We start from the raw sequence: 72,089 nt of genomic DNA, 5'->3' as shown, positions 1-72,089 counted from the left end.
TTTCCCGAAATTTACTTCTCACAAATCTGGAGGATGATAAGTCTGAGATCATGATGCCAGAAGTGTTGGTGACTGGGGACGTCTCACTTCCCAGTTCATAGACTGTGCCTGCAAATTCTGTCCTTACACGGTAGAAGTGGCTAGACATTGCTGTGGGATCCCTTCTATAAGACCATTAATCCCCTTCATGAAGGTTCCACCCTTAATGACCTAGTTCAGTTCCATCAGGTCAGTCACTCAGTCGTGTCCGACTCTTTGCGACCCCATGAATTGCAGCACGCCAGGCCTCCCTGTCCATCAACAACTTCCGGAGTTTACCCAAACTCATCTGATGCTGAAGCTGAAACTCCAATACTTTGGCCACCTCATGCAAAAAGTTGACTCACTGGAAAAGACCCTGATGCTGGGAGGGATTGGGGGCAGGAGGAGAAGGGAACGACAGAGGATGACATGGCTGGATGGCATCACCACCTCGATGGATGTGAGTTTGAGTAAACTCTGGGAGTTTGTGATGGACAGGGAGGCCTGGTGTGCTGCGATTCATGGAATCACAAAGAGTCAGACACGACTGAGTGACTGAACTGAACTAAATTGAACTGATGTCTATCAAGTCAGTGATGCCATCCAGCCATCTCATCCTCTGTCGTCCCCTTCTCCTCCTGCCCCCAATCCCTCCCAGCATCAGGGTCTTTTCCAATGAGTCAACTCTGCATGAGGTGGCCAAAGTGTTGGAGTTTCAGCTTCAGCATCAGTCCTTCCAATGAACACCCAGGACTGATCTCCTTTAGGATGGACTGGTTGGATCTCCTTGCAGTCCAAGGGACTCTCCAGAGTCTCCTCTAACACCATAGTTCAAAAGCATCAATTCTTCAGTGCTCAGCCTTCTTCACAGTACAACTCTCACATCCATACATGACCACTGGAAAAACCATAGTCTTGACTAGACGGACCTTTGTTGGCAAAGTAATGTCTCTGCTTTTTAATATGTTGTCTAGGTTGGTCATAACTTTCCTTCCAAGGAGTAAGCATCTTTTAATTTCATGACTACAATCACTATCTGCAGTGATTTTGGAGCCCAAAAAAATAAAGTCTGACCTAAGGTCCTTCCAAAACCCCTACCTCCTAAGGTCATCACATTGAAAGGTTTTAGACCATTGCACTAGTTTAATTCTCGTATCTGAGAACAGTTTTCAAAAATTGTTTATGTTCTTTTAAGTCTCTGAAAATATTATTTTGTTGCCCACAGTGTGTTCCACGCTGGTGAATATTCCATGAGGGCTTGAGAAAAATGTCTGTTCACTAGGTGTGGAGTATTATATGAATATCACTTACATTAAGTTGATCAATAATGTTATTCAGGTTAACATTATCTTTTCATATTTTCTTCCCTTTTTATCTAAGAGATAATGAAGTCTTTGACAATGATAGTTGATCTCTCTTTCTCCTTTCAGTTCTATCAGTTTTTGACTCTCATTATTTAATGCTACCCTTTATTCCAGACAATTTTCCTTGTTTTGAGGTCTTTGTGTAAAACTCAAATATAGCTACTCCAGCTTACTTTTGGTGAGTGTTAGCATAATGTATATTTTATGGCTTCCCCAGTGGGTCAGAGGTAAAGAATCCACCTGCAATGCAAAAGATGTGGCAGGAGCCCCAGTTTCAATCTGTGGGTTGGGAAGATCCCCTGGAGAAAGAAATGACAACCCATTCCATGGGAAACCCCATAGATGGAAGAGCCCAGCAGGTTACAGTCCATGGGGTCCAAAAGAGTTGGACATGATTTCGCAGCTGAACAACAGATGTATATTTTACTTTCCCTTTAGCTTATCTGATTCTTTATATTTAAAAAGGGTTTCTTGTTTACAGCATATAGTTGAGTCTACTTTGCAATAATTCAACAAAAATGTTTCAGAACAAGGAAAATTGCCAGAAATAAAAATTGTATAGTAAGAAATGGATAGGCTTCACTGGTGACTCAGAAGGTGAAGAATCTACCTGCAGTGTGGAAGACCTGGGTTCAATCCCTGGGTTGAGAAGATCCCTTGGAAAAGGGAATGACTACACTCTCTGGTATTCTTGCCAGGAGAATTCCAAAGGCAAAAGAGCCTTGACCTGTATACAAGTCAAGAAGCAACAATTACTACTGGACATGTAAGAACAGACTGGCTTCAATTCAAGAAAGCAGTACATCAAGGCTGTATACTGTCACCCTGCTTACTTAACTTATATGAAGAGTATATCATGTGAAATCCCAGGCTGGATGAAGCACAATCTCAAATCAAGATTTCAGGGAGAAATATCAATAACCTCAGATATACAGATGACACCACCCTTATGGCAGAAAACAAAGAGGAACTAAACAGCCTCTTAATGAAAGTGAAAAAGGAGAGTGAAAAAGTTGGCTTAAAACTCAACTTTCAGAAAACTAAGATCATGGCATCCGGTCACATCACGTCATGACAAATAAATGGGGAAACAATAGAAACAGTGGCTGACTTTATTTTGGGGGGCTCCAAAATCAATGCAGATGGTGACTGCAGCCATGAAATTAAAAGACACTTTCTCTTTGGAAGAAAAGTTATGACCAATCTAGACAGCATATTAAAAAGCAGAAACATTACTTTGCCAACAAAGGTCTGTCCAGTCAAAGTTATGGTTTTTCCAGTGGTCATCTATGGATGTGAGAGTTGGAGTATAAAAAAACTGAGTGCCAAAGAATTGATGCTTTTGAACTGTACTGTTGGAAAAGACTCTTGAGAGTCCCTTGGACTGCAAGGAGATCCAACCAGTCAATCCTAAAAGAAATCAGTCTTGAATGTTTATTGGAAGGACTGATGCTGAAGCTGAAACTCCAATAAGTTGGCTACCTTATGTGAAGAACTGGCTCATTTGAACATAATCTGATGCTGGGAAAGATTGAAGGTGGGAGGAGAAGGGGATGACAGAGGATGAGATGATTGGATGGCATCACCGACTCAATGGCCATGAGTTTGAGTAAGGTCCTGGAGTTGGCAATGGACAGGGAGGCCAGGCATGCTGCAGTCCATGGGGTCACAGAGTCAGACACGACTGAATGACTGAACTCAATTGAAGAAATGAATAGAACTGAAAGGAGAAATAGAGAAATCTGTTATCCTTATTGGAGCCGTTTAACCCCTCTTTTTTGGAGAAGGAAATAGCAACCCACTCCAGTATTCTTGCCTGGAAATCCCATGGACAGAGGAGCCTGGCGGGCTACAGTCCATGGGGTCGCAAAGAGTCGGACACGACTGGGCTACTAAAGCAAACAGACCACCCCTCTTTTAGGCTTCCTTGCTTCTCCTCTTGACATGTCTTCCTTCCTAAAAGAGAGTCAGTATCTGACTGTTTATTCAGCTGTAATCTACTGCTATCCTGAAAGTCATTTCATTGGCTTTTTAGTCATTAGGTAAGGGAAACATTTTGTAATCTAATATTTAAGCCTCAAGCAATTAGTGTCTGGGTATTGTCCACCACCAGTGCTATTTCACTGCCAGAACTTCTGTTTTTCCCTGTTAGAAAATGTAGGGAGTTGCTGGTGTGAAAAGCATGCCCTTCTACCGCTGGATTGAGTTTCTAGTAAAATCTTTTAATATATTAATTTTTTTTTACTTGGATACTTACTTACAATTTTGTGATGGTTTTTGCCGTACATCGACGTGAGTCAGCCGCAGGGAAAATATTTTAGCATGGAGAGCAGGACTTTGGAATGGAGAACATTCTAGGTATATTTCACAATGGTTATTCTTCCCTTCCCTCTGCCAGAGTCGGGAGATCTTTCTTGGAACTGCACCATGGAACCTACTGGGTTTCCTAGAGTTTAATCTGTTTCACAAATGTGGCCTCTCCCCCCAGACTTGAGCACCCACAATTTATCACTCTCCACTTCGTCCTCCACACTCAGCATCCACAGTTCATGAAAGTTACCATCAAGGGCTACTGCCAGTTCATGGCTCCTGTGGCTCCTTGCCCTGGAAGCTGATCTCAGCTGCGACTCTCTATTAAGCTGTCTCTCTGGATTTGGGAGTGAGTGTTTGTCTTGAAATCTCAGTTCCCTTACAAATCCAAGAAAAATAATTTATTTTCAGTCTGTTCAGCTTTTTCTCCATGCAAGATTGAGAATGACAGCCTCTAAGCTCTCTATATTTGTGCCAAAACTGGAAATTAGCCTTACTTTGTTGATAAATTGTTCTAATTTTGGACACTGAGAAATCTTTCAGAAGGACCTCAGTTTTCTTCAAGTGTTGTTGTTGCTATTGTTATTATTATTTAGCGTTTACTTACTTTCTGCTCCTACATAGAAACAGTCATTTCTCCAAGGATTACTGGTTCTTTTTATTGGAAAATGCCATGTAAAAACTAACAATGGTCACTGGGTTTACTTGTTTCTATTGTAGTTCTAGAAATTCTATACTATGCCTCCATACAATTTTCACTACCCCAGATTTATTTTTCCTGCAAACATTATCTGCTTTTTGAGTACAGGAAATGTACAGAAAACAAGAACATACTATTTAAATTATTATATTCGCTCACTGCCCATGAAAGGCTAAATCAGAGTATCTAGGCATAGAAAAGAAATATCTGTTGTTCACATACTCTATAAGATATTTCTATGGCCTCAAAAGCTAAATTAAAAAAAAAATGTCCTAGAAAAAATCAATCTCCACACTAATTTTGAGAATGAGAATATTATGTTTTGATTTTTATTACAGGGATGATATGTGTGAAGTAGGAACATGACCTTGTGAAATGTTAGGGAATCTAAGACAATAATCACCATTTTTAGCATAGGTGAACATGATTTTTAGGAGAACATGAGCTTTAGGAGAACAATAAGCTTAACAAGCTTGAACACATATAGGAGATTCTGCCCGCACTTCTGTATGTGATCCCAATCACCCTTTCAGGATGGAAGCATTTTTTTCCCTAGCTGCTACAGGTGTTGGTAGCTGAGTCTGTGTACTCTCTGGTAAATGCCCTTGTTGAAAAGAGCTACCTAGACCAAGGTTGCTGCTGCTGCTGCTAAGTCGCCTCAGTCGTGTCCGACTCTGTGCGACCCCACAGAAGGCAGCCCACCAGGTTCCCCCGTCCCTGGGATTCTCCAGGCAAGAATACTGGAGTGGGCTGCCATTTCCTTCTCCAATGCATGAAAGTGAAAATGAAGTCGCTCAGTCGTGTCTGACTCTATGCTACACCATGGACCGCAGCCCACCAGGTTCCTCCGTCCATGGGATTCTCCAGGCAGGAGTGCTGGAGTGGGTTGTCAGTTCCTTTTCCAGGAGGTCTTCCCCACCCAGGGACTGAACCCAGGTCTCCTGCATTGTAGGCAGACGCTGTACCGTCTGAACCACCGGGGAATCCATTTTCAGGGGTAATCCGTAAATAACAGTTGGTCATTATGGAAAGCCACTGCCCTTGCCTCAGCTGGGACAGCTGTGAGGGGCTATGTCAGTTCTAGAGCCACTCTTAGGATAACCTTATCTGCTGTTGCAAATATTCTGTAGTTCAAAGTCTTCCTCTGCTTAGTCCCACTTTTTTCACACCTGACTGGTGGCATTTTTTAGAGTATATCCCTATAAATCTCCTGCACCCAAATCTCAGAACCTTAGTCTTTGTTCACAGAACCCACCTCTGACAATGTCATGTTTTCATAATATACTATATGATGAAATAATGGAAGCATAACAGAATATCTTTAAAGTTTTATTGTGCATTTAATTTTGTCTGGCATATATACTTACATTTTGCTATTAATACTCCCAATAACATCTTAAAGTTATCTATTTAAATTGATATCCATCCTAATTATGCCATCATTCAAATTGTACCTGTTATGAACTTTGATTCTAGTCAGGCCTTTGATTAAGGTGCTTTTAAATAAATAAATAAATAATACTTTAAATATTTAAAAGATGCTTTCAAGTAAATAGATAATGCATCTGAGATTAACTTTCCCAACTTAAAAAAAAACCTGAAATTTTCAAAAAAGACTACAAAAAAATATAAATCCTAGAGATTGACATGAAGTATTTTTATTCCATTTGTCACAGGTTAGAGAAAAGAGGAAGATAATTCTTCTGTTAATTGTTTTTTTCTTTTACACATTCTCATAATGGCTAATACATATAAAAACCCTAACCCTAACCCTAATTTTAACCCTAATCCCATCCTGAGAGTGTGCATATAAGACCAATTTGTTCGGAAGTCCAACAAATTTAGCCTTAGTATCCAACTAACAGAATGACCTATATACTGTTGCTTTTACACATGCTTCCCGACATCCTGGGCTAGAAACAAAGGTAGTGAGCTAATGTACTCTATAGAGTGCAAAAGGGGAGGAAAGCTAAAGTGATTAAATCACTGAAATATTGCCACTTTTAATATTTTTATATATCTCTTTTGTATTTGGTTTAGTTTTGATTGAACTGTGATTGTATTACAGACATGAGTCAACATATTTCTATACTTAATAACCCAACACTTTTACATACCATAAACCTATGATAAGCACTGATTACGGAAGTAATTATTCTGAAATGTTTTCATGAATATATAATATTCTATTGAGGGTATGCTTCATAGTTTATTTTCCTGATGTCTTTTTATATTGCTTGAATATTCCATATTATGGAAGTTCTATATTTGTTTTTGTTCATGATACTTTCATAGCACTTAATAAAATTTTGTTATTGTGTCTTTGAAATGGAACTATCAGTGAAATGTTATACTGCCATTTTTTATCTTGAAATATATTACAAAAGTTTTAGCAAATATATTGTTAAATCATTTAGAGTGCTTCCTAAAATAGATGGTACCTATTTTATCATGTCTTTGCCAACATTATATATTCAATATAGGCTAATTTTAATAATGAAAATTGAAGTTGATGGACAGTCAGTGAATGAATTTAAATGTTAATAGTTGCATAATCCATACATATTCTGAAATAGTTACAGTTTTAAGTTATCTGTAATAGATTAGGTAGAGCAAAATAGATAGCTTGAAAAGTGTGAGGAGGTAGGTAAACAATGATGGTTTTTCTTGGTAGGTGGTAAAAAAAATGGAAATATATAGGCACATTTTTGAGAAGGAATTTGTAATATCATGTGAGAAAGTTAGGATGGAATTGTGAGGAAAAAACAGACTTAAAATTTTCTTTTAGAAAATGAATCAGAATCTGAAGATAGTTTTAAATCCTCACAATTTCATTTTGGGTATATGTGCATATACTCCAAGTCTGAAAGAATGTGGTATGTATGCTTGAAAGTACATGTGGGTGTCTGTGTGAGGGATTTGCATATGTATATGTGTGAATGTGTATGTGAGGTGAATTTATCTTTGCGTGAGTGTATGTGTGTGAATAGAAAGTTGTTGAGGTGGGGTATACAGGTGTGCATATATATGTATATGTGTGTGTGAGTGTGTGTATACATGCGTGTGAGTAAATGTGTGTGATGAATGTGTGTGTGCCACTTTGGGTGGGAGAATGCATATGTTGGGGAGTGGTGTGCATACATTTATAGAGTATATTTTGGTAGTGTCTATGAGTATGTATTTACAGAGATATTCACATGCTTGTATGCAAGGTGTATGTTTATATGGGGAAGTACATATAATGAGTACAGGAATGAGTAGAGATGTGCACATCTGTGTTTGTAGGTGAATTCACATATCTATCTGAGAGTGTGCTTCTGTGTGTGTCTTCTGTAGGAATATTTGCTCCCATTCTGGGAGTGTGACACATTGAAATGAAAGTGAAAGTCGCTCAGTCGTGTCCAACTCTTTGCGATCCCATGGCCTAGACAGTCCATGGAATTCTCCAGGCCAGAATATTGGAGTGGGTAGCCTTCCCCTTCTCCAGGGGATCTTCCTAACCCAGGGATCAAACCCAGGTCTCCCACATTGTAGGCAGATTCTTTACCAGTGAGCCATAAGGGAAGCCCAATTAGAGACTGAGATAAGATAATCAAATATCAGGAGGAAAATTAGGATTTGGTACTCCTGTCATAGATGCAAAGAGAGGTAAATATTTAATGAAATGGATGGGGTTGGTGGCTCAGATGGTAAAGGATCTGCCTGCAATCAAGGAGACCCAAGTTCAAACCCTGGGTCAGGAAAATTCCCTGGAAGAGAGAATGACAATTCACTCCAGTATTCTTGCCCGGAGAATTCAGTGGACAGAGGAGCCTCGTGGGCTATAGTGCATGAGGTTGCAAAGAGTCAGACACGACTAACAATTTTACTTTCAGTGGGCAGTTAGAGATTTTGATATTGAGAGAAACAGGAGCATTTCTTCTTTTGAAATCGGGTTGAAAGGAAGATGTGCTTACTGAACAGGTAGATCTTAACACATATTGAAGTGAAGGGAAAGCCCTCCATTCTGATAGATTCTGTTTGATCAACAAATTAATATTTGATATTATAACTTGCATGAGAATAGCTTTTGCCAAACAAAGATGAAATAAAAGACAAATATGATTGACTTGCATGGAAATTTTGCAAGTGTCAGTTTGACCTTAAAGGTCTTGAACATTTTTTGGACACTAATATGAATATATGATTCTCAGAAGCAGGGCTCACCCAATCAGAGGTCAGTATGGAAGATGCAATATATTAAGCTCATTGTGATTTGGGCTTTATTAGGTAATTTAATTGAAAAAAACAAAGACTGAGGACTTGAGCCAGTTGCAAAGCTGATTTATAATTGCTATTCATTGAATACAAAAGAAAATGAGAACGCGATAAGAAAAAGATGGAAAAATATTTTGAGGTACTGGATTGAGTTTTATAATGGCATTTTATACATTTTCTCTTTCCTACCTCCTTCAGTGAAGCCTGTGGTGATTCAGAAACACGTGGGAGAAAAGATAGGATAGGTTATCGTAACAAATGTAATTCCTACTGTTTACAAAGTATTATTCTAGAGAAACACAGTGCAAAAAAAGAATAAAGAAAATACCCTTCACCTTCTGGAACTCAAATCCTAGTGGTAGTGGCAGATAGTAAACAAACAAACTCACGTATGATATGTTAGCAAGCAGGAAATGCTATAAATAAAAGAAAACAAACACAGCTAAAGACTACACTGTATGTTCTTAAAGTTGGTTTGTTTACATCAAACTATCTGGAAAGTTTAATTTAAAAAGCAGTTTGAGAAAGTCAGAAAGAAGCTGTAAGAATACTTGAGGAAGAATTTTTAGGCAGAGGGAACAACAGGTTAAGGTCCTGAATTTGTGACACCCTTGACAGGTTTGAGGAAGAGCAACCAATTGTGACTGGAGAATATTGCATCTAGTTTTTAGAGATAACCAAGACCTATGATGGGATCTTCAGATTTTATTATAAGAATAGTGGAAACTTATTGAAGTGTCCTGAACGGGGGGATGGCATAATCTGATTCTGATTGGGAAAAAAAAAAAAAAAAAAGCACTACTGTGTTTTTCTTGGCCAATAGGGAGACAAGGGGTCTTCCCATGTGGCTGAGTGGCCAAGCATCGGTTTGCCAGTGCAGGAGATGCACGAGACTTGAGTTCAACTCCTGAGTCAGGAGGATCTCCTGGAATAGGAAATGGCAACCCACTCCAGTATTCTTGCTTGGAAACTTCCATGGACGGAGGAGCCTGGAAAGTTACCTTCCAGGGGCTTGCAAAGTGTTGGACACAGCTGAACATGGAGCACATTGAGCAGGGAGATAAGGATGGAAGGGATGGAAATATTGCAGCTGAGATATGCACGGAATAGTGTTACTAACGATGAGGCTGTGACCAGTAGATGTTCCTTATGAATATAACCGTACATTCTTCATGTGACCCAGACACTGAAATTCTAGATATTTATTCAAGAAAAGTAAAAATGTGCAAAGTTCTGAAAATAAAAGGTGAGAATACTGCTTGCGGAATCAAGACTCATAATTGTCTGGTACAGTTTTACTGTGCAAAGCATAGATCTCTTATATAAGGTTTTAGGAGCCTTTGAGTTTAGCAGTTAAAACACTTTTAATGCAGGAGTATTCCTGAAAGGAGTTGGTTGAATCTTGGAGGCAGTAAGAAGTGTTTCCATTGTTTCAAAGCTGACAGTAGATTTTTTTTTTTTAAGAGGGTGAGTACTTTTAATTCTCACTTTTAATGCAGAGGTGATAGCTTAAGTTATGTGATAGTTCTACCAGAGGTGCTAATAACATGAGGAATTGGGAAGATTAAGTATGGACCATCCTTTTGTATTTATAATGGGAAGAAATAGAAATTTAAAACAAGCATGAGAGGGAGAGGAGTGGGAAAGGAAGAGAAAGTGGAAAAGATTAATTCTTCTAAGAGCTGGGATAACATCTCTTAGACAATAATAAGTGTACATAAAGGAACACGACCTGGAAGAGAATGTACACATACACATTTTTTCCCTGAGGAGGAAAAATAGACAGGTGAAAAAAGTAAGTGTCATTAAGAGGGAATGAAGTGCATTATACATTTTTTTTTAGCAAGTTAAATTTCTGAAACAGAAGAGTGTTGAGAGTTGTGTTGGGTTTCAGTGGAGAGGTATGAAAAAATTAAAAAATGATAAGCCTAATTTAGAACTTTCAGATTTGGAGGGCATCTGTTTGTAGTTGATCAAATTCTGTTATAAAATACAATTTTAAAAATATAATATATGGTACTTTCTTCTAAATTATTATTTCATAGCCCTTTGGGGTATTTAACCTTGTAAATCTCATTTATTTTCAAAATTTGCCATTGACCTACTTCTCCTAAAGGCTCTATTTTAATGTATTTATGATCATATTTATATTTTATATGTTGCTAATTGGTCTTGTATTACCTTGAGCAGGAACGTCATTTATCTTTGTCCAGGACTTTAATGCAATCTTAGGTAGACTGTAAGGACTCTGGGAAGACACTTGGGTGGGGGGGGACGTTTTCAGGAAGGAACATATTAAACCTTTGCGTCACTTTGCATTTCAAAAGCAAAGTCAAATAATGGGTAGCAGTCCTAGGTGGGTGTCTAATTATTTTTACTTCAAGAGCATGAACTGTTGTTACTCAGCATTTTTGTCTTTAAAAAGAAAGAGAATACCTAATAAAACCAGTGACTCAGTATCTTCTTAGTGCTTTCAGGTTTTCAAAATGCTTCAAAATAGTTACTTAATAAACTATCAATCACCCATTATTTCTGAAGGGAAAGAAGAAATCCCTTAATTTACTACTGAGTTGATCTTGGAACTGTTTCAGAAGATAAGCCTACAGAGGCAGGGATGGAAACAAAATTTAGGAAAAAAGAAATAGAGACATATTTGCTTATATTCTCTAGTGCTTATTTTGTTAAAGGCCTGTGTGTGAAGCATCAATAATCATGACATGGAATATAATATCCATATGGAAGATAAGTTATTATAAGAACTTCCTGCATGGTTTAGAGACATGCATGCTTTTGACAGATATTTATTTGCTGTTTTTTAGTTTCTTCATAAATATTGAATGTATGTCCTAGTCCGGGCAGTGCTAGTGGCAAAGAATCTGCCCACCAATGCAGAAGAATTAAGAGATGCAGGTTTGATCCCTGGGCAGGAAAGATCTCCTGGAGTAGGAAATGACAGTCCATTCCAATAGTTTTGCCTGGAGAATTCCTTGGACAGAGGAGCCTGGTGAGCTACAGTCCATGGGGTCGCAAAGAGTTGGACATGAGTGAAGCTATTTAGCACACATGGATTCTTAAGGATAAACAGTTATGATGGTTTGAAACAAAAATTTGACCTACAACATTTTTTTCTCCGACACCCTTAAATATGAATAAATACTGAGAACAGTGGGCAATTAAAAAGTAAATATGGGCTTTTGAGAAATATGTGACTTCATAGTTACTTTTCATCTTGAGTCTCTGAGGCTATTGCCAAAGATTAGAGCCACCGAAGGCTAGCTTGATCCATATTTTGTGAAGCACTGAAATGCTCTAGATCCAAACAAATAAACCAAACAGAAACACACATAATGCAAAAGCAAGCCAAAGTGTTAGCAGTGTGAGTCTTCATTCATTTAATGGATATTTTTTGGACATCCACTGTACGTTGTGGAGAAGGGAATGGCAACCCACTCCAGTATTCTTGCCTGGAGAATCCCATGGACAGAGGAGTCTGGTGGGCTACAGTCTATGGGGTCACAAGAGTCAGACACGGTTTAGTGACGAAATCACCAACTGTATCTTGAGCATTGGACTGTAAGTATATTTATATGACACCGTATGGTATTTTTAAAAAGAGATCAATTTTTAAATTAATGAAACAATTGTTTCATCTTAAATCTTTCAATTTAGCAAAGAATATAAAATTTTAAAACTATAATAGAATATTAGTTTATAAAATTGCTTCCAAAATATATATATGTGAGAATGCCTTTACAGAGTAGAAAGGGAAGATTCAGATTTAGGAGTAAGATCATTGCAAGAGAATCCTAGAGGAAAATGTTAAATCCCAACTAGCTTTGCAGTGTTTACCCCATAGGGTTTTGATTGAAAGGCTTCATCATTATCTTGCTTGGTCAAATAATAATGAGGGCCACGGGGGAAAAAAATACCCAGCTTTGCCTTTTTTTGGACCAGATAGGATGTTTCAATCATTGCTATTTCTAATATAGAGAAAATGGGGGATGGCAACATAAGGGAGAAGATTAATTTTCTTTTCCTTTATATAGTATATGGTACAGTATATTCTTTATATAGTATATTTTACATTATGATTATGTGAATTTTCTCATTAAAAGCATATTATTTTAAAATATTGAAACATTCAGATATGTGTACAGGTATTGATGATAAATGATAAGGCAATGCAAATATTCTGGAATCACTTGTGCTTTATTAAAGAAAAGCTAATTTAAGGTCTGAAAGATAAAACCAGTATATGAACTTACTAATTCTGAGAAAACCTACTAACAGTGAGAGAGTTTAGTACAACTAAAACAAATTCACATTTGGTCTTCCCTCTTCTGTTGCAAGAAATCCCACATGCCTTGAATTGTTATTGGATTTCTACAGTTTCCAGAATTCATTTGCTGAAACTTGCTTGCCTAAACTTACCACTATTCTTTGGAGCAACCCCCCCACCCCACCGCCAAAAAATGAAGTTTGCTTTCTGCCATAAGGGTGGTGTCATCTGCATATCTGAGGTTATTGATGTTTCTCCTGACAATCTTGATTCTAGCTTGTGCTTCATCCAGCTCAGCGTTTCTCATGATGTAATCTGCAAATAAGTGAGCAGAGTGACAATATACAGCCTTGATGTACTCCTTTTAAAGTATTTTGTCCCAATTTTATTCTAGCTAAAAAAAAAATCCTTAGCAGGCATAATGTATAACTTCTGTTTTTGATTAAATAAATCTGGCTGTGAATCTTAGGTATACAAAGTATAATATCTCAACTAAGTGGTTTAAAAATAAATGCATGTAGATAGGCAAATATTATGCATCCAAGAAAAAATAATAAGACATTTAATTTTAAAGAGACTTTCTGATTATTGATTGACAATTTAGAATATAAGTTATGTTTAGAAGAAACCTAAAAGATAATTGAGTACCCAGATATAATTACTTTTAAGATATTTTTTATATTTTCATTATAAGCCATTAGGATTATTTGTTTGATTAAATAATAAAAACTCTTCTCCCCAATTGCCTGGTCATTACACACTGCATCATTTTAGTAGAAAAGAGTAATACTATAATATAATGTGTAAGATTATTCTATAATGACTTAAGAACAGTTTTCTTCCCCTGCAACTCTTATCACATTTAGAAGAATACATGATAAAGGAAAGGTAAAATTCCAAGTTTCTGGGACAAAATTTGGGGTCTGACACTTTTAAGGAATCACCTAAATTTGAATCTATACTATTGTTTCCATTATGTATTTAAGACAGAAATGACAACTCACATATTTAGTTGGTAAAGACTGTATCTTTTTTTCCAAAGAGGTTTGATTTATTTAAAAGCAGAGATTTACATCTGTAAAATACAGCAGAATATTCTTTTACCAATTAAACTTCTTTCCTATTTATAAGAGGTAGACTCTTGCTTTTGTTTTCGGTTCTTGAGAAGAATTTTCATTGTTTCATTTATTAACCTGTATGCACATCTGTTTTAATGAAATGTGGTATTTTTACTAGATTGAATAAGATTTTGAAAAGATATATTTAAAGAAATGTGATAATGGAAAAATTATTTCAGTAGAATAGCCTGCTTAAAATTAATTATTAAATATTAATAATTTCTGCCTCTTCTAAAGCAATTTTATTTTTAAACATACTTTCCTTTTGAAGTAGTAATCTGTTTAAATATATTAAATTGATTGAATACCATTAGCTATTTCTTGACATTTTCCATGAACAGTCTATAATATTCTTCTAAAAGCTGAAGTATTTTTTTGAGAAGATAAATTATTTTCATTCACTTGTTTAATATTTTTGGGGGGAGTGAAGAGGAGCAGGGAAGGTAGGCAGGCACTAATTTAATGAACATATTTTACCAAAACTAAAAGGCTAATGGCACAGAAGCTGATCTCCAAAGCAATGTTTACTTTCTCATTTTCACTCTTCTCTGAAGAGATTTAGAAAAAAGGACTTGAGTTTCACAGGAGAAAAAGAGGTAGTTAATGAAGAAGGACAGAGGCCTCATTCTGTGAAATGAGCAAAGTTTGGGGCTCTGTTTGCTTATTCGACCTCCTAGCAAGTTGTGAGAAGATAGATATTCTATGTTTTGAGGAACTTCAGCTTCCCCAGTGACTTCAGTTAAAGAAAAAGAAAAAAAAAAAAAGAAATCTCTTTTTATATTGCTCATCTAAAATATTTACATTTCTTTCATTTAAAATGTTTACACTTCTTTATGGTGAAAACACTTAGGTTTGACTCTCTTGGCAATTTTGTTATACAGTCCAATATTAACAACTGTAGTTTTCCCAAATTCTCCCTATTTCTACCCTCCACCAGCCACTGCAGCATCTATTCCACGCTGTGTTCCTATGGTTTCTTCTTCATCTTTTTTTTTTTTTTTAAGATTCCACTTATAAGTAATTTCATGCAGTATTTATCATTCTTTGTTTGCCTTTCTGCACTTAGCATAATGTCCTCCAGATTCATCCATGCTATGGCAAAGGTAGAATTTTCTTATTTTTTTAAACCTGATAATACTCCATAGTGTGAATGTGTGTATGTCACGTTTTCATTATCCAAACATCTCTTGGCCAACACTTAGATGGTTCACATACCCCCGCTATTGTGAACAGCCCTGCAATGATTATAGGTGTAGTACAGATATCTCTTAGAGATATTGGGTTCATCTCCTTTGGATATATACCAAGAATTGGGATTGTTAAATCATATGGTAGCTGTGTTTTTTAAATTTCTTGAGGAATTTTCTGTATTGTTTCCCCTAACGTTATACAAGTTTAGATTCTCATTAATAGTATACAAGTGTTTCTCTCACTTGACATCCTTACAATCATTTGTCTATTGTCTGTTTTGTAATTGCCATCCTAGCAAATATGAGGTGATGCTTCACCATGACTTTGATCTACATTTCCCCAATGAGTAGTAATGTCAAGCACTTTTTCATGTACTTGCTGACCATTTGTATATATCAGCTTTGAAAAAAATGTGTATTTAAGTCCTGTACCATTTTTAATGGTTGCTTGTTTCTTATGATATTGAGTCACTTGAGTTCCTTGTAAATTTCAGATTTTCTGCTTCTAGTTTTATTGAGAATCTATTTGAAAAATAACACTGTATAAGTTTAAGGTGTACAACATAACATTGACTTACACAAACCATGAATGATAGCCACCATAAGTTTCGGTTCAGTGTAGTTCAGTCACTCAGTCGTGTCCGACTCTTTGCGACCCCATGGACCACAGCATGCCAGGACTCCCTGTCCATCACCATCTCCTGGAGTCCACCCAAACCCATGTCCATCGAGTCAGTGATGCCATCCAGACACCTCATCCTCTGTCATCCCCTTCTCCTCCTGCCCCCAATCCCTCCCAGCATCAGGGTCTTTTCCAATGAGTCAGCTCTTCACATCAGGAGGCCAAAGTATTGGAGTTTCAGCTTCAGCATCAGTCCTTCCAATGAACACCCAGGACTGATTTCCTTTAGGATGGACTGGTTGGATCTCCTTGCTGTCCAAGGGATCTCAAGAGTTTTCTCCAACACCACAGTTCAAAAGCATCAATTCTTCAGTGGTCAGCTTTCTTCAGAGTCCAACTCTCACATCAATACATGACCACTGGAAAAACCATAGCCTTGACTAGACGGACCTTTGTTGGCAAAGTAATGTCTCTAATTTTTAATATGCTGTTTAGCTTGGTCATAGCTTTTCTTCCAAGGAGCAAGCATCTTTTAATTTCATGGTTGCAGACATCATCTGCAGTGATTTTGGAGCTTCAGAAAATAAAATATGTCACTGTTTCCATTGTTTCCCCAACTATTTGCCATGAAGCGATGGTTCCAGATGGCATGATCTTTGTTTTCTGAATGTTGAGCTTTAAGCCAACTTTTTCACTCTCCTCTTTCACTTTCATCAAGAGGCTCTTCAGTTCTTCTTCACTTTCTGCCATAAAGGTGGTGTCATCTGCATATTTGAGGTTATTGATATTTCTCCTGGCAATCTTGACTCCAGCTTGTGCTTCATCCAGCCTGGTATTTTGCATGATGTACTCTGCATATAAGTTAAATAAGCAGGGTGACAATATACAGCCTCAACATATTCCTTTCCTGATTTGGAACCAGTCTATTGTTCCATGTCCAGTTCTAACTGTTGCTTCTTTATCTGCATACAGGTTTCTCAAGAGGCCAGTCAGGTGTTCTGGTATTCCCATCTCTTTAAGAATTATCCACAGTTTGTTTTGATCTACACAGCCAAAGGCTTTGCCATAGTCAATAAAGCAGAAACAAATGTTTTTTTTCTGGAATTATCTCGCTTTGTCTATGATCCAACAGATGTTAGCAATTTGTTCTCTGGTTCCTCTGCCTTTTCTAACTCCAGCTTGAACATCTGGAAGTTCATGGTTCACGTACTGTTGAAGCCTGGCTTGAGAATTTTGAGCCTTAATTCGTTAGTGTGTGAGACGAGTGTAATTGTGTGGTAGTTTGAACATTCTTTGGCATTGTCTTTCTTAAGGATTGGAATGAAACTGACCTTTTTCAATCCTGTGTCCACTGCTGAGTTTTCCAAATTTTCTGGCATATTGAGTGCAGCATTTTCACAGCATCATCTTTTAGGATTTGAAATAACTCAACTGGAATACCATCACCTCCACTAGCTTTGTTCATAGTGATGCTCCCTAAGCTCCACTTGACTTCACATTCCAGGATGTCTGGCTCTAGGTGAGTGATCACACCATTGTGATTATCTCGGTCATGAAGATCTTTTTGTACAGTTCTGTGTATTCTTGCCACCTCTTCTTAATATCTTCTGCTTCTGTTAGGTCCATACCTTTTCTGTTCTTTATTGTGCCCATCTTTCCATGAAATGTTCCCTTGGCATCTCTAATTTTCTTGAAAAGATCTCTAGTCCATCCCATTCTATCCTCTATTTCTTTGCATTGATCATTGAGTAAGTGACCTTTCTTATCTCTCTTTGCTATGCTTTGGGATTCTGCCTTCAAATGGGTATATCTTTCCTTTTCTCTTTTGCCCTTTGGCTTTTCTTCTTTTTCAGCTATTTGTAAGGCCTCCTCAGATAATCATATTGCCTTTTTTACATTTCTTTTTCTTGGGGATGCTCTTTATCACTGCCTCCTGTAAACTACCGTGAACCTCTGTCCATAGTTCTTCAGGCACTCTGTCTATCAAATCTAATCCCTTGAATCTAGGTCTCCCTTCCATTGTATAATTCTAAGGGAATTTGATTTAGGTCAACCACTAGAATGATCTAGTGGTTCTCCCTACTTTCCCTTCTTTTTTCAATTTCAGTCTGAATTTGGCAATAAGGAGTTCATGATCTGAGCCACAGTCAGCTCCCAGTCTTGTTTTTGCTGACTGTATAGAACTTCTCCATCTTTGGCTGAAAAGAATATAATCAATCTGAATTCGGTATTGACCATCTGGTGATGTCCAAGTGTAGATTCTTTTCTTGTGTTGTTGGAAGAGAGTGTTTGCTATGACCAGTGCATTCCCTTGGCAAAACACTATTAGATTTTGCCCTGCTTCATTCTGTACTCCAAGGCCAAATGTGCCTGTTACTCCAGGTATCTCTGGAGAAGGCAATGGCAACCCACTCCAGTGTTCTTGCCTGGAAAATCCCATAGACAAAGGAGCCTGGTAGGCTGCAGTCCATGTGGTCGCGAAGAGTCAGACATGACCGAGCGACTTCGCTTTCACTTTTCACTTTCATGCACTGGAGAAGGAAATGGCAACCCACTCCAGTGTTCTTGCCTGGAGAATCCCAGGGACGGGGGAGCCTGGTGGGCTGCCGTCTATGGGGTCGCACAGAGTTGGGCACAACTGAAGCGACTTAGCAGCAGCGGCCAGGTATCTCTTGACTTCCTACTTTTGCATTCCAGGCCCCTATAATGAAAAGGACATCTTTTTTGGGTGTTAGTTCTAGGAGGTCTTATAGATCTTCATAGAACCATTCAACTTCAGCTTCTTCAGCATTACTGGTTGGGGTATAGCCTTGAATTACTGTGATATTGAGTGGTTTGCCTTGGAAACGAACAGAGATCATTGTGTCATTTTTGAGATTGCATCCAAGTACTGCATTTTGAACTCTTTTGTTGATTCTGATGACTCCTCCATTTCTCCTAAGGGATTCCTGCCCACAATAGTAGATACAATGGTCATCTGAGTTAAATTCACCCATTCCAGTCCATTTTAGTTTGCTGATTCCTAGAATGTCGATGTTCATTCTTGCCATCTCCTGTTTGACTACTTCCAGTTTGCACGCAGCCACTGTTCCAGCCATAAGTTTAGTGAACATCAATCTTCTTACATAGATTTAAAAGGAAAAAGAAAAGAAAATATTTTCCTTGTGATGAGAATTCTTAGGATTTAGTAATACTTTCCTAACAATTTCACTTATAACATACAGCAGTGTGAATTATATTTATTTTGTTGTACATTATGTCCCTAGTGCTTATTCATCTAAGAAATGGAAGCTGTGACTTTTACTCCTTTCATGCAATTTCCCCTCTCCCTACCCATTGTCTGCAGTAACCAGAAATCTGATCTACTGTTCTGAGCTTGTTTTTGAAGTATAATGGGCACAAGATACTGTGTTATTCCCGGTACACAGCAGAGTGATTCAATATTTCTATTCATTTCAAAATGACCACCACTACAACTCGAGTTACCACCTGTCACCATACCAAGATATTGTTACTGTTGACTATGTATGACTATGTAGACTCCACACTCTAATTTTTATCCCCCATGTACTTTATAACTCCAAGTTTTTACCTCTTAATCTGCCTCACATATTTGTCACTCTATTTCTTGTTTTGTTCTCTATATCTAGGACTGTTTCTGTTCTATTATATTTGCTCATTTGTTTTTTATATTCCACATAAAGTATAAGTGAAACCATATGATATGTATCTTTCTCTCTGGTTTATTTCACTTGGCTTAGTGCCCTCCAGGCTCATCACTGTTGCAAATGGCAGAGCCCTATTCATTTCATGGCTAAGGTATATTAGTAATATGGCTAAGAAATATCACCAAGTGTGTGTGTATACACACACCCCACATCTTTATCCTGTCATCTATCAGTAGACACTTAGATTGCTTACGTATCTTTGTTACTGTCAGTAATGTGAAGATTTACAAAGGGATGCATATACCTTTCCAAATCAGTGCTTTTGTTTTTTCAGATATATATCCAGGAGTGGAATTGATGGATTGCATGGTTGTTCTATTTTTAATTTTCTGAGAAAACTCCATGCTGTTTCCCATAGTGATTGAACCAGTTACCACAAATAGTGTAGGAGAGTTCCCTTTTCCTCACATCTGTGCTAGGATGTGGTATGTCTTGTCTTTTGGATAATAGCAATTCTGACAGGTGTGCAATAATACTTTATTATGGCTTTGATTTTTATTTCCCTGATGATTAGTGATGTTGAGCATTTTTTCATGTGTCTGTTGGCCACCTGTATATCTTCTATGGAAAAAATTCTATTCAGATCCTATGACCGTTTTATAACTGGGTTGTTTTTCTGTTTGATGTTACATTGTATGTGTTCATTGTATATTTTAGATATTAACCTTTTGCTAGATAAACCATTTGCAAATATCTTTCTTCAGTAAGTAGGCAGAATTTTCATTTTGTTGATAATTTCCTTCACTGTGCAAAAGCTTTTAGTTTGATGTAATCTCATTTACTTATTTTTATAGTTGTTTGCCTCACCTGAGGAGACATATCCAGAAAAACACTGCTGAGATCTGTGTCAAAAAGCATTGCACCTATGTTTTCTTCTAAGAAGTTTTGTGGTTTCAGGTCTTTCATTTAGGTCATTGATTCATTTTGATTTAATTTTTAATTATCAATATTTTATATGAACCTGTCCAATTTCTCCAACATCATTTGTTCAAGAGGCTAACATTTCCCCATTGTGTGTTGTTCACTTCTTCATCATCAGTCAATTGACCATGTAAGTGTAAGCTCATTTCTGGGTGCTCTTTTCTGTTCCACTGATCTCTGTGTTCGTTTTTGAGCCAGTACCATATTATTTTGGCTATTGTAGCTTTGTAGTATATTTTGAAATGAAGGTACATAAGAAATCCAGATTTGTTCTTTTTTTTTTTTTCCTCAAGGTTATTTTGGCAGTTTGAGTCTTTTGTATCTCCATACAAATTTTAGAATTATTAGTTTTAGTTCTGTGAAAAAATGTCATATTTTGATAGAAGTTGAATCTGTAGATTGTCTTGGGTAGCATGGTCATTTTAACAGTATTAATTCTTCCAATCCATGAACACAATGTATCTTTCCATTTATTTTGTTGTCTTCAATTTCTTTTATCAGTGTCTTAAACTTTTCTGAGTGCAGATCTTTTAGCAACTTAGTTAGATTTATTCCTAGACTCTTTATTCTTAATTATGTGATTTTAAGTGGGATTGTCTTCCTAAATTTTCTTTTAAATAGTATGCCATTAGTGTATAGAAATGAAAGGTATTTGTGTATATTAATTTTGCATCCTGCAATATTACAAATTCATTGGTGAGTACTAATAATTTTGAGTGGCCTCTTTAGAATTTTCTAGATATGGTATAACATCATATACAAATAATGGTAGTTTTACTCCTTCCTTTCCAACTTATATTCCTTTTTTCTTATCTGATTGCTGTGGCTACAACTCCTAGTACCATGTTGAATAAGACTGGTGAAAGTAAGTCTTGTTGTCCTATTCTTATTTTAGAGGAAATGCTTTCAGTTTTTCACCATTAAATGTAATATTGTGGTAGGCTTGTCATATATGTCCTTTATTATGTTGATTATGTTTCCTCTGTACCCAGTTTGTGGGAAAAAAATTTTTTTAATATACATTAATCATAAATTTTGTCAAAAGTTTTTACTACAACTATTCAGTGGCTTATATGATTTTAATTCTTCAACTTGTTAATGTGGTTATCACATTGATTTTTGTTTTTCCACTGAGCAATATGTGAATCTTTCAGATTAAATCGCATTTTATCATGGTATATGGTCCTTTTAATGTATTGTTGGATTTGGTTTGCTAATATTTTGTTATGGATAATTGTTATGGATAATGTTGGATAATTGTTATGGATAATTGTTTCTCTGTTCATCAATAATTTGCCCCATAATTTTCTTTTTTCATGGTCACTTTTTCCAGTTTAGAATCTGGGTGATGCTGCAGTCATGGAATGAGTTTGGAAATGATGCTTCCTGTACTGTTTTTTTAATAACTTGAGAATAATAAACTTAACTACTCTTTAAACATTTTGTAGAATTCACCAAGGATACAATTGCTTCTGAACTTCTGTTTGTTGGGAGTTTTTTTCTTCATTATTGATTTCATTACAGGTAATTGGCCTGTTCATATTTTCTATTTTTTCCTGATTCATTGTGGGAGATTGTACATTTCTAGGAATTTGCCCAGTTCTTCTAGGTTGTCCATTTTATTGACATATGATTGTTTGTAATAGTCTCTTATGATCCACTTCTGTGTCATCAGTTTTAATTTCTTTTTATTTCATTTGAGCCCTCTCTCTTTGTTTGATGAGCCTGGCTAATGGTTTATCAGTTGTTGAGTTTTTAAAGAGTTGGCTTTTCATTTCAACGATATTTCTATTTTGTTTTTAGCCTCCATATCAATTATTTCTATTCCGATTCCTTCTGTTCACTAGAGTTGTATGTTCTAGGGCTTCCCTTTTATGAGTTATGTGAGCCTTTGTTTTGGTGGGAACAACTGCTGCAGAAGTGCTGGAAGGTGTGACTGGTCCCTGACCCAGCGACTGCTAGGTCATGTCTAATGTAGGGACTGCCAGCTGCAAGTAGGAGACAGCCATGTCCAGGACGAATAATGTAGAAAGAAGATTCAAAAAGGGTGCTTGCCAGCACCAGTGTCCTCATGGTGCATTGAGCTCCCGTGTATGGCTGTCACCAGCTTCTTTGTCCCCAGAGTGACTCTAATTTCCTCCTGCCTCTCTAGGAAGCTCTCAAGATCAGCAGGAGTGTCTGACCCAGGCTCTTTCAAATTATTGCTTCTGCCCTGCATCTCAGAGTGTGTGAGACTTTGTGTGCACCTTTTAAGAGCTGAGTCTCCAACCTCTGGTTCTACTGAATGCAAGTCCCACTGATTTTTCAAAACCAGATATTCTGATGGCTTGTCAATATCTTACTTGCAAATATTTCCCCTCATTCCTTAGATTGTCTTTAATGTTATTAATGATTTTCTTCACTGTGTAGAAGCATTTTAGTTTGATGATATCATTTGTTTATAATTTCATGTGTTGACTTTTCTTCATGGGAAATGCAAAAAATCATTGCCAAGAAGAAGGTCACAGAACTTACCCTGCATGTTTCTTTTGAGGGGTTTTATATTTATGGCTTTGGGCTTCCCTTGTGGCTGAGCTGATAAAGAATCTGCCTGCAGTGTGGGAGACCTGGGTTTGATCCCCTGAATGGGAAGATCCCCTGGAGAAGAAAAAATCTACCCACTCCAGTATTCTAACCTGGAGAATTCAATGGACTGTATAGGCCATGGGTCGCAAAGAGTTGGACATGCCTGAGCGACTTTCACTATTTATGGCTTTATGTCTTAAATTCAGGGGCTTTCCCAGTGGCTCTATGGTTAAAGAATCCACTTGCAATGCAGAAACTACGGGAGACATGGGTTTAATCCCTGGGTTGGGAAGATCCCCTGGAGGAGAGCGTGGAAACCTACTCCAGTATTCTTGCCTGGAGAATCCCATGGGCAGAGGACCCTCTCAGGCTACAGTCCATTGGTTTGCTAAGAGTCAGACACAAATGAAGCAATTTAGCAGGTATGCCCTCATGTCTTACAATCAAGCCTTTAATCCATATTGAGTTCATTTTCACATGTAAGATAGGAAACCAACTTAGTTCTTTGCATGTGGTTGTCTAGTTTTCCCAGCACCATTTAATAAAGAGGTTATCTTTTCCCCATTATATGTTTTTGACTCCTTTGTCTAAAACTAATTGAATATATTTCCACAGGTAAATTTCTAGGCTTTTTATTCTATTCCATTGCTTTATTATAAATATCTATTTAATGTTAGTACCATACTGTTTTATTTATTATTGTTTGGTAATACAGTTTAAAATCAAGACATGTGATACCTCCAACTTTGTTCTTCTTTCTCAGGACTGCTTTTGGTATTCAAGGTTCTCTGTAGTTCATATTAACTTCAGAATTAGTTATTCCATGAAAATGAGTTTGGAATTTTGGCAGAAATTACATTTCGCCTGCAGATCATTTTGGGTAGTATGGACTTTTGACAGTATTAATTCTTACAACCCCCTGAACAAATCTTTTCATTTGTATGTATTTTCTTCAGCTACGCTCATCAGTATTTTATAGCTTTCTGTGTTTAGATCTTTGGCCTCCTTGATTAAATTTATTACTAAGTATTTATTTTTTTGAAATTGCTATAAATGAGATTGCTTTTACAATTTCAGTTTTAGATGGTTTATTGTTAGTGAATAGAAACACAGCTGATTTTTACAAGGTGATTTTGTATACTGCAACTTTACTGAATTCATTTATTAGTTATAACAGGTTTTGGTGGAGTCTAGTTTTCAATGTAAAGGATCATGTCATATGCAAAAGCTTTTGCTTTCTCCTTCCTCTTTGGCTGTTTTTTATTTTTTTTCTTGCCTATATGCTTGACTAGATCTTTCAGTACTATGCTGATTAAAAGTTGTTAGAGTGGACATCCTTGTCTTGTCTTGAGTTTATAAGAAAAGTGTTTATTGTTTTACTGTTGTATGTGCTGTTAGCTCTAGGCTTATCATATATGTTCTTTACTACACTGAACTTTGTTCCCTCTGTACTCACTCTAAGATTTTTTTTTATCATAAAAGGATATTGAATACTGTCAAAAGTTTTTTTTTTTTTCCCTGTATTTAGTCAGATTATATGATTATTTTCCTACATTTTGTTAAAGCGGTATGTCACAATTACTGATTTGTGGATTGTGAACCATTTTGCTTCCCTGAAATAAACTCCACTTGATCATGGTGTATGATCATTTTAATTCATTGTTTATTTTGTTTGCTAATATCTTGTTGAAGATTGTTGCATCAGTGTCCATCTAGGATATTGGACTGTAATCGTGTCTGTCTTGTATTGTCCTTGGCTGGCTTTAGCGTTAGTATAATGTTGGCCTCATGAAACGAGTTTGGAAGTGTTCCCACTTCTATTTTTCTACTTTTTTGGGAATCTATGAAGAGGATTGATATCAGTTTTTTTTTTTTTTAATTCAGTTTACTCACTAGTGAGTCCATCTGATCCTGTGCTTTTCTTGGTTGGGAAATTTTGTTTACTGATTCAATCTCTCTACTTTCATTCTTCTTTTCAAATTTTCTATTTCTTCATCATTCAGTCTCCTTAGTTGTACATTTCAAAGAATTTATCCAGTTCTTCTAGGTTATCCAATCTTGAGGCAAGTCATGTCATTGTCCATAGTTTTCTTTAGGAACCTTGGCATTTCTGCAGTTTTCATATAAGGTCCTCTTTCATTTAAAATTTTATTAATTTAAGATTTCTCCCACCCCACTCCCCTCCCCGCCCCCCCACCCCCTGCCCTGGTAAATCTAAAGTTTTGCCTATTAGAATTATCTTTTAGGGGACAAAAATAAATAACACTTCTTAGGTTTGTTAACCTTTTCTATTGATTTCCTTGTCTCCATTTCATTTCTTTTTGCATTTGATCTTTGTTATTCCCTACTCTCTTATTTTGGGTTAAGAATGCCCTTTCTAATTTCATTAAAAAAATAATTTTACTTATGTATTTATTTTGGCTGGGCTGGGTCTCTGTTGCTACGTGGGCGCCTCTCTGGCTGTGTGTGTGGGCTTCTCGTTGCTGTGACTTCTCTTGTTCCCGAGCACAGGTTGCAGGTTGCAGGTGCTGAAGCTCCGGAGGCCGTGAATCCTGGGCTTTCTAGCACAGGCTCAGTAGTTGGGGCGCACCAGCTTAGCTGCTCCGCAGCATGTGGGACCTCCCTGGATCAGGGCTCAAACCTGCATCCCCTGCTCTGGCAGACAGATTCTTTACCACTGAGCCCAAGGCAAGCCCGTCGTTCTTGTTTCTTAAACAAGCTGTTTGTTGTCACCTTTCCTTTTTCTTTCCTCTTAGAACTATTGTATACTTTTGCTGCATAAAGTAATTTTTGGTATGTTGAGTTTCCAATTTAATTTGTCTAATGGTATTTTTCGATTTTTTTTTTTCTTTGACCTGTTAGTTGTTCAGGAACATGCTATTTAAATTACACATTTTGTGAATTTTCTGTTTGTCTTCTTGTATTTGACTTCTAGTTTCATGCTATGAACATGTGGGCAGAAATGTGTCTGATGGGATTTCAATGTTTTTAAATTTTCTGACGTATTTTGTGGCCTAACATATCATCCTGCTTCATACATACTTAATATATATATATTTTTTTCTGCTGCCGCTATTGGATGGGATATCTATCCGGTCCAAAGTACAGTGACACTTTAGACCAGTATAAACAGGTAGTCTGAACATCAAAAGATTATTGTTAATTAAAGAAAACCAGATAGCCTAAGTTAAGGAATTTAGTGGCTTTCTGTGTATGGGAGATGCAAGAGTCTGGCTCACTGAAGTCCTTCTCTTCACATGCAGCTCAGCTCTGGGGCTAGCGTCCTGTGTTTTCACATCCCGGGCTTCCTTGCCTCAGGGCTCAGGGGAGTGGATGCCCTCCGGTGACTGCTAAAAAGCGGGCGTTCTTCTGCTTCCTGAGCCCCCTCCGCACTCAGCAGCTCGCACTGCTGGGCTGCAGTCTCCAAGGATTGTGGCCTCCTTGTTTGCTGACATGGGGAGCACTCTGCTTCACCATGTAAGTCACTTAATCCCCAGTTCATTAAGGGTAGCTTCTGTGGAGTGATTTCGTGCCTTGTATTCCCCAGTTCCTTCATTTTCCATGGCTCTCTGTTTCTCTGCATCAGATGAAGCAACCACCATTCTCAATCCTGACAGATTGGTATCTTACAGGAAACGGTCCTTGTTAGTTGACCCAGTTCAAACTCCTAGTTATTTCTCAAATCTTTTGATTGTCCAAGCATCCTTTTTCTTAGTAACTCCTGGTAGTTGAACTGTGCCAAGATCGGCTAGTGGCCCAAAGGGGAAAGCTGCAGTCAGCACCTAGATGCAGACAGATCAGAAATGTAGTCGTTAAGCTTGGAAAATAAGCCCTTTCTAGGGAGAAACTGGAATATGGAAGTTTTACCTGCTCCTTTAGTGCTAATTCCTGGCATATACCTATGCGGGTTGTTCTGTACCTGCTAACAACTGCTTCTTTGTTTGATAATGTCCCACAGGACTTGTGAATGTAAGCCTCCGTGCCTTTCAGAGCTAGGTGATTTTGAAGTTGGAGCCTTGGTTGCCAACTGTAAAGGCTGGGGTGCTGTTTCAGGAAAACACATATGCAGAGAAAGTTGATCAATAATAGAAATAAAGGGGAGATGAAGGAAGCCCATGTGAACACTGGCCAATGTGTATTAAGTAAGAGTGGAAACTATAAAACAAAACATGTGGTTCACTTCCACACATATACAAAACATGTGATTATTTTCCACGTTTGCAAAATAAAAACATTAAAGCCTATATATATATATATATATGTATATATATATATATATACAGGAAAATGTGCACTGATTATATGCATTACTATGCCATTTTGTATGAGGAACTTGAGCATCCTCAAAGTTTACTTTCTAAGAGGGTCCTGGAACCAATCCCTCATGGATATCTAGAGACCCTGTATCTCCTCCAGTATTCTTTCATTATAGTTGCTCTGCTCACCTCAGGACAGGTCAATGAATCCTAGAGATGAGACATTGAGGCAAGGGATATGACTTTATTGGGAAAGCCAGCAGACCGAAAAGATGGCAGACTGATGTCTCTAAATAACTATCTTGTCAGTGCCTGGATGCCAGCTTCTTTTACAGAATGCAGAGGTTGGGGGAGACAAAGAACTAAAGCCAAAAGGTAGAATAAAGAGGGAGAGGTGGTGAGGAAATAAAGCAAAAAGGGCCATCAGTCTTGCCAAACATCTCCATCTCTGGGAATGGCCAGTTTTTAGAAGGGGCATTAATCTCTTTTCATAGGTGGGCAGGGTCAGATTATTTCCCTGTGAGCTGAAAAAGGCATGTTAGTCTAACAGTCAGGCAGAGAGGCAGAGTCCTCTGAGACAGGCCATTATGTATAACTGTAATAATAGCAACAAAAAGCAAGTCAAAGAAACAGTTCCAGCATGGAATCAGGATTGGTTCTTCTCTGCAACATAGTCCCCATACTGTGCATTAGATTTCCTAAACTTGTCTTGCATAATGACATTTTTTGCTCTATGACCAGCATCTCTCTATTTTTCCTACCCCTCAACCCCTAACAACCATCATTCAATTCTGTGCTTATGTGAGTTTCACTTATTTAGATTTCACATTTAAGTGAGATAGTGCAGTATTTTTCTTTCTGTGTCTGGCACATTTCACCTAGCATAATGTTCTCCCAGGCTTCCCATGTGGCATTAGTGGTAAAGAACCCATCTGCCAATGCAGGAATCATAAGAGACATGGGTTTGATCGCTGGGTTGAGAAGATCCCCTGGCAACCCCCTTCCAGAATTCTTGCCTGGAGAATCCCCAGGGACAGAGGAACCTGGTGGGCTACAGTCCATAGGGTCGCAAAGAGTCAGGCACGACTGAAGTGACTTAGCACTTATGCACAATGTCCTCCCAGTTCCCTCCTGAAACAGTGCTTCCCAACCTCTTTTACATTATAGCACATGAACATGAAAAACACTACTTTTGTTGCACACTCAGTAAACTGGAGGGGATAGGAGGCCATGTATATAGGGCACAGTACAAAATATATTATGAAATTATTAACAAATTATAGCATATTAAAAAGTAAAATTGAGGAATATTTAACATATATTTTAATGAATTTGTGTAAAGCTTTCAAATAAAATATTCTAAAGGGGGAAAAAAGGGGTTAGGGTTCTAGATGTGTGGGCAAGCTTTTTCCAGGGAGACACTAGTATCTTGGTTTTATTGTCATATGAGCCAAAGAGAGAAGGCAGAGGCAGCGCCCATCAGCTCTCTAGGATGCTAGAGAGAATCAGTCAGCCTTTGGAAGCTGGAACCTCAGGCCACACTTGATAAAGCATGCAGTCAAACCACTTTCATGAATAAAAAGTGGGGAGTGGCCATTAGTGTCTGCTCCTTCTTTCCTAAGCACAAGTAGGAATTGCCATGGTGGGTACTTACGTGTCCGTCCATTAAGAGCTGCTTCTGTGGGGCTCAGAATATAAGCCCTGTTGGCTTTTAGAGCCGATGGTTTGGGACCCTATTTCTCGGGTGGGATTCTTAAAAGTTCAGGTAGTGGATGTGTGGTCCAAACCCTTCAACCCTCTGAGGTCAGCTGGGAGTTGGCGTTCCCCTCCTGATTTAATGGTGCTGTGCCAGGGTTAGGGTTTATGGCAAGAGTGTGTTTCAGCCTTTCCCACTCATTTCAGTGTGGATGTTCTCTCTTTTGCTCAGTGTCGGGGAGGCACTCAGCTGTTCTCCGGGCTTTCTCTCAGAAGGAACTGCTCTGTTGGTAGCTGTACTTTCAGTATATCCATGGGAAGAGGGACGTTCAGAAGCCTCCTTTGTCTCATCTGGTCCTGACATCAGAATCCTTATTTGCTTATTGTTTGACATCTGTTAGTTGTCATGATGGAATGTTTATAAATAAACCTGCTTCCATACATTCATGGAGTAACTAACATCTTACAGCACATAGTGTATACAGCCGACTCCGTGTTGGGCATTGGAGACAGGGAAATACTAAAACAAGGTCCTGGACCTTGAGTAATTATTAGGAGCTGAACTACATAGATTTGCAATGCGTTAATGCTACAGTAGAACAGTGCCTTCTAAGAGTGCACAAAGATGATCTTCACTGGGACAAGGGATGGGAGATACTGAAGAAATCTGTAGGGAGAAAAGAACATCTGGCCTTACTTGGGAATGCACCCAGTGAATTCTAAGGAATCTAGACAACATAGTACAAACCATAGAACTGAGAGAAGGATGAAAGACACAGAGAACAGAGATCTGTCAAGACCGGAGCACTCCATGTGTATTGAGAGTGAAGGGGATGGACAGGCAAGGGAGGGGTCCTGTACTGACCTCTGTGTTGTCTTGAAGGGTCCCTCCATTAGCACACAGGCATTGTGTGATTGTGAAAGTCCTTTAACACTGTGGCAACGCCACACTTTTCTAGACCCAGTTCAGTAAAAGCAGCAGACTTTCCTGATTGCCAAATCAATTCACAGGCGCTGTCAAGAGAGCGGATTCACTTTTCTCCCTGTCTCCTCTTTTAAGAGTCAGTCCTTGTTGAAATAACAGGAAATAGAGGAGGCAAAACCAGCTCTATTTTTCTCAATGATTTACACCTCGCTAGGACAGGGTAAGTGGCAGAAACAAGCCTGGAGTCCGCACACCTCCTCAAATAAGTACGCTTCAATCTACATTTCTATAGGGCAGCAAATAATTATCTCTTCTGATTACATTCATGTTTCCATATAATGTTTCTCACTCAAAAAATAGTTTTTATATCAGATTCAGGCATACTGATACGTTAGTGAGAATAGTCATTTTAGGGAAGGTAAAACTCTTCATGTAAATCAAGAAAATAAGACCGGTTGCTACTCATGATTGTGATTTACATGAAAGGGGAAGGTTGAAAACAGGTAGGACCAGGCATCAGCTTGGGACCCATACAGATAAAGGTCAAGGGGGAAAAAAATGATGAAGGGACCTGTAAGGAAGAGAAAGACACTAGATTCCTTAAACACAGGTAAAGACTAGAAAAAGAACATCTATGAAGTTTGGTATTGAATGTTAACATTTTACCATTTTTGAATGTTTACTCAATATTTTAAAAGTAAATATTTTCTGAATAAGCAGTCACTTATCTCCTGTTTGCAAAATTTAGATAGTACATTATAGCAGCATAAAAATCATCTTACCATCCATAGAGAACCTTGTGGATATTTTATAAAATTTAAATCTTCTCTCTAATCCTCTATTTTAAAGCTCTTTTCTATATTTAAGATTAAAAAAAAATAAACCCTGTACATTATGTGAGAGCAGGTCTGTCTTTGTCCAGTTCCTGCCTATCAGTGGTAATGTCTAAAACCATGGTAGAGACCCTTGGCTGAACGCTGAGAAAGAAAGTTCTGGAATGTTCACAAAATCACCGATGAGGATGTGTTTCTGTGTATCTGAAGCAGTGGACCAGGATGTACCAGGCTCTGAGCATTGTTGAAAATACACATAAGAGTCATGATAAGCAACCGGTACCTGGTTTGGTGTTCACACATAGCTGTGTTCTCGGGTCTCTTAAAAACTCAGCATGTTAAGAGCCAAGGGGGCTTCCCCAGTGGGATGATTTACAACTGGAGGGAAAAGTGAATCCGTGTGAGCTATGTGAAGAAAAAGCTCGTGCCTATCCTCTCAAACCTTCACCTAGCATGTGTGTTTTATGAGCTGAATCATCTCCCTCATAATTTACATGTTAACATCCTAACGCTCAGTACCACAGAATATGGCTGCACCTGAAGGCATGTGTGTGTGTGTGTGTGTGTGAGTGTGTGTGAGTGAGTGTGTGTGTCCAACTCTTCGTGGCCCCACAGACTGTAGCCCACCAGGCTCCTCTGTTCATGAAATGATCCAGACGAGCCTTTAAAGGTGTAACTCATATTAATTAAGGTTATGGGAATGAATCCTAATCCAGTAAGGCCAATGTAAGGACGTAAGAAGTAAAATAGACACTAGGGCTGCGTGCACACAGGGAAAATAGCTCCATGTGGGCACCTGGAGAACATAGCCATTGGCAAGGCAATGAAAGAGACCAGGAAAAACAAACTTTGGCTGCACTTTGATCTTGGACTTCCGACTTCCATAGCTGCGAGAAAATACATTTCTGTTGTTTAAGTCACCTAGTTTACAGCATTTTGTTATCACAGTCATAGCAAGGTAATGCAATATTGTTTTTGCTGTTGCATCATTGTATCCTTGTAATGAACTTTACACAACTCATGGAGTTGTCTTGAGTTATTCAAGTGAATCACTTTAGCTAGCGGGAATCATGGGGTTCTGAACAGTATATTTTTCACTTTTTTTGTTTTAAACCTTTTGGTACTTTATGTATCAATATGTTCTCATTGTGTTGCATCATGTGGCTAAGCCAAAGTACATTTAGCCCTTTTTCTCTTTGTGAAATGTAACATTTTATCCAATATTTTACTATGACAAAGGACAAATTGATAAAGAGTTTTAAAATGTTAGTATCATTTCACATTTCTCATTATTTTCTTAAGATATGGTTCTAGATGTTTTAACTATGGATCAAAGAATCTATTAAGGATCTTGGAACATAGAGATTCTTGTCTATTGTTAATTAACAGGTGCATTAGTAATAAATGGGCTTCCCTTGTGTCTCAGCTGGTGCAGAATTAGCCTGCAATGTGAGAGGCCTGGGTTCCATCCCTGAGTTAGGAAAATCCCCTGGAGAAGGGAAAGGCTATGCACTTCAGTATTCCGGCCTGGGGAAGTCCATGGACCATATAGTGCATGGGGTCACAAAGAGTCGGACACGCCCGAATAACTTTCACTTTCACTTTTAGTAATAAATGATCCTATTACATTCTATAGTGTTGGCTATAGAACGTTCAGTTAGTATTGACTGCTAACCAGATTTGACCCTTATTTTTGAACCAGCACTAGTGAATATATAGTAGTACCAATTTTTTAATGACCAAATGTTTGTTCATTGATTCATTGTATTTTTCTATCATTTTTCTTTGGTCTCATTTAAAAATCTTTTATTTTGCTTTATGGTAGGTAACTTTTTAAGCTAAAATATGTATATTTTATTGGAAAATAATGTTTTGAATGAATAAATATATTACAGTTTTGCTAATTTCTATTCCATAAATTTGCATTGCCAGGTATTGAACTTACAAGATATTTTTTTTTCCCTCAACTCCTTCCTTAGTTTTCAGTGTGATTATCTTTCCCTTAATGAAACATCAGATTAGAGTGATGGAGTGGGAAAACTGGATGACTTCTTTGCTGTTCCTTAAATTCCACTTAATAAATCTGAAGCTTTTCAAAATTCTTCTGCATCTACAAATCACATTATGTTGTAGGCGTATGCTTTTATCCAATCTTTTGCTTTCTAGGAACTCTCAATTTTATATTTATCAATTTACAGATAAATATACTCTATAAATACTAAGATCAACTTTACTCAGTAGATAGGTAAATGAATATATACATAGATAGATATTGAGACTTGGACAAAAGACAGCAGAAGACTTGTGTAATATGTGGTGGAATTAGTCTTTAATTAAATATTTAGCTCCCTTTTTAGGTTCTGTGTTTACATAATGAAACATTCCTTATATATAAAAAATATTCCTGATTTTTAACAGAAAGCACACATGGAAAAGTTTGTCACTTTTTAAAAATCAACATCCTTATAATTAAAAATTATTAAAAAGAAAAATGAGTAGAAACAAGGAAACATTTATTATTTTAGTTATTACAGCTTTGTAACTAAACTCATTAAAATGTTTCTTTTCCACTTTTAATTTGCAATTGTTTATGAATATAGATCTAGTGAGCCTTTGTTGTGTATAAAATGAACCATGTGTTTTGCCTGTAATGAGAAGCTTTTATGTAAATATTTTAAAATACAAAATCCCATCTTCAGAATACTGTTAAGATATTTGACCTGGATACTACAAGTGTCTAGATGAAAGCCTCAGTCTTTTTAGACAGAATTATAAATAGAATGAAACCAAAAATATAAACATTGTAAAACAAAAGTTAAATTAATATTGTTAGGTCATGAATATGTGTCTTCAAATCTTTCTGTGGGTATGTGAAATAAGGAAAACCAATTTTAAAAAAATGAATCAAAGCAACCAAATTAAAAATGTCAGAAATGAATGCTTGGCTTCCATTATATTAATTCTCTTTTTTTAAATCTGCTTGGCAAATAGAAAATAGAAACTTAGTTCCTACTAGACATTAAAATCATTAGGCTTTATGGCAAAATTTATAAAAATTTATTTTAAAAATCTATGTTCTCTTAGGACTCAGTCTTACTTTATTGAGAACTACTAACATTGATTTACTAAAGTGAAGCCAATAATAAAAATCCATCTAAATTAGAAGAAGAATAAATGAAAGACAGTCATTGTTTACTTCTGAAACTTAGATTTTGATATTTTTGAGTTTTGGATGGCTAGTCAACTTGTGAAATATTGTTATTTTTCTTTTTCCCTTTCTGTTCATATATCTAAACTGTAGCATTTTCTACATTTTGCCAGGCTAGGTCTTTAACAGACTGAGAATAATTTAGGGGTATTGTACCAGGATATTGTAGAAGGATGTTTTATTTTCTGTATATAAGAGCAAATGCTTTAATAAATGGGAAGGCTCTTATACTTTCAGCTAAAAGTTATTTAGATTACTTAAATAACTTCTGAATTTAAAGTAGACTATGGGTTGTGGTAGTAAATTTTATTTTTCTTAATTATTCTTCCTATAAGTTTATTTAACAAATAATTATTTTCCATGATATTTGAAGCAATCCTTTAGATCCTAAGTATAAAAAGGAGAGTTAAAGGCACAATCTTCAACTTGGAGAGATATCATTGCTGGTGAAGGTTGAATCATTGCCTTCTTCACATATAATATTTGTCAACTTCCACTTATGACCCCTATTTTTATTTTTCTGTCTCTCAGTTTTACCCACACAAATATCCTAGTTGGCAAAATTTCATAAAAGGATACGAAACTAGTTTGTAAAAGAAATGTAGGCAACATTTGCAATGAAAAGTGTAATTGCATAACTTTGAAACCATTCATATTGATTATGTTGGTCCATTATTAATCAACCAATTGCTGTTTATTGGAACCTTGTATCTTTGAGAGAGAAAATCTCTGCAACAGTAACGTGTTTAAAGATAAAGAGTTGAATTTTTGGCATTTTGTCTACAGTTGACTAAGTATCAGTGGTTGTGGTCATGATCATTTTACACATTTAAGAAAAGTTAATGCAGAACAAATTTTCACATTTTTTGCTCAGGGAAATATTTGGCAGATGATGAGAAGAATGTACAAATGAGAAATCTGGTATAAAGCTGAATACTTCAGAAGACCAGGTCATTGGAGCCAAAATAAAATTAAAAGAAGAAAGATGCAGTTACTTAATTTCCTTGGGGAAAATAGTCACCTTCTGTTGTTACCGTATTCGTGCTTCTAAACAAAGTATTAGTTACACAAACTCATTGAGTGATATTATCCAGTGATTATCTACTTTTCAAGACTGTGGCAAAAGCTGGTAACATGTGTTCACATGTATCTGTATACTCTTCACGTGAGGGTATCAAAGATGTCTTGATATGTATTTGAACTCATTGCACTTATATGAGTTAGATGCTTTTCTACTGTAAGTTGCAAATAGAGTCTCATTACCTCGAGTGTCTGTTTGCATCAAGACTCCCTGGAGAGCCGGCTCCTGTGTCTACTGAGGGAGGCGTCAGAGGGATGCACCAGGTGGGACCCTCAGAGGGACCCTTGGTTTTGGGGAGGTGGTTCTGGGAGCCTGTGTCTACAGCTCTAGGCCAGCAAGCTTTGAACTCGGGCCTGCTTTGGCAGGATGCATGCTGTCTCCCCAGGAGACCCTCCTCCTGCAACGCTCTCCAGGTCTCCTTGGGAGCCCTCAGGCTGCCCCCCACCCACGGAGCAGGGACCGAGTGCCCGCTCCTGTGTGGCCTTGGAGCAGTGTGCAGGGCTGGCGGGCCGAGGCGTATGTCTGCTTCTGTAGCCAAGAGTGTCATGAGCAGGGGTCTGCTTTGGAAACAGCTCTGTGGCTTTGGAGGGCTTCCCAGACGGTGATAGTGGTAAAGAGTCCACCTGCCAATGCAGGAGACATGAGAGACACTGTTTGATTCCTGGGTCAGGAAGATCCCCTGGAGAAGGAAAGGGGGGACTTCCCTATAGCTCAGATGGCAAAGAATCTGCCTGCAATGCAGGAGACGCGGGTTCCATCCCTGGGTCAGGAAGATCCCCTGGAGAAGGAAATGGAAACCCACTCCAGTATTCTTGCCTGGGAAATCCCATGGAAGAGGAACCTGCAGGGCTATAGTCCATGGGGTCGCAAAAAGTTGGACACAACTATAACTAACATACACACACACCCCCAGTGATATTTTTACCATTGGTTGTGGTACCACCACATTTGTAAAAACCTGTTAGGACTCTCCAGGGAAACAGACAAGGAGACCTGTGTGAATGTATGTGTGTATATATGTATGTGTATATACATGTGTATGCAATTGGCTTACATGTTGTGGGGGTTGGCAAGTCCAAAGTTTTCAGAGCCAGCTGGTGGGCTAGAGATCCAGGGGAGAGTTGACATTGTAGCTCAGTCTCAAAGGCAGAATTCTTTCTTTCTCGGAAGAGGTCAGTCTTTATTCCATTAAAGTCATCAACTGATTGAATGAGGTCCACCCATATGGAGGATGATCTGCTTTACTCAAAGTACTGATTTAAATGTTAATATCATCTAAAAAGTATCTTCAGAGTGACATCTATATCTGTGCATGGTGGCCTTATATCTGTGTATGGTGGCCTGGCCAAGTTGACACAGAAATACTCACAGGGGCTGAGCGATCTCCTAACTTCTGGTTTTCAAATGCAAAGGAAGGGACAAAAAACCATTTTGGTGAAGTGATTTTATTCTTTCCATAAATTTTCTTTGACACTTCATTGAATACTTTTGCTAAGAGAGAGAATGTGTCACAAGTTTCTTTAGTTAGAATATTTGTAGAGAAAATATTTGCAATAATGAAACAAACACAAAAATACACAGTTCATTTTTTCTTCATGGATTTACTACCAACCATTCCGCATTTACTCATAACCCAGAAAGATGCTAGTCAAAATATCCATTTATAGAATGTATTTCCCAGTCTACACTGGAAGGTGCCACATAACCAGAAATAACTTACATGGTTTTGCCTAATTATTGATACTACAGTATCCATTGGGCCTAGAATGGAGTGGAAAACAGTAAGAACTTTTACTTTAAGAGCCAAAGTAGGAATTAACCAAAGAATAAGGAGGTGAATGCAGCACTATTGAAGTCTGCAGTCTTGTTCTGAGCACCAACAATGTTATATAATTATGGAAATTCAGTCTGCTGTCCATCATTTTCTCTTATATTTTCAAGTTTTATATTCATTGCTGTGCCATTTCTGTCTACTTAAAGTGTATCCTACTTGATTAATTTTCTCCAAATCCTTGTTCCTTTTATTCTATTTTCCCAGGTAAGAAAAATGAACCTTTCCTGATGCTTTTCAAGTAAAACCTACTGCCTCCATTGATTCTAAAATAAATGCACTTTATATAAACGGAAAAAAGTGGAGTAGTTAAGCAAAAACATGGGACTCTTCTTTAAGTATATGGTGGGTATTTTAAGAGCTTTCAAATACTCAATTACTGCGTTGTTAACTGTGAATTGTGGCCAGAGAAAACAGAACTGCGAACAAACATCTAGTCTGATGAAAGCTATTTCTATTCATTAAGAAATCCTCTGAAATGTTTTTCCCTGAAACCAGGTACTCCTGACAGAACGGCTAACAAATTGTATATTCCTCACCATTTATTTTCATGAACTTAATTGACCATTTTAGGAAAGAAATGGCCCTTTATGATAACAACAAGATAAAAGCTGGTAATTGACTGAAATGCTGGAGAACAGCTAGCTAAAACCACTTTCCACTAATGGAGACCTGAACGAAAGCCCTAAAAGTTTCAGCCAATTGCAGAGAAGGTCACAAGATTTTTTTAATTCTTCTTTTTTTTTGAAACTTACAAGAAAAAAATAATGTTTTGATGATGCATCAACTTGGAAAAGGTATGAGAGGGAAAAGATTATGATCAAAAATTGTTTTGTAGAGTGACTGATTATCTTGCACCATGCATGATGTATTATGGAAAATTGATATTATTTTAAAAGCTTTTTTTTTTCAGTATTATTAGGCTGTCAACACAAGGTTATTTCATGTGAATAAGAGGATCTATGAGTATTTTCAGAAGTTGATAGCAAAAATAACCCATGAAATATAGCACTGATAATCTAACTTAAATAATCATGGATTTTTTTTTTAGACAGAAGTTCTTATAAATTATTAAAGATTTTATATTTTGTCCAAAAAATTATGAATAAAATAATTTAAGGTAAATTTTTAAATTATCTATATAGAGTAATTTTAAAATACCAAAATTGCCATGTATGTCATTACTTTACATTATTTAATTTACATTCATATATTTATATCTAAACATATTATGGCTAACATAGTTCCTTACTAAGCATAATATATATTTAATAATTTATAGCTATTATTTTATTATCTGTTTAGTCATTTAGCAAAGATCTGTTACTATTTTCATAAATTGAGAGAGTATCCAAATCATTAGAGTCCTGCTACAAAATCACTCAAAGGTACACATTAATTCATACTTTGCTAATTATTTTAAGTGGACACTCTTAATGGATAATAAGAAATTATAATATTTGTTTTACTATCTTTTATTTTTGAAAATTTTTGAATAAGGATATGTTGCTTTATTAACAAAAACATTTTTTAAATGTATGTAACTGTGGAGAAAAATTCTAGGAAAAGGTGCAGCTTTTTAATATGCCTGGTGGCTTTGTGAATCCTTAAAATTGTAGATAAAACACTGTATTTTGTAGCTAATTGGATGTTCCTTCTCTAAACCTTGAGGGTATAATTCATCTCCCAAGAAAAACAGAAAACCTCGAATATTTTATCATCTATGAACTTATTTTGCTTTCTACTTTGGCAAATTAGACTAAAGAATCTACATCCAATAAAAACATGCATTTCGCTTTATTCTTTTAAAAATAGATCACTACAAAGACACAGTTTCTGCTTTCTTGAACTTTGTCATTTTCCCGTTAATTGTACAATCCATTGGAATATTTACCACTCTAAGACAATTTTGCAGCACATTTTACCACTGATCACACAATTTTGGTAGTTTATCCTCTTCTGGAAGTTGGGAATAATCATATTGTGACCCCGTTTCAGTGAGCTTTTCTTTTGTAAACGCAATAAAGAAAAGCAGATGGTACAGGCTATGCTTCCACTTCTTCCTCGGTAGTCACAAATGCATTGTTGATCAGTCACACAGTTGTGTCAGACCCTTCGTGACCCCATGGACTGCAGCGCAGCAGACTTCCCTGTCCTTCACTATCTCCAGGAGTTTGCTCAAATTCATGTCCATTGAGTTGGTGATGCCATCTAACCATCTCATCCTCTACTGCCCCCTACTCCTTCTGCCTTCAATCTTTCCTAGCATCAGGGTCTTTTCCAGTGAGTTGGCTCCTCTCATCAGGTGGCCAAAGTATTGTGGCTTCAACCTCAGCATCAGTCCTTCCAATGAATATTCAGGGCTGATTTCTTTTAGGATTGACTGGTTGGATCTCCTTGACATCCAAGGGACTCTCAGGAGTCTTTTCCAACACCACAGTTCAAAAGGATCAGTTCTTTGACACACAGCCTTCTTCATAGTCCAACTCTCACATCTATACATGACTACTGAAAAAAACCATAACTTTGACACTCTGGACTTTTGTTAACAAAGTGGTATCTCTGCTTTTTAATAGACTGTCTAGGTTTGTCATAGTTTTTCTTCCAAGGAGCAAGCATATTTTAATTTCATGGCCGCAATTACTATCTGCACTGAGTTTGGAGCCCAAGAGAATAAAATCTGTCACTAATGCATATGTGCCCTTAAGTCCAGATAATTTTTTTTTTTATCTTTTCTTTTGGGGAGCTTATTGACTTTGTGTTTCAACTATTACCTTGAAGTAATGAGTCTCCTTTTACACTACAGGCCTCCTGAGTTCTATTTCAATTGCCTACTGAAAAACCCTACAAAAAACTCCACGGCATTTTTATTTTCACAAGTAGTCTACAAAAATAACTCCATATTTTCCCTTTCAAAACAAATCCATGATTCTATTAATCATCCGTGAAATATGATTTATCTCAATTTTTGAGCCCCAATATTTTTTAGTCACTTAAAATAAATCTCATCAGTAAAATGCCACATATCCCCTTTCGAATATTAGTCTTATTTGACAAGTATTAGTTCCACCTCACACCCTCTAGTCTTTTCTTTCACATTTTCTCCAGTGAGGAGCTGAGCTTGAGAAAGATAAAGCTCATTTAAAATTACTATGGTGGCTCAGACGGTAAAGCGTCTACCTGCAGTGCGGGAGACCTGGGTTCAATCCCTGGGTCAGGAAGCTCCCCTGGAGAAGGAAGTGGCAACCCACTCCAGTACTCTTGCCTGGAAAATCCCATGAATGGAGGAGCCTGGTGGGCTACAGTCCATAGGGTCGCAAAGAGTCGGACACGACCGAGCGACTTCACTTCACTTTATATAGTTTCTAATATATTATATATATCATCAGTGATAAATGTAAAATTTGATAGGGTAAGTATTAAGATGTCTTAAATACATCTGTGTAAACATAAAATTAACAAGACTATGGCAATAGTAAGATTATGATATAAAAACATGAACTAGGGGAATAACAACATAAGAAAGAAGAAATGCATTTAAAGAACATTAAGAAGAATGCATTAGGAGAGTTATTTAACTGAATTTATCTAACTGCCTCATAAGAAGTTAAGTATCTGCAGTTTTCTTACTTTCTGACTAGAATGATCTGATCTTTTGAAATATTCGACTTTGTACTCTCATTTACACGCTCTCCCCATCAGCTGCCAAAATAATTTTAAAGTTTGATGAGATATATAAAATCCCTGTGGCAAATTCCACAGGAAGATAATTCTTTATGAGTATTCACTAGAAGACTTACAGAGCTTGTCCAATTATGTGACTCACAGGGTAAGGGAAGAGGAAATATTTTCCTCTAACGAAAAACTTATTCTAAGGAATCTTAGAAATTCTGTGCTGTGTGAGTGAATGGGTAATGCATTCTTCTTTAATGTCTTTGTACACATCTCAAGCGATGCTTTGTGAAGAGAGCATTGTTTTCCTCAGCAATGCCCGTCTCACAGGTTAGGGGTGTACTGCAGTGAAGCCAATGCCTCTACAATAATTTCTTACACTCTCCCACAGTGAATGCTACTACTCAAGACTATGACTTTATTTAGCTTGCAGTCGTTTGTGTAAATGGATATTTTCTTACATTACTTCAAATTCCTAGAGAGTATAAGCTAATTTTAGAACTTTCTGATTTAAGTATATGAGCATGTTCAGAGACTCAACTGGAAAAATTTTAATATAATCATGTCTGTAGTTTTAAGTCTTCCTCATTGATTGTTTCCAGCAAGTGAATCCTGATATCAAGACACTTTTGAAAGTTATTGAGTTTATATTGACCATCAGGTAATGTTATGGTGATTATATTAGCTTTCTAGGGTTGCTATCCCCAAACATAACAGACTGGTGGTTTAAAAGACATTTATGTACTGTTTCCATGCCTAGAAAAGTCCAAGATCAAGGAGCTGGCAGATTTGGCTTCTTCTAAGGTCCCCCTCCCTCCTCAGCTTGCAGATGGCTACATCCTTGTGGAGTTCTCACATGATCTTTTCTCTTTTGGTTCATATTCCTGGTGCCTCTGTTTATGCATGTCAAAATCTCCTCTTAGAAGAACACCAGATTGAAATAAGAGCTCATCTTAGTGGTCGTATTTATTAACTTAACCGTTTCTTTAAAGGACATTTCTCCTAAAGGGTTACATTCTGAGGTACTGGGGATTAAAGTATTAACTTAATACCTTTGGGGAGGTGTTTAGCTCACAGTACTCTGGATTTGGGGGATGTGATTAACCCACAGTACTCTGGAGTCTTGACCTCCAAAATTTATATCCTCCTCAGTTACATCTACCCCCACTCTAACAACTCATAAGTCTTAATTCAGCGTCAGCTACAAGTTCTAAATCTCATCTAAGTCAAAGTATAGTTGAGATTTGAGATGTGATTCACTCTGAGGCTTCCCTGGTAGCTCAGCGGGTAAAGAGTCTGCCTGAAATACAGGAGATCCCAGTTCGATTCCTGGGTCAGGAAGATCCCCTGGAAAAGTGATCAGCTGCCCACTCCAGTATTCTGGCGTGGAGAATTTCATGGACTGTATAGTCCATGGGGTCTCAGAGAGTCGGACATGACTGAGTATTCACTACTTTCACCCTGAGGAAAATGTCTCTCTCATTTGCTGTTGTTCAGTCACCAAGCTGTGTCCGACCCTTCACAATCCCATGGACTGCAACACACTAGGCATCCCTATCCCCCACCATCTCCTGGAGTTTGCCCAGGTTCATGTCCATTGCATCAGTGATGCCATCCCGCATCTCATCCTCTGTCATCCCCTTCTCCTTCTGCCTTCAATCTTTTCCAGCATCAGTGTCTTTTCTAATGAATTGACTCTACGCATCAGGTGGCCGAAGTATTGGAGCTTAGCCTCAGTCCTTCCAAAGAGGATTCTGGGTTGATTTCCTTTAGGATGGACTGGTGTGATCTCTTCACAGTCCAAGGGACTCTAAAGAGTCTTCTCAGCACCACCGTTTGAAAGCATCAATTCTGCATTAATTCCTCTCTCAGCTGTGAACCTGTAAAACCAGGCAAGTTACCTGCTTCCAAAATAAGTGGTAGGAAGGGCTTAAGACAGATATTCCCTTTCCAAAAAGGATTAACTGGAAAGAGTAAAAGGGTCACGGGAACCAAACAAATGTAAACCCCAGTAAGGCGAGTTCCACACAATCTTAATGATGGAGAATTATCGGCTCCAGGATGGTGCTCCCACTTCTAGGCTCACTGGAGCAGAAGCCTGCTGAAATTTGTTCCTGAGGTGGCTCTGCTCTCAGGAACTCAGGATTCAGCCTTGAGTTAGACCCACGCCTTCTGGTTCTGTGGTGGCAATAATGGGCTTGCTAATACCAATGACTTTAAGGGTCGTTCTTCATTTTCTTGGGTAGCTCTATAGTCTCATACCATAGAATCTCAAAAGTCCAGCAACCTTCCTTCATTTTGCCCTATCTTGTCCCCTTCCATCCCAGCCAGCAGTGTTTCCTCTAGTTCTGGTATAACCCCATCTCTGTTCTTGATTTCCCATCTCTGTTCTTGATTTCTGCTAAAGAAAGTGAAAGTGAAGTCGCTCAGTCATGTCCGACTCTTTGCGACCCCCATGGACTGTAGCCCACCAGGCTCCTCCATCCATGGGATTTTCTAGGCAAGAGTACTGGAGTGGGTTGTCATTTCCTTCTCCAAAGGATCTTCTTGAACCCGGATCTCCCGCATTGTAAGCAGATGCTTTACAATCTGAGCCATCAGGGAAGTCCTGATTTCTGCTGAGATAGCTAATTAAACCCATGATTTCTATATTTAATGATTGTGCAGCCACCCCCTTGGTATTCTTGCCAGAACACAATTTCTCATTTTTTGCAATATGGATAGTTGAGAATTTCCAAAAGTTTTCAGTTCTGGTTCCCTTTCACTTAAGTTTTGTTTTTTTTTTTTCTTGAATTTATAATCCTCCTCTCATATTTCACTATTAATATAAGCAATAAGGAAAACTCAGAACCTTCAACACATTCTAAATTCTTATTGTTAAAATTTCACATTGCTAACTATCCAAGTTCGTCTCTTACAAATTCTACCTTCCAGAAAGCACTAGAGCACGATTCAATTTTTTGTCACTTTATAACAAAGCTCACCTTTCATCCGGTGTGAAATAACATATTCCTCATTTCCATCTGAGACCTCACTACAAGAACTTTTAACATCCACATTTCTACTAACAACTTTTCCAAGTCTAGACTTTTTTTTCTAATGTGCACCTCAAAACACTCCCACCTCCTACCCATTATCCAGTTCCACATGTTTTGGTATTCATTACAGCAGCACCCTTCTTTCTCATCTGTATTAAACCTAATCTTTCCAGACCTGTATCATTCAACCCAAAATCATTATTAGTCTTCCAAAAAACAGCCAACAGGATGTGTATGTGTGTGTGTGTGTGTGTGTGTGTGTGAAAGACATTTATTTGAGGAATTGGCTCATAAGATTGTGCAAGTTTAAGAAATCCAAAATCTGTGGGGTAGGTTGGCAAGCTGGAGACCCGAGGAATAGTCGCAGCTTGAGTCTAAAGATAGTTTCCTGGCAGAATTCGTTCTTTCTCAAGGTAGGTCAGTCTTTGTTCTATTAAGGCCTTCAATTGGTTGGATGAGGCCCAGCTATAACATGGAGGGTAATCTACTTTACCTATTTTAATGGTACTTTCATTCCCCCAAAATCACCATTATAGAAACATCCATCTCCAATGATCTTTGACCACATATTTGGGCAACATGACTCAGTTGTGTTGACATATAAAATTACCTATCTCAGTTATGCTGCCTTTTTAGTCTGTAATACTCATTTGATGATACCTAGAAATTAATTTACATTTGCTTCAGAAATGTATTGAATTGATGTCTTCAAATTTTCTTAATTATTAAAAACCTACACATAGAATTGGCTTCCAGTATATATGTAGAGCTGTAGTTATAAACCACATATTGTGAAATTCAACTGAATTTGTCCCAAATTGATTAGTTAATGGTTTCTACATTCATTTCATTATTCTCCAGCCTGTGCTATATCAAACCCTGCATGGAGAGATGATTAAGTATTGCTATTTTTATAATTAGTCACTTGCTATTTTTATTATTCTGGAATTTTACTTAACTAATTTGGCTGTAGTCCATCTAAATAATAAAATGAACTGGCCACCACAGTTCTGACCAATTCCGATTTCTTCTTTTTGTATTACTAAACATTACATTTATATAGTTTGCATCTACAGATAGATCATATATAGTTTTTTTTTTAAAATTTCAGCAATTATCTACTACACTTGAGTACCTAAAAGCACATGCAAACTATGAGCGGTCTCATTTGTATCCAGATAATGCTATGTAGCATTTATAGATAAGTGTGGAAACAAGCAGTTATTGTATTTGACTGTGTAAGACACCAACAAAAAGCTGATTCAAGTTCAACAGGCCTAACAAAGAGCTCTAAAATTATTCATGGCCTATATAGATAATGCTATTTCACATAATTTGAATTCTTGCTTACAAGGAAGTAAGACAACAAAACAATATCTTGATGATTTCAGAGTCCTAAAGTGTTACACCAACAAGATCTGCATGTGTGTGTACTGAATATAAATAGCATGCCCGTACTTTATATCGTTTCATAATGTTAAACTGTCAAATGATGCTCATGTAGCTCTAGATAAAACCTGTCAGAATATGTGAGCATATGTAATCAAATCATTCTGGGTAAAAGTGATGCCAATCTCATCTAAACCTTTTCTTTCATTTGTTTTCCTCCTAAAAGACCTCAATTTTGCTTGATTGAGGAAATCATACTTAAATGGAGGACTTTCAAGATTTCAGGTGTAATGTTTGCAAATAGACAGCAGTCTTTGACATGATGCAGAATTTTTCATGATGTACCCACATCTACATAAAGTTAACTAATCTGTTGAATTATCTTTTATTGTCTCTGGAACATACTGTCTTTTGTTGCCTGAGATCTTTCATGAATAGACACTAACAAAGGAAAGCAAGCTAAAAGCTTGAAAAATTGTATTTGGCATATTTCTCTGATTTTCTGCATTGATAATAGCCTCACATCAGAGATAATGAACATCAAAACATACTATAAGTATTTCTATATAAATTTCAATAGAAGAGACACATCATTTATTTTCCTATTAGACAAATTAAATATTCCTATAAAGTATTAAAAAAAACAAGTCCTTAGGGGACAAGATTTGAAGTAAAATTTACACTCATTGAAAAAGTCACTTGTTTCGATGATTGAAAATCATTTTCAAGGCAGTATTGTGGGGGAATTGCTAACACTTAGTAAATTTGATGGGTATAAGAGGAAAAGGAAATAGTGAAGGATCTAGAGACCAATGATTCAAAACAAAGGATGGATTGCTGTAGTATATATATATATGTATATATATATATATTTTTTTTTTTTTGCAAAATGATACAGAAATTATATGGCCCTATCTCTGCTTGTCTTTCATATTGTCTAGAGATAGAAATATTTTAGCCTCAAAGTTTGGGTCTTATAACCACGGTTGATATTTTGACAAAGGGAAAATTGAAGCCATTGATATCTGTGAAAATGATGCACGATTATGACATTCCTGATCTGCCTATTATGTAACAACCAGGAAATTTACATTGCTTTAATGTGAGCAATTCTTACGTTTCTTGAGTAATCTGAGTGTGTGTTGTGTGCGTGTGCTAATTGGTCACATTTAGTATGCTGCTAGCCATGTGCAAAGTAATCACTACATATCTGCTTATGGATTAACATTTGAATAGATAATCCTAAATCAATGGAGTTTCTGTTTTAAACAAAGGAAAATCACAAATAATATAAAAAGAAATGCAAGGATGATGTTTAACATTTGAAAGGATTTCATTAAATAGTGCTTTCCATAGTGCTTTACTGAAGGAGATTAGTTAGCATATTTATTTATGTATAGTTTTATGCTCAATTTATAATAATTACATCATCATGACTAATGAGATGATGATCTTAAGTTTTTTTCCACCCAAAGTGGGAAACTATGCTTTTTTCCTAAAGTAGTAAAACAAAATTCTAGTCAAAATGGACTGTCAGCACTGGTCTTAAATTCTGTTTTATCTCAACATCACAAATAAGTCATATGAGCTACATGAGCATCATTTGACACTTTAACAGTTTAAAGCCATAGCCACAATGGAAAATGAAACAAATACAAAATCAGCAGAAACAGGGAGGACATCTGGGACTAAAACAAAGGAACTATAAGGTTCCAAGATGATAAGTCACAGGCCTCAGGGAGTTTGGGCTTTCCTGGTGGCTCAGCTGGTAAAGAATCTGCCTGCAATGCAGGAGACCCTGGTTCAGTCTCTGGGTCGGGAAGATCCCCTGGGGGAGGATGCAGCAACCCACTCCAGTCTTCTTGCCTGGAGAACCCCATGGACAGAGGAGCCTGGCGGGCTACAGTCCCTGGGGTCACAAAGAGTTGGGCACGACTGAGTGACTTTCATTTACAGGGAGTTTGGTTCATGCCAGTTAATGGAAGCTAAGTTGGCATAGATAGTGGTTGACCGTAGTATGTATCAGTCAATAAAAGCTAGGAGCTAGAGGATACCTGGAGAACAAAAGGTATGCTAGCACAGGTGAACCCATTTATAAAGTTGAATACTTAAAATGGTAGAAATCAACAGACAAGACTTGTAAATCAATAGGTCTGAGACTGGATTTCCAGCACACTAATGATTGTTAGAGTAGAAACTCCCATTAGCAAAAACCAAACAATGAAAAAACTGATTTTAATTAAAATAAATAAAAAGAGAAAAACTCATTTTGCACTTTGGTCCCAATAGTGTAGCCATAGAAATTTGATGAAAAAAAAAGAAAAAAAAAGGAATAAAGACACACTAATAGTATAATCTCACACCACAGATACCATTCAGTGGCGCTGACTGCCCTTTACTCCAGATAAACATTTCCAGTAAGTCTGTTCTTAATTTCCTTGGGAGATAATATAGGCAGTATGTCCTTCTAGAGCAAAGGGCAGGCATGCAAACTGTCTGGTGCCCTAAGCTTATGGTTCCTTTCCTGTAATGCTAACCACTGCAGGCACAAGCATCAATCCATCAGTTCAATTCAGTCACTCAGTCGTGCCCGACTTTTTGCAACCCCATAGGCTGCACCACTTTGCACCCCATAGACTGCCAGGCCTCCCATCACCAACTCCCGGGGTTTATCCAGACTCATGTCCACTGAGTCAGTGATGCCATCTAACCATCTCATCCTCTGTTGTCCCCTTCTCTTCCTGCCTTCAATCTTTCCCAGCATCAGGGTCCTTTCAAATGAGTCAGCTCTTCTCATCAGGTGGCCAAAGTATTGAGGTTTCAGCTTCAGCATCAGTCCTTCCAGTGAACACCCAGGACTGATCTCCTTCAGAATGGACTGGTTGGATCTCCTTGCAGTCCAAGGGACTCTCAAGAGTCTTCTCCAACACCACAGTTCAAAAGCATCAATTCTTCAGTGCTCAGCTTTCTTTATAGCCCAAGTCTCACATCCATACATGACCACTGGAAAAACCATAGCCTTGACTAGATGGACCTTTGTTGGAAAGTAATGTCTCTGCTTTTTAATATGCTGTCTAGGTTGGTCATAACTTTCCTGCCAAGGAGTAAGCGTCTTTTAATTTCATGGCTGCAGTCACCATCTGCAGTGATTTTGGAGCCCAGAATTATAAAGTCAGCCACTGTTTCCCCATCTATTTCCCATGAAGTGATGGGACCGGATGCCATGATCTTACTTTTCTGAATGTTGAGCTTTAAGCCAACTTTTTCACTCTCCTCTTTCACTTTCATCAAAACGCTCTTTAGTTCTTCACTTTCTGCCATAAAGGTGGTGTCATCTGCATATCTGAAATTATTGATATTTCTCCCGGCAATCTTGATTTCAGCTTGTGCTTCATTCTGTCCAGCATTTCTCATGATGTACTCTACATATGAGTTAAATAAGCAGTGTGACATTATACAGCCTCTCTAACATAAAACCCAGGGAACTCATCACCATATTGTTCTTTGGGTCTATATTTACAATCTTACCAATTAACATGCCATAGTTTCATAGATACTGATAAAATATATGACTCCTGAGTTAACCCACTCCAGTATTCTTGCCTAAAAAATCCCACGGGCAGAGGAGCCTGGTGGGCTACTTACTGTCCATGGGGTGGCAAAGAGTCAGACATAACTGAAGTGACTTAGCATCTCGGTCAAAGACACAGCAAACTTTACAGTCCATGGAATTCTCCAGGCCAGAATACTAGAGTGGGTAGCCTTTCCCTTCTCCAGGGAATCGTCTCAATCCAGAGATTGAACCCAGGTCTCCCACATTGAAGGCAGACTCGTTACCAGCTGAGGCATAAGAGAAGTCCAAGAATACTGGATTGGGTAGCCTATCCCTTCTCCAGCGGATCTTCCTGACCCAGGAATCAAACCGGGGTCTCCTGCCTTGCAGGCGGATTCTTTACCAGCTGAGCTATCAGGGAAGTCAATATCATTCATATATGTAAATAATTTTAAAAAACGAACTTATTTACAAAACAGAAACAGACTCACAGGTATCAAAAATAAACTTACGGTCACCAAAATAGAAACGTGGGAGGTGGGGGAGGGTAAATCAGGAGCTTCAGATGAAATACACTCATTGCTCTATATAAGATAGGTAACCAAAAAGGGCATACTGTCTAGCACAGGGAACTCTCCTCAATACTCTGTGCTAACATTTATAGGAAAAGAATCTTAAGAAAGAATGACTATTGTATGTGTATAACTGAGATACTTTACAGTACAGCTGGTACACCTGAAACTGTACAGCTGAAACTAACACAACAATGGATATTAACTACACTCCAATAAAATTAAAATTAAAAAAAAAAAAGAAATGACACAGAGAGGTCATATATAGTTTAGTCGCTAAGTCTTATCCAATTCTTGCAGCCACGTGGACTGTAGCCTGCCAGGCTCCTATGTCCATGAGATTTCCTAGGCAAGAGTACTGGAGTGAGTAGCCATTTCCTTCTCCAGGGGATTGTCCCCACCCAGGGATCAAACCTGAAGTTTCCTGCATTGCAGGCAGATTGTTTAACATCTGCACCACCAGGGAAAACCTAAAAAACTAAAAGACAGGATCATAACCAGCATATGAATCTTGACAGAGTGAAGATACAGATTCGCATCACTTCAAGGATCAATTAGATTGCACTTTTATAATCACGCATACTTCATTCCAGGTCCCAAGTTTCATTAACCCAACCCAGGCAACCACTCATCTGCCCCCTATTTCCATAGTGGTGGTAGTAGTTAAGTCGCTCAGTCATGTCCAACTCTTGCGACCCCATGGACTGTAGCCTGCCAGGCTCCTCTGTCCATGGGATTCTCCAGGCAAGAATACTGGAGTGAGTTGCCATTTCCTTCTCCAGGGGATCTTCCCCACCTTGGGATCGAACCTGGGTCTCCTGCATTGCAGGCAGATTCTTTACTGACTGAGCTATAAGGGAAGCCCTATTTCCATAATGTTGTCTTATTAAGAAGTTATATAAATGAAATCATCTAGAAGATAAGCTATTGGGATTTCACTCAGTATAGTTTTCTGAAAATTTACTTAGCTTACTGCAGGTTTCGGTCTGTTTATTTTCATTACTGAATAATATTCCAAGGTAAAGATGTACCAGTGTGTTTCACTATGCATCTACTGAAAGATAACTGGATTAATTTTTGCTCTTAACTATCATGATGGCATCTGGTCCCATCACTTCATGGCAAATAGATGGGGAAACAGTGGAAACAGTGTCAGACTTTATTTTTGGGGCTCCAAAATCACTGCAGATGGTGATTGCAGCCATGAAATTAAAAGACGCTTGCTCCTTGGATTTCTAGGTGGCTATCCAATTTTACATCCTTAATACCCATGTATGAGTGATCCAGTTCTTTCATTAGAAGTTGGTGTTATCCCTACTTTTAGTTAGCTGTTATGATAGGTGTATGTCTTATTGTGGTTTTAATTTGATTTCGCTAATGGCTAAAGATTTTGAAAATATTTCAAGTTCATACTTGCCGTCTGCATATCTCCTGTAGTAAAATGTTTGCTTGTGTCTTTTGCCTATATTCTACGCTATTTATTTTTGAATGTTGTGCTCAAGAAACTCTAGGATTAGATCTAAGAACTTTATGTATTGTAGATCTAGTCCTTTGTTGGATATGTGGTTTGCATATGGTTCCTCCAAGCCTGTAGACAGAATGTTCATTCACTTACCAGGTTCTTTTACAACAGAATAAAAGTTTTTAATTTTGATGAAGTCCAACATATAAATTTTCCTTTTATGGACTTTACTTTAGGGGTCAATTCTAATTACTCTTTGCTTGGTTCTAGACCCCAAGGTTTTGTTTTGTTTTGTTTTTCAAAATGTAAAACTATGTAATGTTTAAGCACATGGGTAACTAAGTGTTGTATAATGTGTGAGTCTTGGGCTGAGGGTCTTTTTGTTGCCAATGGATGTCCAGATGCTCCCAAAACATTTATTGAAAAAGCTGTTTCCTCCATTAAATTGTCTTTTATTCTTGTCCAAAAAAATAAGTTGAGTATATTGGTGGGTGTGTATTTATGAGTTTTCTATTTTGTACTATTGATCTATGTTTCTATAACTCAATACTGCACATTTTGATTACTTTAGCTATATTATATATTATAATACTCCTTTAAACTGTGTAGACTGATTTCTCTTTCATAATTCTTTTGCAAAATTGATTTAAACATTTTAGTTTGAATTTTCATACAAATTTTAGAATAAGTTTGTCTATAGCTCCAAAAAGTCTTGCTGAAATATTTATAGGAATTCTGCTATACACATATAACAATGGGTAAATTGACTTTACTGTGTTTTTTCTAATCTATGAACATTGTATACGTATCTCTCCTTTTATTTATATATGCTTTTAATTCTTTTGTCATCATATGTAATTTTCAGCATACAAGTCCTGTACCAGTTTTTTTTAGCTAGCCATCTAATCATTTTACTTTTAAGGGATTACACAGATATTTAATTTTTCATTTCAGTGCCCAGATGTTCATTCATAGCATATTGAACATATGCATATTGAATTGTTCTAGGTTTATCTTGCATCCAATAACTTTGCTGAATTAATTCATTAACTAAGAGAGTTTGTTTTAATAGATTTTAAGATATTTTTCTGTTTAGACAAATATACTATCTGCAAATAAAGTGTTATTTATTTCTTTTCAGTTTCCATGACTTTTGTTTCTGACTTTTGTCCTGAGGCACTGTATTAAATAAGCATACCAATAGCCACCTCAGCCTTGGGACTGACCTTACTGTGAAAGCAGTCTTTTATCACTAAGTTTAACAAAAGCGGTAGGTATTCTGTGGTTGCTATATATCACATTGAGAATGCCACCCCTCTTTCCTATTTTTCTGAAGGCTTTTACATGTGTGGGTGGTGAATTTTGTTTTTTCTGCATTGACTGATATGATCATGAGTTTGCTTCTTTATCCTGCTAATATGGTGGGTTATATTAACTAATTCTTTAATATTTAACCAGACTTACATCACTAAAGTAAACCCCATTCAATTATTATAAAATATAATATATTTTATATTATATATAAATATAATATAATAGTAAAATAATATAATAAAATATAAATATATTTATATATGTAAATATTTATATATAAATATAGAAAAATAAAATATAAAAAATAAAATAATATATATAAATATATGTAATATATATATGATATATATATATATCAATTATTATTTCCTGTGAAAGATTTTTGCTTGTGAGATATCTATCTATATTCATGAGAGACAAATCTGTGATTTTCTCTTTATTTTTTTTTTCTATTTTTGTCTGGCTTTGGCATCAGAGTAATACTATAAAAAAGAAAAATTTATATATCTTTTCCCCCTCTTGATTTTTCTAGAAGAAATTATGTAGAATTAACCTCATTCTTCTTTAACTATTTTTTATTAATTGATGTCCTTAAGACTTAGTTCTGAAGTTTACCTTACCTGATATGAATAAAACCTCTTCTCATTGATTTAATATTCATATGATATATTTTTGGAGGGGGAAATTTGTGATATATGCCTTGATATGTCCTTAATTCAGTTTTCCTATTTGGATTTGCTTAGATTCTTGAATCTGTAGATTTATATATTCTACAAACGTAAATTTTCATCCATTATTTCATCCAAAATTTCATTTGATCCATTTGAATAGTGTTTCAGCCATGTCTTCTTTTTCCTATCCTCAGTCTCCACTGACACAGGTTAGTCTTCTGTTAATAATCCCACACATTCCTGTACTAACATATCTGGTATTTTTGTTTGTTTTGTTATTGTCTGTTTACTCTGTTTTTCTATGGAGCAATTTCTATTATTCCATTTTCAAGTTCACTAATTCTTTTCTCTGTCCTCTGCATACTGTTGTTGAGAGCATCCAATAATTATTTTTTCTGGTTATTGTACTTTTTATTTTATAAAATTTATATTTGGGTCTCCTTTATATTTATTTTTCTGACATTTTTGTTTCTTTGCTTAGAATCTCTATTTTTAATTCTCAATGCTTGTTTATAATTGCTTCTTCAAATATTTTTATGATTGATTAAAGTATTTAAATTTAAAGTATTCCTCAGATAATTCTAACATCTCTTTCCCCTCAGTGTTGGCATCTATTCAGTATCTTTTCACATTCAATGTGAGATTGTCCTGGTTCTTGATTTGTTGAATGATATTTTCTTAAATGGAAAGGTTGACATTTTGAGTATTAGGTTGTAATGCTCTGTGGCTTATTTGAGCCTTCCGTTTTAGTTTGCTTTTCCTGAGACTGCTCTAGCAAGGGAAGTAGAGTGCTCTGCCTTGTCAGTGACAGCTGGGGGTAGAGGTCCAGGTCTCCACTCAGCCTCCATTAATATCTATTAAAGGGAGACTCCTGTTACCTCTGGGCGAGGATGGGAATTTCAGCTCTGTAGTGGCCTCCACTGGGGCTTCCCGTGTGGCTCAGCTGGTAAAGAATCCGCTTGCAATGCTGGAGACCTGGGTTCAATCCCTGGGTTGGGAAGATTCCCTGGAGAAGGAAAAGGCTGCCCACTCCAGTATTCTGGCCTGGAGAATTCCATGAACTCTGTAGTCCGCGGGGTCGCAGAGAGTCGGACACGACTGAGTGACTTGCAATTTCACTTATGACTGATATCATGATATTTGTCTGTCTGTCGAACTTACTTCACTTATTATGATAATCTCTAGATCTATCCATGTTCATTTAAATGGCAAAATTTCATTCTTTTTATGACTAATATTCCATTGTATATATGTACCACATTTCTGTATTATTTCTTATAATTGCATATGAATATACAATTATCTCGAAAATTTTAAAAAAATTAAAAATCTAAATGAAATTTTATGCAGCTGAAGAAGTTTTGGGTGTCATATTGATAATCTGAAGATTTCAGGATAATATCATTGAATGATCACACACTCTTAAATTTCACAGTGAGCAGACTTCATAAAACATTTTGTTATTTATGAAGTTTTATTATCTGTGGGGCTGTCTCACAAGATTCTGGATTAGATTTAACCTACTAGGGAAAATATATAATCAATCACCTTTTGCATTGCACCATCTTCCCATCATGCAGGGAATTATGATAAAAGTTTTAGTTATTAAAAAAACATAATTAACCTCAGGAAAAATTGTTTCATGGCTATTCATTGATTGTAGGATGGTCCAAATTAAAACCCCAATGTGTGCATTAGATAAACTCAGTATCTCCAAAAATGCCCTTATCTTTCTTTCAAAATTCTTTTCCTTTTCTGGTTCTTTACCTCATTTAATGGCATCATCCACCATTTAGTTTAGCTAGATACCTGGGAAATCATCTTTGAGTTTTCTCTTTCTTAATTCCCATAAATCTAGCAGTCATTAAATTCCATCATTTCCCATAAATATATTACCTTCAGCCATTGACTATTCTCTGATCCTGCCATCTTGATTCAGATACTCATTCTTTATCACCTGGATTCTTGCAATAGTGTGTTATGCTTTCTCTGTGAGCTTATTCTCAAACCCCTTCTTGAAATGCATAAAAGGCTCTACCCTGACCAAAGTGTAATATTCAACATTATAAAGCATGCAGGCTCCTTTCTAGTTTTTATCTATCTGCAACACAAGTTTTCTTCTCAGTTGAATTAACACTTACTTTGTACTTCTATGGTTTCAGAGTCATTTCTACCAGCACTCTCTCTCACACCCATGATTTCAGTGATAAGACTGTGTACTACCTTGCCTCCTTGACTAACTCTGTTTATTTTTCAGAATTCATCAGAAGCATTGCTTCCTAAGGCATATCTTTCCTAATACTTGCACAATGAAATAGGTGATCTTCTTTTATGTTGCATTCACATTTTCACTTATCACAAATGCTTGCACACTATTTAAAATGCTCACTTGTTTGCCTCACATTTTAATCAGTCTATGGAAAGGATTGTGCTTTATTCACTATATTTCAAAAGAACAGAGTTTTGGACTCTGAGGGAGAAGGTGAGGGTGGGATGATTTGAGAGATTAGAATTGACACATGTATATTACCAGATGTAAAATAGATGAAGAGTGAAAGTTTGATGCATGAAGCAGGGGACACAAGGCCTGTGTTCTGGGACAACCCAGAGGGATGGGGTGGGGAGGGAGGTGGGAAGGGGGTTCATGATGGAGGGACACATGTGCACCTGTGGCTGATTCATGCTTATGTATGGCAAAAACCACCACAATATTGTCAAGTAACTATCCTCCAATTAAAATAAATTAATTTTAAAAAGTTCAATATTTGTTGAATGAATAAATGAATGCATGCACAGATAAATTAATTTGGTTATAGAAATCTCTAAAGTGTCTGCTTATGTAGCCTTCTTGATTTTGAAGCACATAAAAAGATACTTTTCCACGTAGATCCCTGAACCAAAACCCACTTCATACCTTTCTTTTTCTTAGCAAAAGGAGTTTAATTCACCAAGCTTGTATGTGAAATCAGTTTTGAGCAGTATCTCTCTCCAGCGAACAGTGCAGTATGCCCTGTGAAGGGCATTTTCAATCACTCTGCTCTCCCTGTAACCCTCACTGCCACCTTTAACCTGAGTAGCTATGAACTTAGAAAGCCGGGTTTTTTTCTCCTGAAAGAGGATTGACCTGTAAGAATCACATATTTTCTCAAGGTTGGAGGTGAACACTTTATTCATCAGGCAATTTAACAGATTCTTTTTTCAAGTTACTTCCAAGTGCCTATCTGCAACAAATGGTCTTAGAAATGAGGTTCAAAATAAACTTCAGGAGTTCACATTTGATTCATTTTCAGTCCTCCGCCTAGGTAAGGATTTATTGACTCGTGTGTCAGCTCTGGGGCTCTGCTATGAAGACACAGAATGGGATAGGACAATACATATTTGTGAAGAATAAAGGGGCAAGAGTGGCCAGAGAGAGCCCGTTGACCATCAGCAGGTCTGACACCCGTGAGAGAAGAGGGCAGGGGAAGGTAGAATGCACAGGTGAAGTCAGACTCCCCTGCAGCACGGTGAAAATTTCAGTCAGCCTGACGTGAAGTCCTTAAGCTAAAGGCTCCTATTAGAGTACAGTATCCTCACCATATTCGGAAACTGACAGGTAGAAATACGGCCTCGGTGCAGACATGGTGGCGGACCCTCAGGTGGCAGCTGAACCTGTCTGTCTAGCATGGCTCAGTTCAGTTCAGTCAATCAATTGTGTCTGAGTCTCTGCGACCCCATAGACTGCAGCACCCCAGACCTTCCTGTCCATCACCACGTCCCAGAGTTTACTCAAACTCGTCCACTGAGTCGGTGATACCATCTAACCATCTCATCCTCATTCGCCCCCTTCTCCTCCCGCCTTCAATCTTTCCCAACATCAGGGTCTTTTCCAAGGAGTCAGTTCTTCACATCAGGTGGCCAGAGTATTGGAGTTTCAGCTTCAGCATCCGTCCTTCCAATGCATATTCAGGACTGATTTCCTTTAGGATGGACTAGTTGGGTCTCCTTGCAGTCCAAGGGACTCTCAAGAGTCTTCTCCAACACCACAGTTCAAAAGCATCAGTATGGTAACCGAGGACTATATTTTCCTGGCTGTCACACTTAGTTCTGAGCAGGGTATACAGAATTATGCTATATGGATAATTAATTTTGACTATTATTATATTTTTGTATCCACCAGGAAATGAAAGCTACTTCCAGTCATTTAGAGATTTGAGTCATATTGGGTAATAAAGCATTGTGTGGGAGAGCATCACACTTGGAAAGTATAGAGCCGGCATGCTCCTGCACTTTTCAATACCACTTTTAACAAAACATGATCTGTAAGTGTTTGCCTGAAATATCCCTGTATATATTTAGAGGATTTGGGATAACCTGCCATCATATCTCAGATGTCATTTGCTCTTATATTACCATTTAGTGCCTTAAATTAAAACAAAACTAACAATTATTCATGTAAATGACCAAAAATCTCTTACTTATTAAGGTTTTTCAAAGATAAAGGAACTTTTCAATATTTTGACATAATGAAACCCCATGAAATACCTATAAAACCGAAGTAGTGTACACTGCTGGGAAACACTATAGTAATAAACAGAGCTTTAAATTTTAGAGTCAGAATTGAATTGGACCCCTGGTCCTTGTTTTAAGTAATTGAATATCTCTGAATTTGTTTCATTGTCTATTAAACAGGAAAAGAATAAAACAAATTTTATAATATTTTGAAGATTATCTGAGATAAATTTGCAAAAAAATTATTTAGTGTTGAGCATATAATCAGTACTCAAAAAAGTGTATGCTTGGGAGTACAACAATGGTCATCAGTCTTATTAAGGAAGGAAACTGATTAATTTATAAGTTAATTAGGTAAGATATCTACATTATAAGATAATGTAGAAGTTAATATATCTAAAAATAGTTGACATTTTAATTTAATAAGCATTTCTAATCTATTTTCTTAATTGCTAATGTGGATATTAATAGTGTATAAATTACAGATTGCCATGAGTATTACATATGAAAGTAAATATTAACTGAATTACCTATGTATGGATGTATCTACTAAATATTTACCAAGTTCATAATCAATAGTATTCAAAAATAGTAACTATGGTCATTTTTATTGTGCTCATTATAATAATTCTCATCTCTTTTTCAGTCATTGTCAATGATTTCATCAAATTCCATAAGGGGCCACTTTGTATTATGTATTATAGAAAAATCTCTATTATGTAGAAAAGGGTCATTAATATTTATATTGTGGATGATGCTGGCCCTGAGAAAAAATAAAATTATTAGGAGGAGTTATGAGTGTTTATAATCATTTTAAACCATGTATTAGAAAGTAAAACAGAAGGAAACTGCTTTCCAATTCTTTTGATTGTTTTCCCTTTTCATTATTTTTTTAACTTTGTGTTAGTCTCAGGTGTACATAACAGTAATTCAGTTGCCCATATATATATATATATATATATATATATATATATATATATATATATATATATTCCTTTTTAGATTCTTTTATAGGTTATTACAAAATATGTAGTACACTTCTCTTTGTTATACAACAAGTCCTTGTTGGTTATCTATTTATATACAGTAGTATGTGAATTTTAATCCAAACCTCCTAATTTATCACTCCACTCTCTTTCCCCTTTGGTAACAATGCTTGTTTTTTCTGTCTGTGAGTCTCTTTATATACATATGTACATATACTGTACCTTCTTTATCCATTCATTGGTCATGGACATTTAGGTGGCTTCCACATCTTGGTTATTTTAAATAGTGCTGCAATGAACACTGAGGCACACATATTTTTTTCTAATCATACTTTTCCTCTGATATGTGTCCAAGAATGGGATTTGCAGGGTCATATGGAACTACTTTTTTTGGCTTTTAAGGAACCTCCATACTGTTCCCCATAGTGGCTACACCAATTTACATTAGTGTAAGAAGGTTGTTTTTTCTCCACATCCTCTCCAGTATATATTATTTGTAGACATTTTGATGATGGCTATTCTTATTGGTGTGAGGTGTTACCTAATTATAATTTTGATTTGCATTTCTCTAATTATTAGTGATGTTGAACATGTTTTCCAGTGTCTGTTGGTAATCTGTATATCTTCTTTGGAGAAATGTATATTTAGATCATCTGCGCACTTTTTGATTGGATTGTTTGGCTCTATAGTACTAGAAAAGCAGTTTGTGTATTTTGGAAACTAATCCATTGCCATTTGCAAATATTTTCTCCTATACTTTAGGTTTCCTTTTTGTTTTGTTTATCATTTCCTTTCCTGTGCAAAAGCTTTTAAGTTTAATTAGGTCCCATTTGTTTATTTTTGTTTTTATTTCCCTTTCTGTGGGAGACAGATCCAAAAAGTTGATGCTGTGATTTATGTCAGAGTTCTGTTTATGGTTTATTCTAGGAGTGTCTGGTCTTACATTTAGGTCTTTAATACATTTTGAGTTTATTTTGTGTATGGTTTTGAGAATGTTTTAATTTCACTCTTTTACATATAGCTGACCAGTTTGCCCAACACCACTTTTGAAGAGAGTGTCTTTTCTACATTGTATGGTCTTGCCCCTTTGTCACAGATGAATTGACCATAAGAGTGTGACTTTATTTCTGGGTTTTCTGTCCTGTTCCATTGATCTATATGTCTGTGTGCCAGCACCATACTGGTTTTATGACTGTAGCTTTGTAATATAGTCTGAAGTCAGAGATCTTGATTCCTCCATCTCTGTTTTTCCTTCTCAAAGTTGTTTGGATATTCAGGATCTTTGTGTTACCATAAAAATTTAAAAAAATGTATTACTGTGAAAAATACCCTTGGTAAACAGTTTGATAGGGATTGCCTTGAATCTGTAGATTGCCTTGGGTAGTATGTTCATTTTCATAACATTAATTCTTCCACTCCAAGAACAAGATATGTATTTCTGTTTGTCATGGTGTATCTTGTCATCTTCCGTTTCTTTCATCAGCAGCTTACAGTTTTTGGAGTACAAGTTTTTCACCTTCTTAAGTAGGGTTATTCCTAATTATCTTATTCTTTTTGATGCAATGACAGATGGGATTGTTTCCTAAATTGCTCCTTCTGGTCTTTTGTTATCAATGTATAGGAATGCAAGAGATTGCTGTATATTAATTTGGTATCCTGAAATGTTACTGAAGTCATTAATAGGCTCTAGTAATTTTCTGATAGCATCTTTAGGATTTTCTATGTCTGGTATTATACCATCTGCAAAGAATGACATTTTTTCTTCTTTTCCAATTTGGATCCCTTTTCATTATGTATGAGGAGAAGTTAAATAAAATAATATAATACAAGTTGGATACAAAAATTGCCAAATGGAATTTCAGATAGGCCTACATGAACTCTTGATATGCTGCACTCAATGCTGGTTAGTGTACTGCCATTTTTCCTTTATTTCACAAGAAATAATAGAATGAGGGAAAATGTATTTAAACTGCATTGAGAGAATGAAATAACAAATTATTAATTTGAGACTCAATGGACATGAGCTTGGGTAAACTCCGGGAATTGGTGATGGACAGGGAGGCCTGGTGTGCTGCAGTCCATGGGGTCGCAAAGAGTCGGACACGACTGAGCAACTGAACTGAACGGAACTGAAGAGAAAGTAATGAAGTTCAAATGAAAAGAATGTAAAAGTCCCTAATGTGCTTTCAAAGGCACAACCCCCTATGTACATTTGATATATTTACTGCTATTTTTAATACATTATAGATGGAGTTCACTTGTAGTATAGGTCGTAAGTAGGAAGGCATGTAGCCTAAAGCTGTATTCAGATTTTCTCTTTGTTGACCTCTTGATTTCTGCTTTGTGATAGTAATAGGGTGATGAGCCGGGAAAATCCTGGTGTTCTGAAATGTTCCAAGTAAAAACATTTCGGTGCAAAGGAAACGTCTGTAAGATCTGCTGCACACGCCATTTTTGCCTCTTGAAAGGTAGTTTTTGCTCTTATCTGATTGTAACGAAAGAGAAACAACAAACAAAGGCATCATTTAGGAGTTTAGGATCGCAGAATTTCGGGCAAGGGATGTGCACAGTGTGTGTGGATTCAGCACTTCATTTACTGTTACCAATTTTAATAAACGTTTCCTTTGGCTGTGCTGGGTCCTCATTACTGCGTGAGCTTTTCCCGAGTTGCGGCGCCTAGCAGCTACCCTCCAGGTGTGGTGCAAGACTTTCTCCTTGTGTTGGCTCCTCCGGTTGTGGAGCACAGACTCGGGACACCCAGGTCTCAGGAGCCGTGGTGCGTGAGCTCAGCAGTTGTGGCTCCTGGGCTCTGGAACACAGGCCCAGTACTTGCAGCTCACAGGCTTGGTTGTCCCACACCATGTGGATCTTCCCAGGTCAGGGATGGAAACCGTGTCTCCAGCGTTGGCTAGTGGAGTCTCTACCAGTGAGCCCCCAGGGAAGCCCTGCTATTGCAATTTAAGTCAAAATATTTTCTCAAGATCAGTTGTTCTTAACAATGATGCTTATGTCTTTTCATGTGATGGCAATAAGCTAATTCAATTCTTCAAGCCAATATAAGGATCATTTAGCTGTGAACATTCAGTTTTATCTTATTTTATTGTAAAAACTATATACATTAAGGAATTTGTTTCGTCTATTAACTAAAGAGTTGTGTTTTTCTGTTTCCTCTAAATAGAATCCTAGAGTTCTCTATTTTCTTTTTGCTTTCTCTCCTGGATTATGGATATAGGCATTGTTTTTTTTTTTTATCCAATGGTATCCATTGTTCCATCAAGTACACTGTTTGGGTCCAGATTCATTGTTATTACAAGCCTTAGAAATAAATAGATTTATATTAAATAAAGCTTTCATTAACATCTTACTACAAAATTAATAATCAAAATTGCAAAATGCTTTGTACTATATATGTATATATACACACACATATATATATGATATGTATATATATATATATATACACACATAGTAAATTCTAATTAAGTTTTCTGGTAATTTATTGATTATATATTTAAACTATGGTGTAGTGTCAATGAAAGGGTAGATAAGCATATATAAGAAAAAATTTACCCATTTAAAAATTCAACTTCCCTACTCTCATTAGATCTATTAACTCAGCTTGTGGAACTAAGGTCTGGTATTGTAAGGTTCTTTCCTTGTTTTATAATTCAGCTTTTAAAAAGAAGTATAGATGATTTATAATACTATATTAGCTTTAAGTGTACAATGTGATGATTCAGTATTTTTAGATATTCTACTCCATTTAAATTTATTACAAAGCAGTGTCTATATTTCCCTGTGTATACAATATGTCCTTGTTGCTTACTTGTTCTATTCTCAGTAGTTTGTATCTATTAATCTCCCACCCTTATCTCACCCCTCCCCCATCCCCTCTCCCCACTGGTAGCTACTAGTTTGTTGTCTATATTGGCAAGTCTGTTACTGTTTTGTGATATAGATTTTTGTGGTATTTTTAGATCCCACATATAGGTGATAATATAGAGTATCTGTCTTTCCCTGTCAGAATTATTTCAGTAAACATAATGCTCTGTAGGCAGCCAGTTGTTGCAAATAGCAGAATTTCATTCTTTTTATGACTGAATATTATTCCATTGTATATATATGTACTCCATATATTCTTTATCCATTCATATGCTGATGTACACTTAGGTGTCTTCCACATCTTGGCTACTGTAAATAATGCTTCTGTGGACACTGGAGCTCACCATCTTCTTATCTTTTAAAATTAGTCTTTTTGGTTTCTTTGGCTACATAACCAGAAGGCTAATTGCTAGATTAAATGGCAGTTCTATTTTTAGATTTTGAGGAACCTACATATTGCTTTCTACAGTGACTGAAACAATCTGCAACGCCAACAGCAGTGTACTACTGTTCCCTTTTTTTCCCATATCCTAGGCAATATTTGTTAGTTGCATTTTGAAAGGTGTGAGGCGCTATCTCATTGTGGTTTTGATTTGCATTGCTCTAATGATAAGTAATGTTGAGCATTTTTTCATGTGCCTCCAGACCATCTGCATATCTACTTCGGAAACATGACTATTTAGGTTTCCTGCCCCTTTTTTATTGGGTCCTTTATATATATATATATATATAGTTGAATGAGCTGTTTATAAGTTTGAATATTAACTTTTATCAGTCATATCTTTTGCAAATATTTTCTCCCAGTCTGTCAATTGTACTTTTGTTTTTGCTGACGGTTCCCTTTGCTTTGTAAAAGCTTTTATGTTTAGTTAGGCTCCATTGTTTATTATCTGCTCTTGTATTTTTTGCCTTAGGCAGACTAAAACAATATTAGTATGATTTATGTCATAGTGTACTTCCCATGTGTTCTAGGAGTTTCATAGTTTCTGGTTTAATGTTTCCATTTCTAATCCACTTTGAATTTGTTTTTGTTTTTTTTATAGTATTCTAATCTCACTCTTCTACTTGTACCGGTCCAGCCTTCCAAGCAGCACCCCTTACTGAAGAGAATTTTCTCCTTTGAAAATTCTTGCCTCCTGTCTTAGATTGACCACAGTGTGGTGGATTTCTTTCTGGGTCCTCTCTTCTGTTTCATTGGTCTATAAGCTTGTTTTTGTCCCAGTACAGTTCTGTTTTGAGTACTGTAGCTTTGTATTACAGACTGAAGTCACGGAGCTTGATACTTTAATCTTTGTTCTTCGTTCACAAGATCGCTTTGACCATTTGAGGTATTTTGTAGCTCTGTATAAAGTTTAGGATTGCTGGTTCTAATCTGTGGGGGAAAAAAATGTCATGAGTATTTTGATAGAGTTTCAGCTGAATCTGTAAATCACTTTGGGTAGTACGGACATTTTGACACTATTAATTCTTCCAATCTCAGATCATGGAATATCTTTCCATTTCTTTGCAATATTCTCAACTTCTTTCATCAGTGTTTTATAGTTCTCAGATTATAGATCTTTCACCTCCTTGATAGAGTTTATTCCTGGTATCTTATTCTACTTGATGAGATTGTAAATGAGACGGGTTTCCTTAATTTTTCTTTCTGATAGTTCAATATTAATGTATGAAAATGGCAAAGATACCTGTATATTAATCTTGTATCCTGCAGCTTAATTCATGCATTAGTTCTAATATAATAGATTTTGTCAGACACTTGGATTTTTTTTTTTACATGTAATACCATGTCATTTGCAAAAGTGACAGTTTTACCTGTTCCCTTCCAATTTGAATGCCTTTTGTTTCTTTTCCTTGTCTGATTGCTGTGGTTAGTTATCCCAATACTATCTTAAATAGAAGTGATAAGAGGGTTGTGTCTGTCTTATTCCTGATTTTAGAGGAAATCTTATCTGTTTATCACCATTGAGCATGATATTTGCTATTGGTTGTGGGCTTGTCACACATGGACAAGGAGACGGCAAGAGTGAACATCAACATCCTAGGAATCAGTGAACTAAAATGGACTGGAATGGGAGAACTCAATTAGGATGACAATTCTATCTACCCTGTGAGCAAGAGTCCCTTAGAAGAAATGGAGTAGCCGTCATAGTCAACAAAAGAGTTCAAAATGCAGTACTTGGGTGCAATCTCAAAAGACAAAACCCACTGGAAAAAAAAAAAATGCACTTGGATATTCTGATAATATAATCATGCTACCTGCATGAATAAACATTGTTTGAGTGTAAAAAAAAAAAAAAAACAAAAAACAAAAAACAAAACCACAGAATGATCTCTGTTCATTTCCAAGGCAAACCATTCAATATCACAGTAATCCAAGTCCAGTAATGCGGAAGAAGCTGACATTAAACAGTTCTATGAAGACCTACAATACCTTCTAGAACTAACACACAAAACAGATGTCCTTTTTCATCATAGGGGACCGGAATACAAAGTAGGAAGTCAAGAGATACCTGGAATAACAGGCAAATTTGGTGTTGAAGTACAAAATGAAGCAGGGCAAAGGCTAACAGAGTTTTGCCAAGAGAACGCACTGGTCATAGCAAACACCATCTTGCAACAACACAAGAGGAGACTACACATGGACATCACCAGATAGTCAATACTGAAATCAGATTGATTATATTCTTTGCAGGGAAATATAGAAAAGCTCTATCCAGTCAGCAAAAACAAGACCAGGAGCTGACTGTGGCTCAGATCATGAACTCCTTATTGCCAAATTCAGTCTTAAATTGAAAAAAGTAGGGAAAACCACTAGACCATTCAGTTATGACCTAAATGAAATTCCTTATGATTACATAAAGAAGTTGACAAATAGATTCATGGGATTAGATCTGATAGACAGAATACCTGAATAAATATGGACAGGGGTTCATGACATTGTACAGGATAGAGTGATCAAAAACATCTCCAAGAAACAGAAATGCAAAAAGGCAAAGGTTGTCAGAGAACACCTTACAAATAGCTGTGAAAAGAAGAGAAGCTAAAGGCAAAGGGAAAAAGTAAGGGTATATACATTTGAATGCAGAGTACAAAAAGAATAGCAAGGAGAGATTAGAAAGCCTTCATCAGTGAACAGTGCAAAGAAATAGAGGAAAACAACAGAATGGGAAAGGCTACAGATCTTTTTAAGAAAATAAGAGATACCAAGGGAACATTTCATGCAAAGATGGGCACAATAAATAGCAGAAACGGTATGGACCAAACAGAAGCAGAAGATATTAAGAAGAGGTGGCAAGAATACACAGAAGAACAATACAAAACAGATCTTCATGACCCAGATAATCACAGTGGTGTGATCACTCACCTAGAGCCAGACATCCTGGAACGTGAACTCAATTGGGCCTTAGGAAGCATCACTACAAACAAAGCTAGTGGAAGAGATAGAATTCCAGTTGAGCTATTTAAAATCCTAAGAGATGATGCTGTGAAAGTGCTGCACTCAATATGCCAGGAAATTTGAAAAACTTAGTAATAGCCACAGGACTGGAAAAGGTCGGTTTTCATTCCAATCCCAAAGAAAGGCAATACCAAAGAATGTTCAAACTACCACACAATTGCACTTATTTCAGACGCTAGCAAAGTATTCTAGCTCAAAGTTTTGAGAATGCTAGCTCAAAATTTTCCAAGCCAGGTTTCAACAGTACATGAACCATGAATGTCCAGATGTTCAGGCTGGATTTAGAAAAGGCAGAGGAACCAGAGATCAAATTGCCAATATCTATCGGATCATAAAAAATATAAGAGAATACCAGAAAAACACCTACTTCTGCTTTATTGATTATGCCATGACTGTGACTGTGTGGATCACAACAAATTGTGGAAAATTCTTCCAGAGATAGGAATACCATACCACCTTACCTCTGACCTGAGAAATCTGTATGCAGGTCAAGAAGCAACAGTTAGAGCCAGACAAGGAACAACAGACTGGTTCCAAATCAAGAAAGCAGTACATCAAGGCTGTATATTGTCACCCTATTCAACTTCTTTGCAGAGTACATCACGCAAAATGCCAGGTTGGATGAAGCACACACTGGAATCAAGATTTCTGAGAGAAATGTCAATAACCTCAGATGCACAGATGAGAACACCATTATGGCAGAAAGTGAAGAAGAACTAAAGAGCCTCTTGATGAAAGTGAAAGAGTAAAGGGAATAAGCTGGCTTAAAACTCAACATTCAGAAAATGAAGACCATGGCATTTGGTCCCTTCACTTCATGATAAATAGATGGGGAACAAGTGGAGACTGTGTGAGACTTTATTTTTCTGGACTCCAAAATCACTGCAGATGGTGACTGCTGTCATGAATTTAAAAGACACTTACTCGTTGGAGGAAAAGCTATGACCAACCTAGACAGCACATTAAAAAGCAGAGGCATTCCTTTGCTGACAAAGGTCCGTCTAGACAAAGCTATGGTTTTCCCAGTAGTCATGTATGGATGTGAGAGTTGGACTATGAAGAAATCGGAGTGTCAAAGAATTGAGGCTTTTGAACTGTGGTGTTAGAGAAAACACTTGAAAGTCTCTCAGACTGCAAGGAGATCAAACCAGTCCATCCTAAAGGAAATCAGTCCTGAATGTTTATTGGAAGGACTGATGCTGAAGCTGAAACTCCAATACTTTGGCCACCTGATGCAAAGAGCTGACTCATTTGAAAAGACCCTGATGCTGGGAAAGATTGAAGGCCTGAGGGGAAGGGGACGACAGAGGATGAGATGGTTGTATGGCATCACTGACTCTATGGACATGAGTTTGAGCAAGCTTCACAAGTTGGTGATGGACAGGGAAGCCTGGCATGTTTCAGTCCATGGGGTTGCAAAGATTTGAACATGACTAAGTGACTGAAGTCATGACTAAGTGACTCGGAACTTCTCACACATGTTCTTCATTATATTGAGGTATGTTCCTTCTGTACCTATTTTGATGAAAGTTTTTTACTGTAAATGAATGTTAAATTTTGTTAAATCCTTTTTATTTATCTTAAGATGATCATGTGGTTTTTTGTTTTTGTATAAATTGTTATTTCTTATCTTTTAGTTTTTGTTTTTTATTTGGGTCCTCTCTCTTTTCTCCTAATGAGCCTCACTTAAGTCTAGCAATTTTGTTGATCTTTTCATAGAATCAGCTTTGGGTTTCTCTCTTTTCTCCTAATGAGCCTCGCTTAAGTCTAGCAATTTTATTGATCTTTTCATAGAATCAGCTTTGGGTTTCATTGACCTTTTCTATTATTTTTGTCCTGTATCATTTATTTACTCTCTGACCCTTATTATTTCTTCTGCTGACTTTTGTCTTTCATTTGCTTTTTGTAATTCCTTTAGATGAAAGGTTAGGTCAATTTTTTGAGAGTTTTATTTTTGAGGTCTGCTTGTATTACATCAACTCCCTCTTGGAACTGCTTTTTCTACATCTCACAGACGTTGGAAAGTTTGTGTTTTCATTAGTCTTGAAGTATTTTGTGAATTCCTCTTTGAATTCTTTATTTACCCAGTGATTTTCTTTTTAGTAGCATGTTTTTTGGTGTCCATGAATTTGTGCTTAATCCATGTTTCTTCCCATAATTGATTTGTAGTGTCATATTATCATGGTTTCATAACTGTTTTATAAAATTTCTATCTTCTTAAATTGGATCTGATTTTTTTCGTGGCCTAGAATGTGATCTTTCCTGGAGAATGTGCCATGTGAACTTGAAGGTATACTATGCTGTTTTTCAAAAGAAATTCCACGGACAGAATAGTCTAGCAGACTGCAATCCGTGGTGTTGCAATGAGCTGACAATCTGAGCAACTGATCACATGCACACACATGTTGCCCAGATACCTATTAAGTCCAGCAAGGCCATTGTGTCATTCAAGACCACTATAGCTTTATTGGTATTGTTTGTATATTCTGGCCATTGAAGTAAGTGGGATGGTAAAGGTAGCTGCTATTACTGCACTGCTGTTAGTCTCTCCCTTTATAATTGTTAGTATTTTCTTTATATATTTCAGTCCAGTTTAGTTCAGTCACTCAGTTGTGTCTGACTATTTGTGACCCCATGGACTGCAGCATGCCAGGCCTCCCTGTCCATCACCAATTCCTGGAGCTTGCTCAAACTCATGTCCATAAGTCAGTGATGCCATCTAACCATCTCATGCTCTGTCATCCCCCTCTCCTCCTGCCTTCTATCTTTCTCAGCATCAGGGTCTTTTCCAATGATTCAGTTCTTCACATCAGGTGGACAAAGTATTGGAGTTGCTTCAGCATTAGTTTTTCCAATGAATATTCAGGAATGATTTCCTTTAGGATGGACTGGTTTGATCTCCTTGCTGTCCTAGGGACTCTCAAGAGTCTTCTCCAACACCACAGTTCAAAAGCATCAAGTCTTCGGTGCTCAGCTTTCTTTATGGTCCAAATCTCACATTCAGAAATGACTACCGGAAAAACCAAAGCTCTGACTAGACGGACCTTTGTCAGTTTATATAGTTAGGTGCTCCTTTATTGGATGTATATATGTTAACAGCGGAGAAGGCAATGGCACCCCACTCCAGTCCTCTTGCCTGGAAATCCCATGGACAGAGGAGCCTGGTAGGCTGCAGTCTATGAGGTCGCTAAGAGTCAGACACAACTGAGCGACTTCGCTTTCACTTTTCACTTTCATGCGCTGGAGAAGGAAATGGCAAGAACACTCCAGTGCTCTTGCCTGGAGAATCCCAGAGATGGGGGAGCGTGGTGGGCTGCCGTCTATGGGGTCGCACAGAGTTGGACATGACTGAGGTGACTTAGCAGCAGCAAATGTTAACAGATATGTTTTCTGATATGAGTTCTGCTACAGCCATCTTGCTTCCATTTGCCTGACATATCTTTTTCCATTCCCTCACTTTCAATCTGAGTGTGTCTAGCTTATGAGTCTCTTGTAGGCAGCATATTGAAGTCTTATTTTTTATGTAATCAGCCACCTATATATTTTTATTGGAACATTTAGCCTATTGACATTTAAAGTAATTATTGATTGGTTTGTACTTAATGCCATTTTATTTATTTTTTTCCAATTTTTTTCCTTGTTAGTTCTTCCCTGTTCTCCTCCCCCCACCACACTTTAGTTTCTTTGCTCTAGTTTGATAATTTTATTTAGTACTATGCTTTTGCTCTTTCTCTGTTTTGTAGTTTTGTTATTTCTCCGTTTGTGGTTTTTGACTTGTGTTTAGCATGGGGATTGTATTATTTTATCTATAACTGTATCTATTTATTTTAAATAGATTGTCCTTTAAGTTCAAACACGTTCTGAAAGAGTATAGTTTTATCCCCTTCCCCCACACTTTGTGTTTTTTATATCATATTTTAATCTTCATGTTTATCCCTTTCCTGATTACATTTTCTTTGTCTTTTACTCTAAATCTTACCTTTTTCAAGTTGTTGATCTCCAGTCTTTACTACATACTTGTCATGAGTAGTGGTATTTACCTTTTCTATGGATACTTAAATTTTGCTATAGCCTTTTATTTTCTACTTTGAGAAGGCCCTTTAACATTTTGGGTGGATCTGTTTGGTATTGATGAATGTTTTTAGCTTTTCCTAGTTTGAAATGCTCTTTGTCTCTCTTTTGATTTTAAATAATAATCTTGCTGGGTAGAAAACCCTGATTTGCAGGGTTTTTTTCCCTTTTAGCACTCTAAATATATCATGTCACTCTCTTATGATCTGTAAAGTCTTTAGAAGAAAGTCAGATGATAACCTTATGGGAATTCTTTTGTATATGGATGTTCTTATCTCTGCTTTTAGAATTCTCTTTTTTAGAATTTTCTGCTTTTAGAATTTTAGAAATCTTTCACATTTCCCATTTTCAGTATAATATGTCTTGATGTGGATCTATTTTGTTCATCTTGTTTGGGATGCTGTACATATATCTGATTCTACTTCAAGATTGAGAATATTTCAACTGCAATTTCATTCAATATGTTTTCAATCCCTTCCCTCTCTCTTATCTCCTTCTGAGACCCCTGCAATGGGAATATTGATATGCTTGATATTATCCCAAACATCCTTTATAGTATTATTATTTTTTAAAATTTTCTTTTATTTTTTCTATTCTGATTGAATTATTTCCACTAGTCTATCTTCCAGATAATTTATGCAATCATCTGTATTACCTGGTCCATTTTTCATTTCCCCAATTATGTTTTTTATTTCAATTACTGCATTCTTCAGTTCTGACTGGTGGTTTTTTTTTTATATATATATACTTTCTTGTTCCTCATTAAAATTTTCACTATGTTCATCTATTATTTCCCCTAATTCAGTTAGCATTCTTACTAATAATGCTTTGACTTCTTTACCTAGTAAAATGCTTACTTCTATTTCACTAGTTGTTCTTTGGAAGGTTTTCTCTTGTTCTTCAGTTGAGACACATTCTCTGTCTTCTCATGTTATCTTTTCTATGTTTATGAGATTAGGTGAAACAGTTACCTCTGATAGTCTTGAAGAGGCACCCTTAAGTGGGAGCATCCCTATACGTTATCTGTGTGCCCAGAGGCTGCAGGGAGAGAGCTGGACTTGGTATGAGCACGTCATGTCTTCCCTCAGAGTTTTCTGGCAGCTGTCACCTTGGTAGCAGGTGGCCAGGCTAGAGGCAGAGGGCCTAGGTTTGGAGCCAAGTTGGAGGCAGGGCTCCCCTGTGCCCAGGGCCATCACTACCCTGTCAGGAGCAGTGTCAAGTCCCAAACTGCTCGAGCAGAAGCCTTAAGGGTAAGATCTCAGCGGACTCAGTTCTCTTTAAGTGTGTACTCTTCCTTATTCCGTTCCTAGGATCCTCAGCCTCAGAAGGGAGCAACGCTGGAGTGAGAGTGGCTGGCGTGGGTATTCAGTGAAGGTCCCCACATAGGGGATGGTGGTCTGATCACGGCCATATATCTGGTTTGCCTCTGAGATACAAAGCAATCACCAGGAATGGCTTCTCCCTGCCTGCTCAGATACCCCTTGGGTATGAGCTGCCGCAGCTTCTCAAGGCCAAGCTTTGTCCTGGGTTGTGGTAGTCCTCCCTACTGTGTGGGGCTGAGATGAGAAGTAAGTGATTCAGGAGTGTTTGCTTGACTCAAGCTGAAGTGTGCATGGAGATAATTTGTGGGTTCTGTCTGGACAGCAAACAGTCAGACAATCATGTGGTTTCATTCCACCCTTTTACCCTGATTCAGGAGCAAGCAAACATTTGTGTGTTCCTCATAAGCCTGGTCCACACTTTCTACAGCCCTTATTAGCCCCACTAGCCCTCCAACCAGCCAAAGGAGCTTATCTTCCCATTAGACCCCAGAGCGGAGCTACCTAATCTGTGGCTTGAACAGCTCACTCCCCAAGGTGGTTCTGCCCTCATGTAACTCCCCCTTTCCTCTGAGACCTCTCCAAGGGCACATGTCCTGACCTGATCACTTATTTTCCCTTCCCTCAATTTCCCATGTATCTTACTTACAGCTGTGGTTGCACAGAGTCTTTCTGCTGGCCTCCACTTAGTGTTCAGCGAAGGTTGACCCACAGGTAGATGTACATTTTGGTGTGTTTGTTGAGGATGTGAGTTTGTGTCCTACTCTGCCATCTTGATTTGAGTCTGTCATGTAAATCTTAATATATACCCACAGGAATCTTGTTTGAGACCTACTGCCATAACTTCTAGTTAAGGTTATCTAAGAAAAATAGAGTCATTTTTACCTTCCAGCTCCAGTTATTGATGCTAAGTTAATCGCCTTTGAACTAAATTTCATAATTCATGTGGAAATTGAAAAAAAAAAAAACAAAATGTGTACATTAGGCATATTCCTCTGTAACGTATCTCAGAAGACTGAAATCGAAGTATAGACAGGGATACATTTTTTGTTTGTCTGTTTACTGGAAATTCTGGGGAAGAATCAACTCCCAAACCCTTTCAGTAGGCTGGGATAATTTAAATCCATGTGACTTTAAGACTGATTGCCTGCTTCCTGCCCACCTTAGCCACTCTTAACTCCTAGAGTCTTGTCTCTGGTTCCTCTGGGTAACATTTCAGAGTCAGCAGCAATATGTTGAATCTGCTTATATTTGGAATTTATGTGACTTTACCTTCTGCCACGTCTCAGCGCTTTTCTGGAGAAAGTT

The sequence above is a fragment of the Cervus elaphus genome, chromosome 9 (genome assembly GCF_910594005.1).
Source record: "Cervus elaphus chromosome 9, mCerEla1.1, whole genome shotgun sequence".
Lineage (NCBI taxonomy): Eukaryota > Metazoa > Chordata > Mammalia > Artiodactyla > Cervidae > Cervus > Cervus elaphus.
This window is presented reverse-complemented; position numbering follows the sequence as displayed.